The sequence below is a fragment of the Ricinus communis genome, chromosome 9 (genome assembly GCF_019578655.1).
Source record: "Ricinus communis isolate WT05 ecotype wild-type chromosome 9, ASM1957865v1, whole genome shotgun sequence".
Lineage (NCBI taxonomy): Eukaryota > Viridiplantae > Streptophyta > Magnoliopsida > Malpighiales > Euphorbiaceae > Ricinus > Ricinus communis.
In genome coordinates, this window is record NC_063264.1 from 18,449,418 (window position 1) to 18,521,506 (window position 72,089).

A 72,089-nucleotide genomic window follows, 5' to 3' on the forward strand; every position below is an offset into this window, starting at 1 on the left:
TATTTCTCTCCTTTTAGTTGTAGGTTGGATTATAAAAGTTAGATTTACTTTCTGCACTTTATTTTTGTTTAATTTTAGTTTAATGCATGTCAAAAATTTGTAACATGACTGCTTAATTAAAAAAATACAAACTTTAGGTTAAAATTAAACTTAACATGAAAATTATAGTCCATTAGGCTAATCAATGGTAATTGGGCTTAAATTCTAAAATCAATATAGACCTAATGGGTTTTACCATGTTTTAGTTAGGTCAGTTAGGCCGTATTAGATTTAGGTTTGCATAATTGGGCCTTATCATGATAAATAGTCCATCTAAGATTAATGATGTGCATAGTTGATGTGCATAGTTCTACACATATTTGCTTGCATATTATTATGTATTTTCTTAGCAACTATTGTGCTTTTATTCCAAGATCACTCGTGTTTTGTGCTCTTTTGCATTTTAGGAGAATTTATAGGTCCATGATTAGTGTTTGAGCAATTTTAGATCAATACATGCGAAACGGATGGGAATTCATCAAAATTGGACAAGGGCTCGCATTTCAAACATTGAGCACAGCCTAGGTCAAGGCCGTGCTGATCAGCACGGCTTAGACTTTTGCCGTGCTCAACCCATTAGCCTTTGATCCTCAAATGTGGTGTTTTTGGCATGGTTTTCGAGGCTATCACGGCCTCTAGCACCGCCCTTGGTGGCTCAACACCGACGAGGGTACAGCTAGGAAGAAGACCTATTTTGCAAGATCCGAAGGTTCAGCACGTCTTAGACTCCAGCCTTGCGGACCAGCACGACCTGACCATGGCCGTGCTGGGACAATTATATAAGGAAAACGATTTCTTAAGCTAGGGTGAGAAAGGAGTAGGGAGAGATTTGGCAGCTAGTTCGGTTTTTGTAGAGTACTGAGTTCGGAAGAGAGTTGCAAAGACGGGAATGGAGTAAATCGAGGGGCAATTGGGGAGACTAATTGTAGTGCTGATTCAGATTTGGAGCTGTTCATCCAATTCAAGAGAAAAGGGTGTATATTTTTCATTTTTGTTATTCTTTTATTATAATTGATTTCCTAGTTGTTTTAAACAAGAACATGAGTAGCTAAATCGATTAAATCCATTAGGATTTGTTTACTATGTTGGCTTAGTATTGAATTGTTGGATTGTTTGAGTTTAGTTTTGCATCCTTCTTGTTTTCAGTATTAATAAGATAATGCATTATTCATGAGACGTTATGAATTGTGGTGTTTAGATTGCTTTGTGTGATTGAGAAGTTCATTTGGCAGTTGGAAATTTGAATCGCAAGAACCGGTTAATAATCACTTAGAGATAAGGATAATTAACTAGCTGGATTAAGAATTAACAAAGCTTAATAGAGGCGGATTAAAGCTTAATTTTAATTTAAGGATCAATAGTTAGGAAGAGATTCCAACTTTAGGCTCTTTAGTTTAGGAATTCGATTATCTCAAGAGAGAGAAACGGAATTCAGTTAAGAATTCATCCACGGGTAGCATAATTGGACTTGTCAATTTGTTATCTTTTGTTTGATTGCCAACTAGTTTAGGTTCCCTTTAGGTTTTCTTTCTTGTCTTGGTTGTTTCATTTATCCATTCATTCCTGCATCTCACTTAGAACTCAGCTTGTAGTTATTATTAAATTTAGAAATTATTCATCATTCATTTTAGGCTAATATAATAGAGAACAAAGTAGTAACTCTGGGTTTTCACTTTCCCGAGAATATGACCTTGATACTCGCCATTAGTGCTAGACTGTATTGATAGGTTCACTGCCTTAGATTGTAGCTACATAAATAGCATATCAATAGTTTTACATATGTTTGCTTGCATATTATTGTGCATTTTCTTAGCATGTATTGTGTTTTTATTCGAAGATCACCCGTGTTTCGTGTCCTTTGTATTCCAAGAGATTATATAGGTCCATCATCAGTGTTGAGCAATTTTAGATCAATTCCGGTCGAAAACTGACGTAATCAGAGGCATTTGACCCTTGGGTTGACTTTTGGGAAGTTAATTCGGCCTGTGTTTGAGCCCATGCAGAAATTCCAAGCTGTCTAGCTTAAGCACTTTGAAGCAACACGGTTTCCGAGGGTAACACGCCTCAAAGCATGGCTCGTGTTGGCTAACACGGGCAAGGACACGCCCTTGCTACATTCGAGAACACAACCCGTGTGGGTAACACGGGTCAGAACACGCTCTTGATCGATTCAGTTCCTTATGTCATTTGGAGACCAACACAGCCTGAACATGGCCCATGTTTAGGAACACGGGCTTCAAACATGCCCGTATTTGCATATAGTATAAAATTGAACGAGCAAAAAAAGAGAGGATGGGCGATTTTGACTCTTTATGTTCCCCTATAATTTCTCAAGACACGTTTCGGACATCCTGAGGCGGCTTCCAAGAGACTGATTTCACCTTTTGACATTAGATTCGTGACTATTGAGATTCAATTGAAGATTGAATAGGAGTTTTGGAGCAATCAAGAGGCATTTTAGAGATCAATTGTAGTGTAGATCAAGGCTTTGAGTTGTTCATCCAATTCTAGGAAAAGGGTGTATATATTTCAATTTCTTTATTCTTTCATTATAATTGAATTCTTATTAATTTTAGACATGAACATGTGTAGCTAGATTAATTAAACCCATTGGGGTTCCTTGCTATATTGGCTTTGTACTGAATTGTTAAGATTGTTTAAAGTTTCTTTTCTTGTATTCTTTTTGCAATTAATAATAAAGAGCCAGTTTTCGTTACATTCAATGTATTGATTACTGTTCATAGAATTCTTTTAGCAATTGAGAACTTCTAATTGAGTTTGGAAATTTAAGTTCAAGAACAAGTTAATTTTCACTTAGAGATAAGGTTAATTAATTTGCCGAAATAAGAATTAACAAAGCTTAATAGAGGTGGATTAAAGCTTAAGGCTAACTTAATAATCAATTGTTATGAAGAGATTCCAACTTTAGATTCTTAGGTCTAGGAATTCGGTTGTCTCCAGAGGGAAACCGAATTCAGTTTAGAATCCATCCACGGGTAGCATAATCGGACTTAACAATCTATTATCCTTTGTTTGGTTGCCAACTAGTCTAGGTTGTCTTTGGGTTTGCTTTCCTGTCTTGATTATTCTCTTTGCTCATTCATTCTTGCAGTACATTCAGAATTAGCTTTTAGTCATTAGTAAATTTAGAAACCTCCATTATTAATTTTAGGATAGATAACAAGGAATGAAGTAGTAACTCTAGGATTTCACTTTCCTAAGAAATATAATATTTTTAATACTCGCCGTTGTGCTAGGCTACATCGAGAGGTTCATGCCTTAGTTGTAGTTGCATAAGCATCACATTAATTTTTTGGTGCTGTTGCCGAGGAATTTTGTTTGAAAACTAGAGTGAAATTTGCTATTTGTTAATTCAACCATTTCTCTTATCTACTTTTGTCATTACTTTCTTTTTGTTAATTTATTCATTCATTTATTTGTTTGGGTTGTTGCTACCTTATTCAATTTAGGTAGTTCTAATCCTCTACCAGTAGACCCTCTGCCCGAACCAGAGCGATGCCTCAGGTAGCTGAGGAAGCGATTAGACGTGGAGGAGGAGGAGCATATTGAAATTCCTGTACATATACCAATAGATATGGGAGACGACAACAACAACGTCGCTGAAGCAAACAAGACGATGTACGAGTTTGCTATACCTTCCTTAGAGGGGATGCATACTAGTATATTGGGGCCACCGGTTGCACTAAACAATTTCGAGATTAAGCCAACGTCATTTAGATGGTGCAGCAGAGTGTATAGTTTGGGGGCTTGCCCAGTGAAGATCGTAATGCCCACATCATGAATTTCTTGGAGATATATGATACCTTCAAGATTAATGGGACAACCGATGGTGCTATTCGGCTTAGGCTGTTTCCATTTTCCTTAAGGGATAGAGCAAATAGATGGCTACAGTCCCCACTAGCTAACACCATCACCAGGCACACAAGGTTGTATCTTCTCAACGATGCAAATCTTGCATGGACGTAAGGTTGGAGATGATCTCTGAGCTTGGGCATGTTATTAGGCGGATGTTCCACTGAGAGGGCATGTCATTCAATTGTATTGCCTAACCTCGTGTGGCGAAAGCTTATGCGCACTCCCTGTTGCGAGGACTTTGGATCCAGTCGATGATACATTTCATGCATGGGCCCCATACTATGGATGCTTAAAGTAAATTTTTAATGCAAAATGTAGCACGGGGGCCAAGTCTCCTTCCACATGACCCGGGAACAGGTCATATCATAGCCCAAAAAATCATTCGGACTAAGAATCATGTGCAATGGCATAAGCGTGTGCTCCCAGCCAAAAAGTGCATGATTTTGACTATATTCGACATAAAGGTCCTTAAGCAACTTCACTTCGAAGCATTCCTTTGATCATACTGTGTTGCCGAAAAATTATGACGGGCCCGTGCTGAGTTGCCAAAAAATCCTGACGGGACCGTAGGCGAGGAATCCTTTGCGGCCACCCACCATGGCGAGCCAACCCATATACATAGGCCCGTGGTCGAAAAATCCTCACGTGCTAGCCCCTCATTCCTAAGGTAGCGCGCCTATCGGGCTCGTTGGCAACAAATATCCCACGCTAGCCCGCATGCATGGGCTTGTTGGCAAGTAACATCGCGTGCCAGCCAGCCCGCCCATCGGGCCAGTTGGTGAGGAATCATTGAGTGCTAGCCCCCTATTACCGAGGCAGTGCGCCCATCGGGCCCGTTGGCAAGAATCCTCACACGCCAGCCAGCCACTTCTGGCGACCCAATGCACCTGTCGGACCCGTTGGCGAGAATCCTTGCACACCATCTAATGCACCCGTTAGGCCCTTTGGCGAGAATCCTCACATGCCAACATCCACTGCTGGCGAGCGACCCTGCCCGTCTGGCCCGTTGGCAAGAATACTCGCATGCTGTGAGCCACTCGGCAAGCACGGACCCGTTGGCCAGGAACCTTAGCCCCCTAGCGCACGTATTGGCCAGAGTCATCCTCAAGTAAACCTCCCTTAGGCGAGCATCCTCACAGACGTGGGCTCATTGGCCAGGAACTCTCGCAGCCTAGCGCGCGCATTGGCTAGAACTCTCGCAGGCGCAGGCCCATTAGCAGTGGATCCTCGCAGCTCCATCGTGCGTTGGGTGTGCCAGCCCGCGAGGGCAAGAATCCTCCGCTGTGAACCTCTTTTGGTGTGAAATCAGCTGCAGTGTACCTCTGTTGGCTAGTTTTCAAGCCTGTACTGCGGCACTTCGCCACCACCACATTTAATTCCTCGGGAAGAGTTATCTTTTCTATTTAACAGCCCGCCTACCTTGGAAACGACTCAGTCGGAGGTAGGGTCTAGCGGCTGGAAGAGCACCGCATGTCGTATGGTGTCTGGTGGGCCCCCAGCAGCCCATGAAAATCTAGAGGACCGAGTGCTATCCACACCCAGTCGTACTTATAACTATATCAGGTTTCTAGGGTTAACAGCCTCTAGTCGATAGAACAATGTAGGCAAGGGAAGTCGGCAAAATGGATCCATAACCTCGGGAAAAGGATTGGCTCTAAGGGCTGCGCCCGAGGGTCCCAATCATGAACCTGTCGCTTGTCGGCAGACTGCTCGAGCTGCTCTCAAGGCGAAAGCGGGTCGATACGTGTCGACCGGGGAACGGATTGGGAACAGCCTCTTCAGAGTCCTTCCCTAGGCGTTGAACAATCGACTCAGAACTAGTACGGACAAGGGGAATCTGACTGTTTAATTAAAACAAAGCATTGCGTGGATGCTCACGCAATGTGATTTCTGCCCAGTGCTCTGAATGTCAAAGTGAAGAAATTCAACCAAGCGCGGGTAAACAGCGGGAGTAACTATGACTCTCTTAAGGTAGCCAAATGCCTCGTCATCTAATTAGTGATGCGCATGAATGGATTAACGAGATTCCCACTGTCCCTGTTTACTATCCAGCGAAACCACAGACAAGGGAACGGGCTTGGGGGAATTAGTAAGGAAAGAAGACCTTGTTGAGCTTAACTCTAGTCCGACTTTGTGAAATTACTTAAGAGGTGTAGGATAAGTGGGAGCCTTAACCGGTGATAGTGAAATACCACTACTTTTAACATTATTTTACTTATTCCATGAATCAGAAGTGGGGCTACGACCCTCTTTTTGGACCCAAGTTTGGCTGGGGCGGCATATCTGTTAAAAGATAACGCAAGTGTCCTAAGATGAGCTCAACGAGAATAGAAATCTCGTGTGGAACAAAAGGGTAAAAGCTCGTTTAATTCTAGTTTCCAGTATGAATACAAACCGCAAAAGCATAGCTTATTGATCCTTTAGACCTTTAGAATTTGAAACTAGAGGTGTTAGAAAAGTTACCACAGGGATAACTGGCTTGTTCTAGCCAAGCGTTCATAGCAACGTTGCTTTTTGATCCTTCGATGTTGGCTCTTCCTATCATTGTGAAGCAGAATTCACCAAGTGTTGGATTGTTCACCCACCAATAGGGAATATGAGCTAGGTTTAGACAGTTATGAGACAGGTTAGTTTTACCCTACTGATGATTGTGTTGCAATGCTAATTCAACCTAGTACGAGAGGAACAGTTGATTCGCATAACTGGTCATTGCGTTTGGTTGAAAAGCCAGTGGTGCGAAGCTACTGTGCGTTGGATTATGACTGAACGGCTCTAAGTCAGAATCTGGGCCAGAATCGACGCATCATCCATCGCTCATTTGCCAACTAGTAGTAGGGGCCCTCCAGGTCCCAAAAGCATGTTTCATTGGCTAAGCCCTCACGGTGAACGAGCCGCGCAGGCCGCCTTGAATTACAATTTCCATCGGGCGGCGGACTAAATCCTTTGCAGAAGACTTAAATACGTGATAGGGTATTGTAAGTGGCAGAGTGGCCTTGCTATCACAATCCACTAAGATTTAGCCCTTCGTCGCTCTAATTCGTCCCTCCCCTGCTCCCACATGCAAAATCAAAATCAATTTATTCTTAAAATAATGGCCCTCGGGTTCCACGCTCCAAGGTCCATAAATTCTCTAAGTCCCAAGTCCTAAAATCCTAAGTAATTCCACAAACTCAGCATACTTGAGAACACATCTAAGTTCTAGCCAGTGCTGCATACAAGTCCCCCACACTATGCAGCACGGGGGCCAAGTCCCAAGTCCTAAAATCCTAAGTAATTCTACAAATTCAGTGGACTTGAGTACACATCTAAATTCTAGCCAATGCTGCATGCAAGTCCCCTACACTATGGATGCTTAAAGTAATTTCTTAACGCAATGCAGCACGGGGGGCAAGTCTCTGTAATACCCCGAATTTTTATATGTTTAATAATGAATTATTTTTCCATATCCAATTAGTTTGATTTTTAAGGAGTTATTTAAATAAATTATTTGAGGAATAAATTATATTTTTTTATTTAGTTATTCAAAATTTTCCCAAATGCATATTTATATAAGTAAAATTATATATTGAAAAATTATGGTAGAAATTGTAAGGGATATTTTTATAAAAGAATTTTGGAAAAATTTGTATTATAATTGATTAGTAGTATTAAATTTTAAGTTGGAAATTGATTATTTAATTTAATTTAATTGTGTGTAGGATTTAATTGGAAATTTATTTTGGAATAAGGATTGACAGTATAATGTTATTTTTATGAGGGTTTAATGGAAATTTGTGAGCTTGGTATTTTTGTAAATAAATATGTCGGTCAGGGGTATTTATGTAATTATGTATTTTCAATAATTTGGATTTGGCCCAAATTAAATAGTTAGGGGCTTATTGAAAGGCTAAAAAGAAGTTTGGGGATCAAATTGGAATTTTGATGGATGAAATTGTAAGTAATTAAGGAAGTTGAGGGACTAAATTGTAATAAGGAAAAGTTCGGGGGCCTAATGTCGGTATTGAAAGGAAAGAAAATTGGGGAGAGAGAAAAGAAAGAAGGAAGAGGAAGAAAGGGAGGAGAGAGAGGGGCGTCGGCCCATGGTGGATGGACGCCGGAGGCCGCCGAGGCGGCCTGACGTCAAGGAGCGCACGTCAAGCGGCTAGCACGATGGTGGCGGTGGAGAAGCGGAAGCGCGCAAAGAAGGCAATGGCTTCCGGCGCCATTTCGCCATTTCCGTGGCCTTCCGGTACCGATCTTGGTGGCGATCGGCCCTTGGAGAGCTTCCTTTCGCGTAGTGGCGTCTTGGTTTGGTGGCGGAGGAGAGAGTTCCCAAGTGGAGGCAGCCGATATTTTGGGCTTTTTGGCGAGCTTCAAGTGAGGATGGACGATCGGAGGGCATATCCCGACTCTCCTCTGCTCAAGCTTTGCGATGGCACCGGTTCCGTGGCGATCGGGCTTCGTTTGCAAATCGACGGTCGAGATCGTCCGCAAATCTCTTCGGATAATCGGGTGTCGGATCGAAAATCGGAAGGTGGATCGTCATCGCGGCCGTCGTTGTGAGTCCGATGGTGTGTTCGGATCGCCGACTCGGACCTCCGTGGTGGGTCGTAGTCGCCGAGCGATCGAGCTGCCCTCGGTAATTTTCTTTGGCCCGTTAATTTTAGAAATTCTTGGTTTAATTGTGTCTATTAGGTTATATTGAGTATTTGATGATATTTGTGAGTCATAAATAATTGTGTGTCAGTTTGCTTGCCTCAGATTTTGTCATGTGTGCATGAGTCGGAAATAGTGAAGTTTGGGGACCCGACTCCCGTTGTTTAAATTGTTGGATATTTGAAGTGTTCTTCTGGCAGGTCTTGGACCCGTTTTTACGGGGGGTAATGTTCGTGTTGTTGGGGAGGTTCTGCCGGATTTTCGGTAGAATTCTCCTGAGACGAGATTCTTAGACAGTCAGTCCTAGGAGTCTAGACCTAGGATTAATGATCGATTGTTTCAGCGTTTTGATAAATTGTTTTCCGTGATTAGATGATCTGTCTGTTCGGCTCGCTCCAACTGAGGCACCGGAGCAGAGCTAGGAGGTCGCCCAATTCTGTGAGTTAAAGTCATTTAATCATTGCTATTTTGGAAGTTTATGTTTAACATGGTTACTAATATCTCAACGTAATTAATTTTACTGGATTATTAATTATTGAAGATAATATGAGTATTATTATAGTAATGTTATAATAATTCCAAATATTATCAGTTTTTCACCTGAGCTGCCTGATGTTTTACTCTTAATTGTTAATCATTAATTTGATATGGTTGAATGACTTCATTATACAATGATATTTATTAAATGGATGATTGTGTCTTGGGAAACGTGGCTTGTAGAACATGCCGCCTGATAGGTTACATCGACGCGCACTTGGTAATGATCATGGACATGTAATAAGATTTTCATGGGTTTGCCCCGGTCGAGCATGGCTCTGGGCTGATTTGTGTAAATTCGTCGGAGGTAAGGTCCCTGGTCGAGCATTGCTCTGGAGGCCGGTTTATTTGGATACTTAAGTGACCAGACGGTGGAGGTAAGGTCCCCGGTCGAGCATTGCTCTCGGGCGCCCGATTTTATTGCATTATGAGAGCCGAATGGCTACTAGATTTTGGGGTTTAGGGTTCTACTGAGCCACTCGTCCCGTAAAAGTAAAAATATATTTTTATTTATTTATTTATTAATTTATTATGGTATGACTATAATATGGATTGTATTTACGTGCATGGTTGACATTTTGATTCGAATGATTAATATTTTATGTGAAGGAAATAGTATGGTTTGATATACTGATTTGAATAATCTATGTTTTTTTTTTAGAAGAAGCAATAGTCTCTAGATTATTTGATTTTAACTCACTCTAGACCCATACTCCATTTATTTTTTTCGGATTCATGATTGTTAGTTCTCCCGCCGACTCTTATTCAAAGAATCCGACTCCTTCATCATCGGGTGATGTATTTGATTTGGTATGTAAATTGGTAAATCTTAGATTCTCCGCAGTAGTAATAGTAAATGTATCAGTTGTAAATTTTTTCTGAGCTTCGGGTCTCGCCTAGTTTTTCTGGTAGACCGAAGTAATTTTGCAAAGTGTAACTATTAAGATAAATTGTGGCTTTAATAATATTAATTTGAGATGAGATTTGTTTAAATCAGTGAGTGTCAGGCTTACTATGGGTTTCGGTGGCCTTAAGCCTACCCATTCCCTAGTGCCGGTCACGGGCCCACGGGTGGGGTCGTGACAGTCTCCTTGCACAGGACCCGAGGAACAAGTCACATCACAGTCCAAAAATTCATTTGGACTAAGAATCATGTGCAATGGCATAGAGGTGTGCTCCTAGCCAAAAAGTGCATAATTTTTACTATATTTGGCATAAAGGTCCCTAAGCAAGCAACTTTGCTTCGAAACTTTCCTTCGTTTGTACTGTGTTGCCAAAAAATCCTAATGGGCCTGCTGGCAAGTAACATCGCATGCCCGCCAGCCACCATTAGCGAGTCAACCCGCATGCACGGGCCCGTTGGCAAAAAATCCTCGAGTGCTAGCATCGCGTGCTAGCCTCGCATCCACGGGCCCTTTGGCGAGTAACATAGCATGCCAGTCATCCCACCTATCGGGCCAGTTGGCGAGGAATCCTCGAGTGCCAGCCCCCTATTACTGAGGCAACGCGCCAATCGGTCCCTTTGGCGAGGAATCCTCGAGTGCCAGCCCCGCATTATTAAGGCAGCGCGCCCATCGATCCCATTAGTGAGAATCCTCGCATGCCAGCTAGTGCACCTGTCGGGCTCGTTGTTGAAAATCCTCGCACGCTAGTAAGCCACCACTGGCGAGCCAACGCGGGTCCATTAGCAAGAATCCTCACACGCAAGCCAGCCACTGTTGGCGAGCGACTCCGCATGCACGAGCCCGTTGGCCAGGAACCCTAGCATCCTATTGCACGCGTTGGCTAGAATCCTCCTAAGGTAAACCTCCCTTGGGCGAGCATCCTCATAGGCACAGCCCGTTGGCCAGGAACCCTCGCAGTCTAGCGCACATGTTGGCCAAAATCCTCCCAGGCACGGGCCTGTTGGCAGCACATCCTCGCAGCTCCATTATGCGCTGCACGTGCCATCCTTTGTGGGCAAGAATCCTTCGCTGTGAACCTCTATTGGTGAGAAATTAGCTGTAGTGAACCTCTGTTGGCCAGTTTTCGAGCCCGTGCTGCGGCACTCCGCCACCACCACATTTGATGCTCCCATAGCCTTTTCCTAACAATATATCAACCCCAATATATTCTAGGGAGCCTAAAAAAGTTGTAAAGTTCTTATGAAATCAAGAGGATCATTGAATACTAAGTTTGCTACTTGGTTGTCTATTATAGCCCGATCACAACATGCGAAGTTGCCATTTAAGCCAATATCTCACAAGTTGAGCATGCACTTTTAAAGAAAATGTACCAATGATAACTCCAATAATTTTTACATATTTTCTAAGGGTCCTCCACAAAAAATGGTGATTTTTTATGTAAATTCTATCTTTTATGAATTTCTCAATTTTTAATATTTAAAAAATAAAAAAATACTAAATGTGCTCAATTTTTTTTTAAAATTTTTCTGGTGGTATATTATACTATCCTTAACATATGTATAAAAAATCAAACTAAAATTCCTTGAAATGAATTTCTTAAAGGGAGGGTGTGATTGGTGGAACATAGTGATCTCTCCTCCTGATAGACTTCAACAGGCTTCTTAGCCTCTTTAGGCGGGTGCAATATGCCTCACCCCCTTGGAGGGCTGGGGAGGCTGGACATGGGGGCATGTCTGAGCTACAAGATAGGCATCTCTATCCATGAAATTGGCCCGCAAAAACCCTAGCCCCCTCCCGCCCCGTCCCGGGTGTCACGGGCTTGATCTTTCTACCAACGAACCGTGCGACACTAGCTACTTTCTTCTCACAGACAAGTAAGCTAGTCAGCCTTACTCTTCGAATGCTAGGCAAAATGCTATCTAGGATGGCAAGAAGAACAAAAGAGAGCTAAAGACAACTTGGAGAGCTTTTCTAAAGAGAGCTTTCTTACTCTTTTACTTGATTATGCTTGATTTGCTTGATGATTATAAATGAAATTTCTAAGCTATATGATGTGTGCTACTTGTTCGAGTATTAAGGTCTAATGGCGAGTATCAAGGTCGTATTCCTCGGGAAAGTGAAAGCCAAGAGTTACTCATTTGTTCTTTGTTATATTAACCTAAAATAAATGATGAATAATTTCTAAACTAACTAATAGCCACAAGCTAAGTTCTAAGGGAGATGCAGGAGTAATTGATAAAAAAAAATAACCAAGACAGGAAAGCAAACCTAAAGGGAACCTAAACTAGTTGGCAATCAAACAAAAGATAAAGGATTAATGAGTCTAATTATGCTAATAAAGAGATACTTAATCAATTCGGTTTCTCTCGAGATAACCGAATTCCTAAACCTAATAACCTAAAGTTGGAATCTCTTCCTAACGATTGATTCTTAAATTAGCATTAAGCTTTAATCCGCCTCTATTAAGCTTTGTTAATTCTTAATCCGGCTAGTTAATTATCCTTATCTCTAAGCGATTATTAACCAGTTCTTGCTATTCAAAATTCCAATTGCCAAATGGACTTCTCAATCACACAAAACTAACCCAAACAATCCAACAATATAATACTAAGCCAACATAGTAAAGAAATCCCAATGGATTTAATCAATCTAGCTAATCATGTTCATTATCAAAATCCACAAGAATTCAGTTACAACAATGATTAAAGGTAGAGAAACCCGATTACACCCTTGGATAAGAGTAAACAGCCCCAATTCCTCTTGCTCGAATTGAATCGATTCTTGTTCCTCTTACTCGATTTGGAAACCAATCAACGAACCTCGCCCAATCTTCAATCTCTGAAGGGAATCCAATTGAAACCTTGATCCAAGTGTCCTCTTTCCTTGGTTTCAGCTTAGAAAACCCCTAGAGAGAGAAAAATTAGGGTTTGGGACATTCTCCCCCGCTCCTTTTCCTTTCTTTCCTCTCTTCTTTCTTTTAATTAATTCCCCCTATCGCCGCCAACACGGCCGTGTTTATGCTCGTGTTCCGAACACGGGCTGGTGTTTATGCCTGTGTTACTCTCTGTGGCCGTGCTCCCTAAGAACTTCCTTTTCTTTGATGTTTGATGTACCCAACACGGCCGTGTTCAGCTTCCTCATGCGCATACTTAGCTTGTTTCGACAGCTTTGACGTCCAATTATGCTCCAATTCTTCCCTTTATCATTCTTTGACTTCTTTTGGAACTAATGCACATAAACAGACGCATAGGGTGAGTGTTGGGACCAATTCACATCCAAATGTCCATAAAATCATTCTTAAAAACCTCATTTAAATGTGTGTATTTTACGCACATCAAATAACCCCACACTTAGCTCATTGCTTGTCCTCAAGCAATCAAAAGTAAAATAAGGAAAATAAATCACTAAGGAACAACACTTAAACTGACGGGCAAACTAGAGAGCTCTTGCACATATCCTTAACAAGCGTAAGTCAAACAAAAAGAAATGAAGCAATCAATTCAAGTATCACAACCAAGATGCCAACAATTCGCAAAATACTATCTCAACAAAATTATTCAGAACCAACTCCTCACCATATTCACTCTAAATCACTCAAAGTGTTTAAAGGGTAGTGTTTAATCCCTCAATGCATCAACTACTGCCTTACTTACTGATGTGTGTAAAATACACACATCTAAATGGGGTTTTTAAGATCGATTTTATGGATATTTGGATGTGAATCGGTACCAACACTCACCTTATGCGTATGTTTGTGTGCATTAGGTCCAAAAGAAGTTAAAGAATGAAAAAGGAAAAAACTGGAGCATAATTGGACGTCAAAGCTGCCGAAACGAGCTAAGTACGAGCATGAGGAAGCTGAACATGGCCGTGTTGGTCTCAACACTGGCCGTGTTCTTAGCACGATCACAAACACAGGCCATGTTACCAACACGGCTGTGTTGGACATCAAAGAAGAAGTAGACCTTATGGAGCACGTCTAGAGAGAGTAACACGGCCAGGAACACCAGCCCGTGTCCTGAACACGGCCAAGGACACGGCCGTGTTTGAGGCGACAGGGGGTATTAATTAAAAGAACGAAGAGAGGATAAAAAGGAAGGCAGCTAGTGTTAGAACGTCCAAAACTCATCTTTTTTCCTGTCTAAGGGTTTTCTGAGTTGAAACTAAGAGAAAAGGAGACTTGGATCAAGGTTTCACTTGGATTCTCTTCGAAGATCAAAGATTGGCGAGGATTGTCGATTGGTTTCAATCCGAGTGAAAGGAACAAGAATCGATCCAAAATTGGGCACGAGGAATTGGAGCTGTTCACTCTCATCCAAGGGTGTATTCGGGTTCCTCTACCTTTACTCATTTTTTTTGTAATTGTATTCTTATTGGTTGTGATTATGAACATGATTAGCTACGCTTATTAACCCATTGGGGTTCTTTATCTAGGGATTTTTGTACTTCAATTTTGAATTGAATGTATCGATTGTCAATATTGGTTTGCAGTGGAAGTATTTATTGATTTCTTCTTCATATCTTGTTGAATGATTTTTGAAATTTGAATGATCTTGAGAAAGACGTTTAGGTTTGGATTGTCCTTTGCAACCTAGAATTGAATTCACCTAGAGATAGGGTTTTCATTCTACCGGATTGAGAATTAACAACTCTCAATAGTGTTAAATGGTACATAATGCTAATTTGGGTAATTAGAGTTAGGAAGAGATTTCAACCTAATTAATCTAAGTTAAGGTGTTAGTTTCCTTGAGAAAGACATTAATTGTGTAGAGACTTTCCCACGGAAATTTGATTCAATCAATCAATTCCACCCTTAGTTTCCATTCCTTAGAGACAAGAATTCCCAAAGGGTTATTCTTTTACTTGAATTAATCATTCCCTAGTATACGTAGTTCGACAACAATTAGAGTAGCTATTATTTAATTTAGAAAATTATTCATCAATACCATTTATGTTCTATTGAGTAGATTTAGGTTCATACATTCTTTGGGGAATACGACACTTGGTACTCGCCGTTAGTTGTACTCCATTGATAGTTACACTGCCTTAGGTCATAGTCTTGCTTGACTTAGCACACATCAAGTTTTTGGCGCTGTTGCCGGGGAACGGTTTCTGTGAACTAAATTGAAATTTTAATATTTGTTAGTCTACTCATTTCTCTTTTTGTTCATAATTTATTTTCTGTGTATAGTTTTGTTCTTATCCCGTTTGTTGGTGTTGTTGTTCTTTATTGTGCTCAGGTAGTTTATGATCAGGAGCTCTAATCCTAATCTTAAAGAGCCTTTATCTGAACCGGAGCGCTCTCTTAGATTGCTAAGGAGGCGTATGCAGGCAGTAGAGGAGGAGATTGAAGCAGAGATTCCTGTTCGTGAAACTAGTGAGATGGAGAACCACAATGCAAATGGAGGTAATGATGAAAGGACCATGTACGAGTTTGCTAGGCCTCTCTATGGACGCAAATCGATAGTGAGGCCTCCCGTGGCGGCCAATAATTTTGAAATAAAGCCGAATGTAATCCAGATGATCCAGAATACGGTGCAATTTGGAGGATTGGCGAGCGAAGATCCGAACGAGCATATCGCTAACTTTTTGGAAATATGTGATACCTTTAAGATTAATGGAACAACTGATGATGCCATACGGTTGAGGCTATTTCCTTTTTCCTTGAGGGATAGAGCGAAAAGATGGCTGCAGTCCTTGCCACCGAAAACGATCACTACCTGGACTTCTTTGGCTGAAAAGTTTTTGAATAAGTATTTTCCTCCTGCTAAGACTGCTCAAATGTGAAATAACATATCTTATTTTATGCAGGGTGAAGGAGAACCGATGTACGAAGCCTGGGAGCGCTTCAAGGACTTGTTAAGGTGTTGCCCACACCATGGTCTTCCTCTCTGGATGCAAGTGCAGACATTCTATAGTGGCATGAATACAGCCACTAGACAAATGGTAGATGCAGCTGCAGGGGGAGCTATTAATAGTAAAACAGCCGAGCAAGCCCAGGATTTGATAGAAGAGATGGCCACCAACACTTATCAGTGGCAAATTCCACGGGCTAGAGGTCCAAGGCCCGTTGTATATCGAGTGGCGGATCCTACAAAGCAACCTTGGCGCACAAGTAGAGCTACTTTCCAAAAGATAGAACAACTTCGGATCTGCGGTCCAAGCGATTCGGCCGGATGTGAATTCTGTGGTGGACCACATTACAATGCCAATTGTAATGCGGGAGGTATGTTTGCATCTTCTATGCCTACTAATGTTTCTAACGTTGAGCATGTTGATTATGTAGGTAGGCATCAGAATGATCCCTACAGCAATACATACAACCCAGGGTAGAGGAATCATCCTAATTTTGGATGGAGGAACTCTAATAACCAAGGTCCACCAGGATACTAGAGGTTGCATCAGCAGCAACCTATGCAATCTATTCCCCATCAACTAGGAGGTAGTTAAGAGAAGAAACCTAACTTGGAAGAGTTGATGATGAAGTTCATTGCAACTTTGAGAATGATTTCGACGAACAAACACCTTTGCGGGTTCGAATCAACAAGCTTCAATTCAGAACTTAGAAACTCAAATTGGGCAGTTCTCTAGGATGATGACTGAGAGGCAGCCAGGCACGCTTCCAAGTAACACAGAGTCTAATCCAAGGGAGCATGCCAAAGCAATTACTTTGAGATCAGGTAAGGAACTTACGAGCTCATTTAAGCCTTTCGCTAATAATGATTCTAATGTGCAGGTGGATGAGTCGGAAAGAAAGACAAGCCTCAAGAGAAAGAAAAGGGAGCAACAAGAGAAGGAGGATTCAAGAAGATTCCCTTGAGGCCATACCAACCTCCCATTCCATATCCTGCAAAACGCAAGCAGGATAAAGTTGATCAGCAATTTGGTAAATTTTTAGATCTTTTTAAACAATTGCGGATTAACTTGTCGTTTGTTGAAGCTATTTCGCAGATGCCAAAGTATGCAAAGTTTTTAAAAGAAATCCTAAGCAACAAGAGGAAGTTAGAGGATTTGGGATTGGTGACCTTGAATGCGAATGCTCGGCAGTTGTTTCGGAGCAAGATTCAAGTCAAATGATGCGACCCAGGGAGTTTTACTATACCTTATTTGATTGGAGATAAATTGAAATTGCTAGCATTAGCTGATTTGGGAGGTAGCATCAATTTGATGCCTAGTTCATTGTTTGAGGAGTTAGGACTAAGCACTTCTAAGCTAACTCCTACCAGGATGAGTATACAACTAGCGTATATAATCGCTAAGTACCCGAAAGGGATTATAGAAGATGTGCTAGTTAAAGTTAACAAATTTATATTTCCTGTGGATTTTGTTGTCATGGATATGAATGGTGAGAGTGATGTCCCATTGATCCTAGGTAGACCATTTTTAGCTACATCTAAAGCTTTGATAGATGTTAGTAGCGGAAAGCTGGAACTTAGGGTAGATGATGAGAGCATTACATTTGATTTGACTAAATCCTTGAGATACCCATATGAGCATGATGGTACTGTCTATTCGATTGATTTTATCAATGATATTGTGGAATCTCAATTCGCGGAAATAATGATTGATGATCCTTTGCAAGTGGCAATGCAAGAAAATGAGGACAATTTATCCAATGAACAAGTGTTGGAGTAGCTAGAGCACTTATTAGCTGCTGATGTTGATGATGAAAAGACTGATGGTTTTGTTGATCTTGACAAGTCAAGAGTAAAGAAGCTGAAGCCTTCTTTGGAGGAGCCGCCTGCTCTTGAATTGAAAGAGTTGCCGAGCGCACTTAATATATGCCTACCTAGATGAAGCAAAGCACTTACCGCTATTATTTCCGCTTATCTCACACCCGAGGAGAGGGAGATGGTGCTGTGCATTTTGAGAAGGTATGCAAAGGCATTTTATAAGACGGCCTGACATACCGTGAATAAACCCGAGTTACCTGCCTTTCATAAGATTTTGATGGAGGATGAGTTCAAACCGGTGGTGCAAACCTTAAAGGCGGTTGAACCCTCATATGAAAGAGGTGGTTAAAAAGAGGTAATTAAATTAAACTTCTTGCTCAAAGTGAGTCTGTGTGGTTCCTAAGAAAGGGGGCATGGCGATTATGGTGAAAATGAAAAGGAGGAGTCGATCCCACCCGAGCGGTAAGGCTTTCAGTTTGCATAGACTATCGACGCTTGAATGACGCAACCCGAAAAGACCACTTTCCCCTTCCTTTTATCGATCAAATGCTTGAGAGGCTTTCAGGCCATAAGTATTACTATTTCCTTGACGGTGTTTCTGGTTATTTTCAGATTCCCATAGCACCAGAAGACCAAGAGAAGACGACATTCACTTATCCTTATGGCACATTTGCCTATAGGAGGATGCTGTTTGGCTTATGTAATGCGCCTGCGACCTTTCAGCGGTGTATGATGGCCATTTTCCATGACATGATAGAGGAGTCGATGGAGGTCTTCATGGATGACTTCTCTGTATTCGGTAACTCTTTTTCCCATTGTTTGAAAATTTTGGAAAGGATGTTAGCTAGGTGTATTGAAGCTAACCTGGTGTTGAATTAGAAAAAATGTCATTTTATGGTCCAAGAGGGTATAGTCTTAGGACATAAAGTGTCACATGCAGGGTTGGAAGTAGATAGAGCTAAAGTGGAAGTTATAAGTAAACTACCCCCCCTACTTCGGTTAGGGTTATTAGAAGTTTCTTAGGGCATGCAGGGTTTTATAGAAGGTTTATTAAGGACTTTTCTAAGATCGCTAGGCCTTTAACTCAATTACTAGTAAAAGATATACCTTTTGAATTTGATGATGACTATTTAAGAGCTTTTGAGTTATTAAAGGAAAATTAACCACGGCTCCCATCATGGTTTCTCCCGATCGAGAGCCGCCTTCGAGATTATGTGCGATGCTAGTGATTTTGCAGCTTGGAGCCGTTTTTAGGCCAGCAAGGAGAAGAAATTCCAACCTATTCACTACACTAGCAAGACACTTATGGGTGCCCAAGAACACTATACAACCATGTAGAATGAGCTCCTAGTCGCCGTGTTCGCTTTGACAAATTCGCTCCTACCAGGCCACAAAGACAATTGTTTACACGGATCATTCGCTTTAAGGTATTTATTTTCAAAGCATGATTCTAAGCCAAGATTGATTCGTTGGGTTCTTCTATTACAGGAATTTGACTTGGAAATTAAGGATAAACAAGGAGTCGAAAATCTTGCAAGTATACCATCTTTCTCGATTGAGAACCCGTGACTTGGAGGAGCTTTAATGAGCAAGAGATCGATGACTTCTTTTCGGATGAGCACTTATGCTCAATGCAGGTGGCAAATGATATTCCTTGGTTTTCCGATTATGCAAATTATTTGGCTGCAAGGGTACTCCTGCGAGAGGATCGGCCAAAGAAAGAAAGAAATTTTCACGACTAAGTATTACATTTGGGACGACCCCTTCTTATTTAGAATTTGTTCATATCAAATTATCAGGAGGTGTGTAAATGGGGAGGAGATCATTCAAATTCTCAAGCATTGTCATGAGGGACCGGTTGGTGGACACCAAGCTGCAAATCATACGGCCAGAAAGGTTATGGATGCTGGTTTTTATTGGCCGACTATCTTCCAGGATGCACGAGCTTATGTCCAGGTTTGTGATGCATGCCAACGGTTAGGTAATATTTTTGCCCGAGATGAAATGCCCCAACATAGTATACAAGTGTTGGAAATTTTTGATGTTTGGGGCATTGATTTTATGGGTCCTTTTCCTTCTTCGTATGGATGTAAGTATATAATGCTGGCTATTGAATATTTTTCTAAATGGCCTGAGGCACAAGCCTTGCCTACTAATGATGCTAGGGTAGTTGTGAGGTTCCTTAAGAGATTATTCTTTAGGTTTGGAACACCTCGAGCATTAATTAGTAATAGGGGAACCCATTTCTGTAATTCTCAACTTGAGAAAGTGCTGAAAAGATATGGAGTATCTCAGCGATTCTCCATACCTTATCACCCACAAACGAGTGGGCAAGTAGAGGTTACTAATAGGGGACTCAAGCGTATTTTAGAGAAGACTGTAGGAGCCAGCAGGAAAGATTGGACTATAAAGCTAGATAATGCTTTATGGGCATTTAGAACTGCCTATAGGACTTCTACAGGGTTCACTCCCTTTAGGCTTGTGTATGGAAAAGGTTGTCATTTACCTGTGGAGCTAGAACATAAAGCATTATGGCCACTTAAATCATGTAACTTTGATTTGGATACCGCAGGTAGACAAAGGCAGTGGCAGATAAATGAGCTAGAGGAGTGGCGTCAACAAGCCTATGAAAATTCAACAATCTACAAGGCGAAGACCAAATAATGGCATGACAAGTGATTGAAAAATTGGAAGGAATTTAACGTAGGAGATAGTGTGTTATTATTTAACTCTCGTCTCCGTTTATTCCAGGAAAGCTGAAGAGTCGTTGGTCGGGGCCATTTACAGTGACACAAGGTTGAAGTGCATCATCCAGAAAAGGGAAATTTCAAGGTTAATGGGCAGAGGTTGAAGCATTACCTTGGAGGGTCACTGGATGTGGAGGAGCGGGTGAATTTGGTGCTCCATTTCTGATTCAAAGAAAAGAATAAAGTCCAATTTTATGACTTTAAAGAGCTTTGTTTCTTTTAATTTCGTTTTAATTCTTTAGTTTTCGTTGTGAACTTAGTTTGATTAGATTTTACAATTTTTTTTTGGTAAGTTTTATTTATGTTGAGTGTATGAGTTGAGGACTTATTGGTTATGCAGGTGAGAAAGAGTGAGAAAGTGCTGGGAATCGCAACTTTTGCATTTTCTGGAGTTCAACACGGGCGTGTTTGAGACCGTGTTCGTTAACACGGTCCGTGTTCTAATTGAAGAAAATCAAATTAAGATGAACACGTTTACAGTAGGAAACAGGGGCATTTATGCCCGACCGTGTCCAAAACGCGTGACTTGATTCTAAGAGGGAAAGGTGATGAAAAGAAAGAAAGTAAGTGAGCTAAACATTTTGACTTGATTCTTATTTCCCACCTTGGACTACTGTTCATTGTTTATCCCTTATAATTTTTGTGGCTTGTGTGCATGTCATGTATTACATTGCAGAACACCATAGGTTCAACTCTGACTAAATTTACCTACCCCTACCTAATCCCCATTACAACCCTTATAAAGACCTCTTGACATGGTTGTTGACTCTCCATAAGTGGTAGGAGTAGGATTTAAGAGTAAGCATATAGTAAGTAAGGCAGTAGTTGATGCATTGAGCGATTAAACACTACCCCTTTAAACACTGTGAGTGATTTAGAGTGAATCTGGTGAGGAGTTGGTTCTAAATAATTTTGTTGAGATAGTATTTTGTGAATCAATAGCATCTTGGTTGTGATACTTGAATTGATTGCTTCGTTTCTTTCTGTTTGACTTACACTTGTTAAGGATATGTGTAAGAGCTTTCTAGTTTGTCTGTCAGTTTAACTGTTGTCTCTTAGTGGTTTATTTTCCTTATTTTACTTTTGATTGCTTGAGGACAAGCAATGAGCTAAGTGTGGGGTTATTTGATGTGCGTAAAATACACACATCTAAATGGGGTTTTTAAGATCGATTTTATGGATATTTGGATGTGAATCGGTACCAACACTCACCCTATGCGTATGTTTGTGTGCATTAGGTCCAAAAGAAGTCAAAGAATGAAAAAGGAAAGAATTGGAGCATAATTGGACGTCAAAGCCGCCTAAACGAGCTAAGTACGAGCATGAGGAAGTCGAACATGGCCGTGTTGGTCTCAACACCGGCCGTGTTCAGCACAACACAACACAAAGCCGTGTTACCAACACGAGAACCAACACGTACTGTTGGACATCAAAGAAGAAGTAGACTCCATGAGCACGTCATCAGAGAGAGTAATACCACGAACACCACCCGTGTCCCGAACACGCTGTGGACACGATCGTGTTTGAGGCGACAGGGGGTATTAATTAAAAGAACGAAGAGAGGAAAAAAAGGAAGGCAGCTAGGGTTAGAACGTCCAAAACTCATCTTTTTCCCTGTCTAAGGGTTTTCTGAGTTGAAACTAAGAGAAAAGGAGACTTGGATCAAGGTTTCACTTGGATTCTTTTCGAAGATCAAAGATTGGCGAGGATTGTCGATTAGTTTCAATCCGAGTAAGAGGAACAAGAATCGATCCAAAATTGGGCACGAGGAATTGGAGCTGTTCACTCTCATCCAAGGGTGTATTCGGGTTCCTCTACCTTTACTCATTTTTTTTTGTAATTGAATTCTTATTGGTTGTGATTATGAACATGATTAGCTAAGCTTATTAACCCATTGAGGTTCTTTATCTAGGGATTTTTGTACTTCAATTTTGAATTGAATGTATCGATTGTCAATATTGGTTTGCAATGGAAGTATTTATTGATTTGTTCTTCATATCTTGTTAAATGATTTTTGAAATTTGAATGATCTTGAGAAAGACGTTTAGGTTTGGATTGTCCTTTGCAACCTAGAATTGAATTCACCTAGAGATAGGGTTTTCGTTCTACCGGATTGAGAATTAACAACTCTCAATAGTGTTAAATGGTACATAATGCTAATTTGGGTAATTAGAGTTAGGAAGAGATTTCAACCCAATTAATCTAAGTTAAGATGTTAGTGTCCTTTAGAAAGGCATTAATTGTGTAGAGGCCCCTCCGAAATTGGATTCAATCAATCAATTCCACCCTTAGTTTCCATTCCTTAGAGACAAGAATTCCCGAAAGGGTTATTCTTTTACTTGAATTAATCATTCCCTAGTATACGTAGTTCGACAACAATTAGAGTAGCTATTATTTAATTTAGAAATTATTCATCAACACCATTTATGTTCTGTGATTGAATGTGAGAAGATTGAGTAGATTTAGGTTCACACGTTCTTTGGGGAATACGACACTTGGTACTCGCCGTTAGCTGTACTCTACTGATAGGTACACTGCCTTAGGTCATAGTCTTGCTTGACATAGCACACATCACTTACTATATGCTTGCTCTTAAATCCTACTCCTACCACTTATGGAGAGTCAACAATCATGTCAAGAGGTGTTTATAAGGGTTGTAATGGGGATTAGGTAGGTAGGGGTAGGTAAATTTGGTAAGAGTTGAACCTATGGTGTTCTGCAATGAAATACATGACCTACACACAGGCCACAATGATCACAAGGGGTAAACAATGGACGGTAGTGCAAGGTGGAAAATACGAATCAAGTCAAAATGTTTAGCTCACTTACTTTCTTTCTTTTCATCACCTTTCCCTCTTATTCTTCTAGTTATATTTTTTTTTCTTTTTTCTTTCATAAGGGAAGAACATTCACATAATAGAGTGAATTTCTTTTGGATTGAAGAAAGCTGCTACAAGATTCCACACTATTCCCAAGCCAAAAATTCCTAATAAAAATAACTCATGTGCAGAATCATAACCCAAAGCAGAATAAAACTAAGTGGCAATGGAATATGATAAAAAAAATGGTGAAAGAAGGCGTTATCTATAGAATCAATAAACGAATGAAGGCTATTTGGCTAGAATGAAAAACCTAAGTGCCTCTATCATACCAAAGAATTAAACTCTCCTTGTGGCCCTCATAAGCATTACCGAGCAAGTTCTAAGAGTAAAGAGCGATGGAATTGGCACTCAACAAGAAATAAATACAAGCATATAAAGTGTATGCTTACAATTTAGGCTCAATTTCTCACAAGTGTACTTTTGAGTAGGTTCCAAACAAAAATCATCAAAACAAAATTAAATAAACCAAAGCAACTTAGTGCAAAACTCAAACTAATTATCTTACATTCTTTCGCAAAACTCAACACTATCGGTTTTACCTGATCACATGGACATAAACAGGATTTCAAAAGCAAGTCAACAGTAAGAGCATCGAAACAAAGTGAAAATTTTTCAAAATTTTACAAAAAATTGCATAAAAGATAAACAAATAACTAAGATGGGATAAATGAAATGCGATATATACACTAGAAAAGGATTTGAATTTCATATACAAAATAATAAAAACACGAAAACAAGTGTATATAAATATCAACCCCCACACTTGGAGGACACACTGTCCTCAGTGTACAAAATATAAGAAATGAAAAAGGAAAAAGAACTAATACTGCCCCGACTATAGCTCCGAAGTGAAAAGACGTGCATCAGTAGGTATATCAGGGTGCTGGCTGGTCTGTGGTGGAAGAGTGGCTGCTCTCTGAGGATCGGAAGTAATGTCACATGCAGGAGCTGGTGGATTAGTAGGAGCAGCGTCAATAGGAGGCTCATCAGGCTGCTGTGTTGAAGGGTGCTCAGTCAGAGAGGGAGGGCCAGCTGGATCATCCGTTAGAGGGATGTCAAAATGGCTCTGCTCTGAAACCCAGCTTTGTGGACAGGTAGGTGCAAAGTCTGTAGCAAAAATATCATCAAACATGTCATTGGCCATAGAGGCCTCTAACCTACCTCCCTGCTCAATCAGGGCCTGAAGCATAGCCCTCTGCCTCTCAAATTGAGCCATCATCTAGCTCTGAAACTCAGCTTGACGCTATAAAAGGTCCTGCTGAAAAGCCTCTTGTCGAATGAAATGCTGCTGCTGCTCCTCTACCAACCTCTGCACTGTAAGCTGCAGCTCTCTAAACTCAATTGGAGAGACTCCTAAAACAGCTAATGAAGAACTAGAAGGAGCTGAAGTAGATGGTCTGAAGGAAGACTCCGGAATATCAGAAGAAGGTGGGACATCCTATGTACCATGGGCTCATGGGGCAGGTCGCTCCTCTCTGAGTGCTACCAAGAGAGCATTCCTCAGTCTATACTCTGGTCCTAGCAGACCCCGCCTACGAGTCACCATCCCCATACTAATCAACTGGGGAAGTCCCAAAGTCTCCATCAACCCTAGCTCTGTCAAATGTGGTATAGCCTCCTCCAAAACTCCTAAGCTCCTAGTTAATCGAGTAATGTAAGTCCCAAAATAGAAAAATACCTTCTTTGCGTTATTATAGAAGGCACTGATCTGTCTGGCCAATAAATATCCCATGTCGACAGACTAGTGCTGATGCATGCTGTAAAGTATAAACAGGTCCGGTTCGGTAACTACACCACCACTATCTCCCCTGCCAGTGATGGTCCTAGCCAGCAATGCATGAAAGTACCGCAGTCCTTTAGGCAAGTTAGACGCCTTGGACTGGCTGGCACTGTACCCCTCAGTGTCATCAGAAATTTCGGCTCACATATTCACAAATATACCATTCTTATGGGGTTGTTTTCTCATAATCACAATATAGTCCCTTTTCGGGGTTGTTTTCTCATATTCACAAATATACCCCTCTTACGGGGTTATTTTCTCATACTAAAAAATATAACCCTTTTATGGTGTTGTTTTCTTAAACTCAAAAATATACCCCTCTTACGGGGTTGTTTTCTTATATTCACAAATATACCCTGTTACAGGGTTGTTTTCTCATATTAACAAATATACCCCTCTTACGAGGTTGTTTTCTTATATTGACAAATACACCCCTTTTACGGGGTTGTTTTCTTATATTAACAAATACACCCCTTTTACGGGGTTGTTCTATCATAATTATAATATATCCCTCTTACAGGGTTGTTTTCTAATTTTGACATATATACCCCTCTTACTAGGTTGTTTTATCATATTAAGAAGTATACCCATTTACGAGGTTGTGTTATCATATTCACAAATATAATCCTCTTACGTGATTGATTTCTCGTATTCATAAATATATCACTTTTTTATGGTGTTGTTTACTCATACTCATAAATATACCTGATTTACGGGGTTGTTTTCTTATATTGATAAATATACCCCTCTTACGGGCGTTATTTTCTCATGTTAAAAAAATATATCCGTTTTATGGCATGTTTACTCATATTGAGAAATATAGCCGACTTAGGGGGTTGTTTTCTTTTATTGACAAATATACCCCTCTTATAGGGTTGTTTTATCATATGAAGAAATATACCGCTTTTATCGGTTATTTTTTTTATACTCACAAATATACCATTATGAGGGGGTTGTTTTCTCATTTTCACAAATATATCCCTCTTACATGATTGTTTTCTAATATGTGACAAAATATATCCCCTTTAGGCAGCTGTTTTTTCATATTTATAAATATATCCCTTTTACGGTGTTGTTTCCTCATACTCACGATACAGAGTTATTTTCCTCTACTGACAAAAATACCCATCTTACGGAGTTGTTTTCTCATATTAAAAATATACCCCTTTGATAGGGTTGTTTCTCATACTTAGAAACATACCCCTCTTATGTGTTGTTTTCTCATACTCATAAACATATCAGTCTTACCAGGTTGTTTTCTCATATTCACAAATATACTCTTGTTACGGGGTTCTTTTCTTATTTTGATAAATACACCCCTTATAGGGGGTTATTGTATCATAGTTACAAATATACCTCTCAAACAGGGTTGATTTCTATTATTGACAAATATACCCTTTTTTGTGTTATATTCTCATATTAAAAAATATACCCCTGTTACGAGGTTGTTTTCTTATATTCACAAATATACCACAATTATAAGGTTGATTTCTCATATTCATAAATATATCATTTTTAGGGCGTTCCTTCATCATAGTCATAAATATACCCGACTTACGAGGTTGTTTTCTTATACTGACAAATATACCTCTCTTACAAGGTTGTTGTCTCATATAAAAAAATATTACCCCTTTTATAGGATTGTGTTCTGATACTCACAAATATAACACTATTACGAGGTTTTTTCTCATATTTACAAATATACCCTTCTTACGGGGTTGTTTTCTCATAATCACAATATACCCCTTTTCCGGGTTGTTTTCTCATATTCACAAATATACCCCTCTTATGGGGTTATTTTCTCATATTAAAAAAGATAACCCTCTTACGGGGTTGTTTGCTCATACTAGAAAATGTATCCCTATTACGGGGTTGTTTTCTCATACTAAAAAATATATCCCTCTTACGGGGTTATTTTCTCATATTCACAAATATACCCCTCTTACATGGTTGTTTTCTCATATTAACAAATATACCCCTCTTACGGGGTTTTTTCTTATATTGACAAATATATCCCTTTTACAGGGTTATTCTATCATAATCACAATATACCCCTCTTACGGGGTTATTTTTTAATTTTGACATATATACCCCTCTTACTAGGTTCTCTTATCATATTAAGAAGTATACCCCTTTTCAGGGTTGTTTTCTCATATTCACAAATATAATCCTCTTACAGGATTGATTTCTCGTATACATAAATATATCACTTTTTTACAGTGGTGTTTACTCATAGTCACAAATATACCTGATTTACGGGGTTGTTTTCTTATATTGACAAATATACCCCTCTTACGGGGTTGTTTTATGATATGAAGAAATATACCCTTTTTATGGGGTATTTTTCTGATACTCACAAATATACCATTCTAACGGGATTGTTTTCTCATTTTCATAAATATACCCCTCTTATGATATTGTTTTTTCATATTCACAAATATACTCCTCTTATAGAGTTGGTTTCTAACATGGGCAAAAATACCTCTCTTATGTTTTTTCTTTCCATTATTTTCTCATATTCATAAATATATCCTCTTTACGCGATTATTTTCTCATGTTCATAAATATATCCCTTTTTCGGTGTTGTTTTTTCATAATCACAAATATGTTCCACTTATGGGGTTTTTTTCTTATATTGACAAGTCTACCCCTCTTACTAGGTTATTTTCATTTATTAAAAAATATACCCCTATTATTGAGCTAATTTGTTATACTCATAAATATATCTCTCTTACAGGGTTGTTTTTTCATATTCACAAATATACCCCTCTTACGGGGTTGTTTTCTCATCATCACAAATATGCCCCTCTTACGGGGTTGATTTCTCATATTCATAAATATACCCCTTTTATGGCATTGTTTCCTCATTCTAACAATATACCTCGCTTACGGAGTTATTTTCTTCTATTGACAAAAATACCCCTCTTACGGAGTTGTTTTCTCATATTAAAAAATATACCCCTTTAATAGGGTTGTTTTCTCATACTCAGAAAATATACCCCTTTTATATGGTTATTTTCTCATACTCACAAATACATCACTCTTACGGGGTTATTTTCTCATATTCATCACGCTTCTTATTACACTATCATCTGCTAGTTTTTATCTTAAGTCCTAAACTGAGTTTCCCTCACACTTCTGAAGCACCCTCGTGCTTCTTGAAGCTTTAAAATTTTGACTACCAGGTGTCATGAGGCAATTGGCCTATTGTGAGGTGGAATTTTCAACATCTTGCAAACTTTTGGTCATGCAAAAAGCGCCCCCGCGCCTTGAAAGCGACCTCGTGCTTTTGGGATCTTTGTATAAGACTTGCATCAACTTTCAAGAATGTTTAGTCTAAGCTTGGTTCCTTTGGTGCCTGGTACCTTGAAAGCGACCTCGCGCTTTTCTTATATTAGTGATAATTAATTTGGTTGTTAGGATCAAAATAGAGATCAATTGCCCCTTAGGTCAACATGGTATTTGTGAATATGAGAAAAAAAAACTTCGTAAGAGGGGTATATTTGTGACTATGAGAAGACAACCCCGTAAGAGGGGTATATTTGTGAATATCAGAAAAGACCCCGTAAGAGTGGTATATTTGTGAGTATCAGAACACAATCCCATAAAAGGAGTATATTTGTTAATATGACAAGACAACCCCATAAGAGGGGTATATTTGTCAATATGTGAAGACAACCCCGTAAGTCGGGTATATTTGTGAGAATGATTAAACAACACCGTAAAATGGATATATTTATGAACATAAGAATCAACCCCATAAGAGGGGTGTATTTGTGAATATAAGAAATTAACCTTGTAATAGGGGTATATTTTTTAATATGAGAAAATAACACCAAAAAATGGGTATATTAATCATTATTAGAAATTAACCCGTTAGAAAGGTATATCTGTGACTATGATAGAACGACCCCCTAAACGGAGCGTATTTGTCAATTTAAGAAAACAATGTTTGTCAAAGCCACTCAACCATAAGCATTTGAAAGAAACTCATATCGAGTTTCAAAGAGCAAAACATACACTAAACCTCTCATTCAAAAGAAAAAAAAGGGCACACATGTCCCAAAATCTAAGCCAAGAGGAACAAAGCATGCATTCATGTATAAGAACACAAATGTTGATAAATCTTGTTCAGGCATGTGTGAAGGTAATTATATGATGTCCAAGCCTCAAGTAAAAGTGGCTAAGAAGACCAATCCAAATCCCATTAAGAATTCTAAGGTCACTTGCCACTATTGCATGAGAATTGGATACATCAATGTGAAATGAAAAATAAGGAAAATGAACCTTTTCATGAATGAATTTTCCAATGCTAACCCCAAAGGACCCAACCTTGTTTGGGTACATAAAATCAAGTGAATTGACTCCTTTTTGTAGGTGTGTCTTACATCCATAAGCATAAATCTTTGGCACGTTGATAGTGGATGTTCAAGGCACATGACAGATGACAAGGGGTATATTTTTTAATATTAGAAAATGATCCCGTAAGAGGGGCATATTTGTAAAAATTAGAGAATAACCCTATGAGAGGGGTATATTTATGAATATGAGAAAACAATCTTGTCAGAGCGGTATATTTATGAATATAAGGAAACAATATTGTAAATGGGATATATTTATGAATACAAGAAATCAACCCCGTAAGTGTGGTATATTTATGAATGTAAGAAAATAACCAAATAATAAGAGTATATTTTTTAATATGAGAAAACAACTCTATAAGAGAGGTATATTTTTTAATATGAGAAAACAACCCCATAAGAGGGGTATATTTGTGAATATAAGAAAACAACCTCATAAATTGGGTATATTTGTTAGTATGAGTAAACAACGCAGTAAAAGTGATATACTTATGAATATGAGAGGTATAGTTGTGAATATGAGAGAACAATCCCATAAAAGGGATAGATTTTTTAATATGAGAAGACAACCCCGTAAGAGTGGTATATTTGTCAATATAAGAAAACAACCACCTTAGTCGGGTAGATTTTTTAGTATGAGTAAACAACCCCGTAAAAGGGATATATTTATGAATATGAGATATGAACCCCGTATTAAGGGTATATTTCTAAATACGAGAAAACAACACCATAAAGTGGTATATTTCTTAATATGAGAAAAACACCCTGTAAGAGGGGTATATTTGTGAGTATGAGAAAACAACCCTGTTATAGGGGTATATTTGTGACTATAATAGAACAACCCCGTAAAAGAAGTGTATTTGTCAATATAAGGAAACAACCTTGTAAGAGAGGTATATTTATGAATATGAGAAAACAACCCCGTACGAAGGGAATATTTATGAATGTGAGAAAACAACCCCCTAAGAGGACTATAGTTCTCAGTTTGAGAAGACAACCACATTAAAGGGGTATATCTTTTAATATGAGAAAACAACCTAGTAAGAGGGATATATTTATCAATATAAGAAAACAATCCCGTAAGTGGGGTATATTTGTGAATATGAGGTAATAAAACCGGAAAGGGTTTTTTTATAAATATGAGAAATTAACTCCGTAAGAGGGGTATATTTGTGTGCATGAGAAAACAACAGTTGAATATGGTTATATTTCTTAATATGAGAAAACATCTTAGTAAGAGGGGTATATTTGTCAATATTAGAAATACACTCATAAGAGCAGTATATTTGTGAGTATGATAAAATAACTCCAAAAGAAGGGTATATTTGTCAATATTCAAAAATAACCCCGTAAAAAGAGTTTATTTATGAGTATTATCGAACAACCACATAAAAGGGGTGTATTTGTCAATATTAGAAAATAACCCCGTAATAGGGGTATATTTATCAATATGAGAAAATAACCCTGTAAGTGGTATATTTGTGAGTTTGAGAGAGCAAGGACATAAAAAGGGTAAATTGTTTAATAAGAGAAACAACCTCACAAGAGTGGTATATTTATCAATATAAGAAAACAACCCGTTTGTGGGGTATATTTGTGAGTTTGAGAAAGCAACGCCGTAAAAAGGGTATATTAATGTATATGAGAAATCAACCCCGTAAGAGAGGTATTTTTGCCAATAATAGAAAATAACCCCGTAAGAGGGGTATATTTATAAATATAAGAAAACAACCCCATAACATGGGAGGATTTGTGAATATAAGAAAAAACCACGTAACGTATATTTCAGAGTATGAGAAAACAACCACATAAAAGGGATATATTTTTTAATATGAGAAAACAACCTCGTAAGAGGGAATTTGTCAATATAAGAAAACAACCACGTATGTGAATGATATTTGTGAGTATAAAGAAATAACAACGTAAAAGGGACATATCTATGAATATGAAAAATCAACCCCGTATGAGGGATATATTTGTTAGTATGAGAAAACAACCCCGTAAAACAGGTATATTCTTTTATATGAGAAAATAACCCTAAAAGCGAGGTGTATTTGTAAATATTAGAAAACTACCATATAAGATGGTTATATTTGTGAGTATGATAGAACAATCCATAAAAGGGGTGTATGTGTCAATATAAGAAAACAGCCCCGTAAGAGGGTATATTTATGAATATGAGAAAAAAATCCCGTAAGAGCGGTATATTTCTGAATATGAGAAAACAATATATAGAAGTGGTGTATTTGTCAATATAAGGAAACAACCCATTAATACGGGTATATTTATGAATATAAGAAAATAACCCTGTACGAGGAGTATATTTGTGAATATGAGAAAAGAACCGCGCAAGAAGGGTATATTTCTAAATATGAGAAAACAACACCATAAAAGGGATATATTTTTTAATATGAGAAAACAACTCCGTAAGAGGGGTATATTTGTGAATATAAGAAAACAACCCCATTAGAGGAGTATATTCGTGAGTATTGGAAAATAACCCATAAGAGGAGTATATTTTTTAAAATGAGAAAACAATCCCGTAAGAGGGGTATATTTTTCAATAGAAAAAAATAACCCGTAAGTCCAGTATATTTACAAGTATGAGTGAACAACGTTATCAAAGGGATATATTTATGAATATGAGGCAACAAGCCCGTAAGAGGGGTATGTTTTTGAATATGAAAACAACACCATAAAAGAGATATATTTAAAATGAAAAAACAATTCTGTAAGAGGGGTATGTTTTTTAATAGAAGAAAATAACCCCGTAAGTCCAGTATATTTGCGAGTATGAGTGAACAACGTTATCAAAGGGATATATTTATGAATATGAGGCAACAAGCCCATAAGAGGGGTATGTTTTTGAATATGAAAGACCCCTGTAAAAGGGATATATTTATGAATATGAGATATCAACCCGTATGAGGGTATATTTCTGAATATGAGAAAACAATTTCTTTCTTTTAACTAATTCCCCCTGTAGCCGCCAACACGTGTTCCCAACACAGGCTAGTGTTGATGCCCGTGTCAATCTTTGTGGGTGTGCTCCCTAAAACTTCTGTTTCTTTGATGTTTGATGCACCAACACGGCCGTGTTGGTGCATGTGTTGGGAACACGGCCAGTGTTGAAACCAACACGGCCCTGTTCAAATTAAGGATGTGCAAACTCGACTTGTTTCGGCAAGTTTGACGTCTAATTCTTCCCTTTATTACTCTTTGACTTCTTTTGGACCTAAAGCACACAAACAAATGCATAGGGTGAGTGTTGGGACCAATTCACATCCAAATGTACATAAATTCTGCCTTAAAATCCCTATTTAGATATGTGTATTCTACGCACATCAAATAACCCCACACTTAGCTCATTGCTTGTCCCCAAGCAATCAAAAGTAAAATAAGGAAAATAAACCACTAAGGAACAACACTTAAACTCATAAACAAGCTAGAGAGCTCCTGCATATATCCTTAATAAGCGTAAGTCAAACAAAAAGAAACGAAGCAATCAATTTAAGTATCACAACCAAGATGCCAATAATTCGCACAATACTGTCTCAACAAAATTATTCAAAAGCAACTCCTTACCAGATTCACTCTAAATCATTCAAAGTGTTTAAAGGGTAGTGTTTAATCGCTCAATGCATCAACTACTTCCTTACTTACTATATGCTTGCTCTTAAATCCTACTCCTACCACTTATGGAGAGTCAACAACCATGTCAAAAGGTCTTTATAAGGGTTATAATGGGGATTAGGTAGGGGTAGGTAAACTTGGTAAGAGTTGAACCTATGGTGTTCTGCAATGAAATACATGACATGCACACAAATCACAATAATCACAAGGGGTAAACAATGGATAGTAGTCCAAGGAGGGAAATAGAAATCAAGTTAAAATATTTAGCTCACTTACTTTCTGTCTTTTCATCACCTTTCCCTCTTATTCTTCTTTTTATATATTTTTCTTCTTTCTTTTTTTTTCTTTTTCTTTTCATAAGGGAAGAACATTCACATAATAGAGTGAATTTCTTTTTGGATTGAAGTAAGCTGCTACAAGATTCCAAAGCTATTCCTAAGACAAAAATTCCCAATAAAAACAACTCATGTGCAAAATCATAACCCAAAGCAGAATAAAACTAAGTGGTAATGGAATATGATAAAAAAATAGTGAAAGAAGGGGTTATCGACAGAATTAATAAACGAATGAAGGCTATTTGGCTAGAATGAAAAACCTAAGTGCCTCTATCATACCAAAGTGTTAAACTCTCCTTGTGGCCCTCATAAGCATTACCGTGCAAGTTCTAAAAGTAAAGGCGATGGTGGCACTCTCAACAAGAAATAAATACAAGCATATAAAGTGTATGCTTACAATTTAGGCTCAATTTCTCACAAGTGTGCTTTTGAGTAGGTTCCAAACAAAAATCATCAAAACAGAATTAGATAAACCAAAGCACCTTAGTACAAAACTCAAACTAATTATCTTACATTCTTTCGCAAAACTCAACATTATCGGTTTTACCCGATCACATGGACATAAACAGGATTTCAAAAGCAAGCCAACAGTAAGAGCATAGAAACAAAGTGGAAAATTTTTAAAATTTTATAAAAATTGCACAAAGAATAAACAAATAACTGAGATGGGATAAATATCAGCCACCCCACACTTGAAGGACACACTGTCCCCAATGTACAAAATATAAGAAATCAAAAAGGAGAAAGAACTAATACTGCCATGACTATAGCTCCGGAGTGAAAAGAGGTGCATCAGCAGGTATATCAGGGCGTTGGCTGGTCTGTGGTGGAGGAGTGGCTGCTCTTTGAGGATCGGAAGTAGTGTCACATATAGGAGTTGGTGGATTAGCAGGAGCAGCGTCAATAGGAGGCTCGTCAGGCTGTTGTGTTGAAGGGTGCTCAGTCGGAGAGGGACGGCCAACTGGATCATCTGCTAGAGGTATGTCAAAATGGCTCTGCTCTGGAACTTGGCTCTGTGGACAAGCAGGTGCAAAGTCTGTAGCAAAAATATCATCAAACATGTCATTGGCCATAGAGGCCTTTAACCTACCTCCCTGCTCAATCAGGGCCCGAAGCATAGCCTTCTGCCTCTCAAACTGAGCCATCATCTAGCTTTGAAACTCAGCCTGACACTGTAAAAGGTCCTACTGAAAAGCCTCTTGTCGAATGAAATGCTGCTGCTGCTCCTATGCCAACCTTTGCACCATAAGTTGCAGCTCTCTAAACTCAATTGGAGAGACTCCTAAAACAGCTGATGAAGAGCCAGAAGGAGCTGAAGTAGATGGTCTGGAGGAAGACTCCGGAATATCAGAAGAAGGTGGGACATCCTGTGTACCATGGGCTCATGGGGCAGGTCGCTCCTCTCTGAGTGCTACCAAGAGAACATTCCTCAGTCTATACTCTGGTCCTAGCGGACCCTGCGTATGAGTCACCATCCCCATACTAACCAATTGGGGAAGTCCCAACATCTCCATCACCCCCAGCTATGTCAAATGTGGTATCGCCTCCTCTAAAACTCCTAAGCTCTTAGCTAGTTAAGTAATGTAAGTCCCAAAATAGAAAAATACCTTCTTTGAGTTGTTGCAGAAGGCACTAATCTGTCTGGCCAACAAATATTCCATGTCGACGGACTGGTGCTGATGCATGCTATAAAGTATAAACAAGTCCGATTGGGTAACTACACCACCGCTATCTCCCCTGCCAGTGATGGTCCTAGCCAGCAATGCATGCAAGTACTGTAGTCCCTCAGGCAAGTTAGACGCCTTAGACTGGCTGGCACTATATCCCTCAGTGTCATCAGAAATCTCGGCCCACATCTGCGGATATGACACACCAGGCGTATGTATATAGCGACTGTAAACCTCAACAGCTGCATCGTCATCAGTCCACAAACCCAAGTGTACCCCAAACTGCTGCACACTCATCGTGAAAGACTGCTCTGCTAGTCTGAAACTGATCACATCCGGTTGTTGGAAGTCCGTGGCGGCTATGCGGAAAGAAAGTGCTTTGGCAAACTCCACGGTCAACTCCCTATATGTTGGTTCAACTATCTCAAAGAATTCTTGAAATGGGGCGTCTCGATATATCGGTGATTTGCGGTACCGTCCGACGGTTTCAGTCTTGCTTGATCTATCCTACGCCCCTTTCCTTAATCTTTGTGCCTCATTGATTGATATCTCTGCTCAAAGGTGGGCGGCCCTCGGAAAAGTAGGAATCAATGGCGCTGTGGTGGTCTAATTTGGCCTGAATTAGTCAGTGCAGCGCCTGACGATCGAGAGGAAAAGGAACCATCGGTCCGCCTCCTCTTGTAAACTCCTGATCCTCATCTAGTGGACATGGTACCTGAAAAAGAAATTTTAAGTACTAAGGATCAACGAAATTCTGGCAGCATAACGGCATAAAATGGACAAACTGAACAATTTAACTTGATAAAATTAAACCGCTCAATGTCCTGCAAAGAAAATTCAATCCACAATACTACCAACCAATTCTAACTAATTAAATTTTTAATTTATCCACATGGAGTTTAACTTCGCCATAATCCATCAAAAGGCAAACCAACATGCTAATATAAAACAGATACAATAGAGTCGACTATATATGACAGAGCCTATTGTTTAGTGGCCAACAATAATAATAAAGAGAAAAATAAAGAATTAATCACAATCATGAATAATGGTAGAAAAGAAAAACGGAAAATATGAGCAAGTTAAGTATATAAACTAAATTAAAGAAAACAAAAGAAAATTAAGCACAAACATGAATGTAAATGCATGCACCAAATAATAAAATAAGGAAATAAACTGAAAAAAAATTGAAACACATATTCAAACACAAAGAAAAATAAATTTGAACTAGTATCAAAATAAAATAACGGAAAATGAAGTTGGAGGATACTTACTTGACAAACGCAATATCCAAAGCCTTCGAGATGAGAAATAAGAAGTGAGAGAGTAAGAGAGGAGAGAATTGCTAAAACTAAAAGGAGAGCAATATTTTTGGCTATTTCGAAATGAAGTGGTATATATAGGCAGTGTACAGAACACGCCCGTGTTGAACAATAGGGGCCGTGTTCATGAACACGGTCTGGATATCAGGCCGTGTAAAGCGAATTAAACGTGCTGACTTACCAACTTCTGAGAACACACCCGTGTTTATGGAACACGGGGACGTGTTGGGGACACGGTCGGGCATAAATGCCCGTGTGGCCTACTGTGAACGTATTCATCTTAATTTGATTTTCTTCAATTAGAACACGGGCTGTTAATGAACACGATCTTGAACATGCCCGTGTTGATCTCTAGAAAATGCAAAAGTTACGATTCTCAGCACTTTCTGTAGGCCTTGGCTTAGTTCACTTGCTAGAAGAAACTCGAGCTCCTCCAAGACTTCTTCATTGGATAACTCGTGCTCATCTTCCACGGTCGAAAGTGACTTGTGAAAAATCCACCAAAAATTCCTCTAATTGCAACTCAGCATCATCAACTGTACGTTCCTGTTGGTAGTCTTTCAGAGGGATCATGTTTGCCTCTTTCTTTTCTGGTTCCATCTCCATGTTCAAGAAATCGTCCTACATAGAAGCATCATCCTCAAACATAGTAGATAAACCAGAAAAATTCTCACCTGAACGCAAAGTGACGACGCTCAAATGTTCCTTGGATTCAGTAACGTTTGATGGAGTTCCCAATTGCTCTTCAACTAGTAACTTGAAGATTAAGCCTACTTTATGCTCTATGTTGTTAATCGAGGCTTGTTGATCTTCAAGTATCCTCTCTCTTTGTTGGAATCTATCCTCAAGACTTGTAATAAACCTCATCATCAGCTCCTCTAACACTAATTCTTCACCTTGTGTTGATGGTGCAAGATTAGGCTGCTAAAATTCTAGTGGTTCTTGGCCATCTAAGCTCCATCCAAAGGGTGAATGAATGCTCAACTCTTGATTGTAGGTGCTTCCATACGAGTCATTTGGCCAACTTCCCGTATAATTCACCTGTTCATAGTTAAAAGAATAATGAGCAACATCACTATATAATGAACAATCATTACTCAAACGTAAACCACAACAAAATTCACAAAAAACTTGAGATGAAAGGATAGGAGTGGAGAGTTGATCGGTAGCCCTGCAAAACGATTCCACTCGAGCTTCTAAAGATGCACGGGTTTCCCAATTTTTAGCACTCTCTTGGTTCCTGATCCCATTTTCCAACGTGTCACACAAAGAATTTGAGTTTAGCATTGAACCTCCTTATCATTCACTATCTAAATCATAAACTTAAACTAAATAAATATGTACAAATAAAATAAAATAAATTAACAAATAAAAATAAAAATCATAAAATAATAAGAAAAAAATTGGCTAAATTAACAAATAGCAAATTTCACTCTAGTTTTCAAACAATTCACCGGCAACGACGCCAATAACTTGATGTGTGCTACTTGTGTTAGCTACAATCTAAAGCAGTGTACCTATTGATGCAATCTAGCACTAATGGCGAGTATCAAGGTCGTATTCCTCGGGAAAGTGAAAGCCCAGAGTTACTCCTTTGTTCTTTGTTATATTAGCCTAAAATGAGTGATGAATACTTTCTAAACAAACTAATAGCTACAAGCTAAGTTCTAAGGGAGATGCAGGAGTAATTGATAAATAAAATAACTAAGATAAGAAAGCAAACCCTAAGGGAACCTAAAGTAGCTGGCAATCAAACAAATGATAAAGGATTGGTGAGTCTAATTATGCTACCTGTGGATGAATTCTTAACCGAATTCAATTTCTCTCTCGAGATAACCGAATTCCTAAATCTAATAACCTAAAGTTGGAATCTCTTCCTAACAATTGATTCTTAAATTAGCATTAAGCTTTAATCCGCCTCTATTAAGCTTTGTTAATTCTTAATCCGGCTAGTTAATTATCCTTAGCTCTAAGCGATTATTAACCATTTCTTGCTATTCAAAATTCCAATTGCCAAATGGACTTCTCAATCACACAAAGCAATCTAAACACACAATTCACAACGTCTCATGAATGATGCATTATCTTATTAATACTGAAAGCAAGAAGAATACAAAACTAACCCAAACAATCCAACAATATAATACTAAGCCAATATAGTAAAGAAATCCCAATGGATTTAATCAATCTAGCTAATCATGTTCATTATCAAAATACATAAGAATTCAATTACAACAATGAGTAAAGGTAGAGAAAACCCGTTTACACCCTTGGATGAGAGTAAACAGCCCCAACTCCTCTTACTCGAATTGAATCGATTCTTGTTCCTCTTGCTCGATTTGAAAACCAATCAACAAACCTCGCCCAATCTTCAATCTTTGAAGGGAATCCTCTTGAAACCTTGATCCAAGTCTCCTTTTCCCTTGGTTCCAGCTCAGAAAACCCTTTGGGAGAGAAATATTAGAGTTTGGGACATTCTCCCCCACTCTCCTTTCTTTCTTTCCTCTCTTCTTTCTTTTAACTAATTCCCCCTGTAGCCGCCAACATGGCCGTGTTGGTGGCCGTGTTCCCAACACAGGATGGTGTTGATGCCCGTGTCACTCTCTGTGGGCGTGCTCCCTAAAACTTATGTTTCTTTGATGTATGATGCACCAACACGGCCGTGTTGGTGCACGTGTTGGGAACACGGCCAGTGTTGAAACCAACACGGCCCTGTTCAGATTAAGGATGCGCAAACTCGACTTGTTTCGGCAACTTTCACGTCCAATTATTCCCTTTATCACTCTTTGACTTCTTTTAGACCTAAAGCACACAAACAAATGCATAGGGTGAGTGTTGGGACCAATTCACATCCAAATGTACATAAATTCTGCCTTAAAATCCCTATTTAGATGTGTGTATTCTACGCACATCAGGTATATATTTTCATATAAGAAAACATTCTATAAGAAGGATATATTTGTTAATATTAAAAAATAATACCGTAAGAGGGCTATAGTTTTGAATATGAGAAAAGAACCTCGTAATAGTGGTATATTTGTGAATATGAGAAAATAACCCCGTAATAGGGTTGTATTTTTTAATATAAGAAAATAACATAATAAGAGGGATATATTTGTCAATATTCGAATTCAACCCCGTAAGAAGGGTATATTTTGTGAGCAAGATAGAACAACCCCGAAAGAGAGGTATATTTGTGAATATGAGAAAAAAAATCCTTAATTGGGGCATATTTTTTAATATGATAAAACAACCTCATAAAAGTGGTATATTTGTGAATATAAGAAAACAACATCGTAAGAGGGGTATATTTGTGAGTATGAGAAAAAAAACCCCATAAGAGGGGTATATTTCAGAATATGAGAAAACAGCCTCGTAAAAGTATATTTGGGAGTATCATAAAACAACCCTATAAAAGGGGTATATTTATTAATATGAGAAGACAACACTGTAAGAAGGGTATATTTGTCAATATAAGAAAATAATGTTGTACGTCGGATATAATTGTGAGGTTGATTAAACAACGCCGTAAAAGGGATATATTTATGAATATGAGAAATCATCCCTGTATGAGGGGTATATTTGTGAATATGAGAAAACAACCAAATAAAATGAATGTATTTTTCATTTAAGAAAACAACCCCGTAAAATAATATTTTTCTCAATATTAGAAAACAACTCTGTAAGAGGTGTATATTTATGAATATGAAAGAACAAGCCCGTAAGAGGGGTATATTTATGATTATGAGAAAAGAATCCCATCGGAGTGGTATATTTGTGAATATGAGAAAACAACCCCGTAAGAGTGGTATATTTGTGAGTATCACAAAACAACCCCATAAAGGGGTATATTTCTTAACATAAAAAAAAATACCGTAAGAGGGGTATATTTGTCAATAGAAGAAAACAACCCCGTTAGTCTGGTATATTTTTGAATATGAGTAAACAATATCGTAAAAGGGATGTATTTATCAATTTGAGAAATCAACCCCGTAAGAGGGGTATATTTGTGAATATGAGAAAACAGTCCCGTAAGATGGGTACATTTGTGAGTATGAGAAAATGACTGTGTAGAAGGGGTATATTTGTGAGTATGATTGAACAACCCCGTAAAAGGGGTGTCTTTGTCAATATTACAAAAAACCCGTAATGGGAGTATAATTGTGAATATAAGAAAAGTACCCTATAAGAGGGGTATATTTGTGAATATGAGGAAACAACACCATAATAGGGGTATATTAATGAATATAAGAAATTAACCTCGTAAGAGGGGTATGTTTTTGGATATGAAAAACAACCGAGTAAAAGGGATATATTTTTTTAATATGAAAAACCAACCTCAAAAGTGGGGTATATTTGTTAGTATAAGAAAACAACCTCGCAAGTTGAGTATATTTGTGAGTATAACGAAACAATGTCGTAAAAGGTATATATCTATGAATATGAGAAATCAACCTAGTAAGAAGGGTATATTTTTGAATATGAGAAAACAACCTTATAATAGTGGCATATTATTTATTATGAGAAAATAACAGCATTAAAGAGGTATATTTGTCAATATTATAAATCAACCTCGTAAAAGGGCTATATTTGTAAGTATGATAGAACAACCCCATAAAAGGAGTGTATTTATCAATATAAGAAAACAACCACATAATAGGGGTATATTTTTGAATATGAGAAAACTACACTATAAGAGGGGTATATTTGTGAATATGAGAAAATAACACTGTAATATGGGTATATTTATGAATATGAGAAATCAACTCCGTAAGAGGGGTATATTTATGAATATGAGAAAACAACTACGTAAAATGGTATATTTTTTAATATGAGAAAACAACCTCGTAAGAGTGGTATATTTGTCAATAAAAGAAAACAGGTGCGTTAAAGGGGTATATTTATGAATAGAAGAAAACAACTGCGAAAAAGGGGTATAATTTTTCATATGAGAAAATAGTCCCGTATGAGGGGTATATTTGTGAATGCAAAAACAACCAAATAAAAGGGGGTGATTTTTCTGAGCAAACAACCCCATAAGAGGGGTATTTATATCAATATTAGAAAACAACCCTATAAGTGGCGTATATTTGTGAATATGAGAAAACAATCCCGTACGAGGGGTATATTTGTGAATATGAGAAAACAATCCCGTCGGAGTGGTATATTTGTAAATACGAGAAAATAATGCCATAAGATAGGTACATTTGTGAGTTTGGGAAAATAATCCTGTAAGAAGGGTATATTTGTGAATATGAGAAAAAAACCCTGTAAGAGGGGTTTATTTATCAATAGAAGAAAAAATCCCTATTAGTCGGTATAGTTTTGAGTATGAGTAAACAACATCATAAAAGGGATATATTTATGAATATGAAAAATCAACCCCGTAAGAGGGGTATATTTGTAAGTATGAGAAAACAACCGCTTAAAAGTGGCATAGTTTTTAATATGAGAAAACAACCACATAAGAGGAGTATAATCGTAAATATTAGAAAGTAACCCCGTAAGAGGGGTGTATTTGTGAGTACAATAGAACAACCCCGTAAAAAAGGAGTGTACATGTCAATATAAAAAATAACCGCATAAGAGGGATATATTTGTGAGTATGAGAAAATAATCCCATAAGACGGTATATTTCTTAATATAAGAAAACAACCAAGTAAGTCGGGGTTATTTACGAGGATGATTAAACAACACCGTAAAAGAAATATATTTGTGATTATGAGAAATCAACCCCGTAAGAGGAGTATATTTGTGAATATGGGAAAATAGCCCCATAATAGGAGCATATCTTTTAAGATATAAAAATAACACCATATAGAGGGGTATATTTTTCAATATTAGAAATCAACACCATAAGGGGTAGTATATGATAGAACAACCCTGTAAAAGGGGTTGATTTATCATTATAAGAAAACAACTCCGTAAGATAGATATATTTATAAATATGAGAAAACAACCCCGAAAGAGAGATATATTTGTGAATATGAGAAGACAACCCCGCAAGAGGGGTTGTAAATATAAGAAAATAACCCCGTAAGAGGGGTATAATTCTAAGTATGAGAAAACAACACTATAAAAGGGATATCTTTTTTGTTATAAGAAAACTAGCCTGCAAGAGGGGTATATTTATGAATATCAAAAAATAACCCTATTAGAGGAGTATATTTGTGAGTAAGATAGAAAAACCCCGTAAAAGGGGTTTATTTGTCAATATAAGAAAACAACCCCATAAAAGTGCTATTTTGGTGAATATGAGAAAATAACCCCGTAAGAGGGGTATATTTATGAACATGAGAAAAGAATCTCGTAAGAGTGGTATATTTATGAATATGAGAAAATAACCCCATAAGAAAGGTATATTTGTGAGTATTAGAAAACAACCCCGTAAAAGGGGTATATTTGTAATATAAAAAATAACACCGTAAGTTGGGTATATTTGCGAGAATGATTAAACAACGCCGTAAAAAGGGATATATTTATGAATATGAGAAATCAACCCCATAAGCGGGGTATCTTTATGAATATGAGAAAACAGCCCCGTAACAACGGTATATTTTTTAATATGAGAAAATAATACTATAAGGAGGGTATATTTATCAATATTAAAAATCAACCCCGTAAGAGGGGTATATTTGTGAGTATGATAGAACAACATCATAAAAGGGGTATATTTATCAATATAAGAAAACAACCCCATACGAGGGGTATATTTGTGAATATGAGAAAATAACACCGTAAGAAGAGTATATTTGTGAATATGAGAAAAAAATCCCGTATAAAGGGTATATATCTGAGTATGAGGAACCAACCAATAAAAGGAGGTATATTTTTTTAATATGAGAAAACAACCTGTCAGAAGAGTATTTTTGTTAATATAAGAAACTAACTCCGTAAGTGGCGTATATTTGTGAGTATAAGGAAACAACACCGTAAAAGGGGTATATTTTTTAATATGAGAAATCAATTCCGTAAGACGGGTATATTCATGAAAATGAGAAAATAACCCCGTAAGTTGGGGTATATTTGTGAGTATGAGGAAACAACACCGTAAAGGAGTCTATTTATGAATATGAGAAAACAACCGCAAAAAAGGGGTATATTCTTTCAGATGAGAAAACATCCCCGTAAGAGGGGTATTTTTGTCAATATTATAGGACGACCCCGTAAGAGGGTTATGTTTGTGAATATGAAAAAATAACTCTATTCGAGGGGTATATTGTGAATATGACAAAATAACCTCGTAAGAGTGGTATATTTTGAGTATTAGTAAACAATCCCATTATAGGGGTATTTCTTTTAATATAACAAAGTCACACCGTAAGAGAGGTATATTTGTCAATATAAGAAAATAACATTATAAGTCGGGTACATTTGTGAGTATGAGTAAACAACACCATAGAAGCGATAATTTGTGAATGTGAGAAATCAACCCCGCAAGAGGGGTATACTTGTGAATATGAGAAAACAACTTGTTAGAGGGGTATATTTATTAATATGAGGAAACAACATTGCAATAGGGGTATATTTATGAATATGAGAATTCAACCCTGTAAGAAGGGTATACTTGTGAGTATGAGAAATCAACTGCATAAAAAGGGTATATCTTTTAATATGAGACAACCCCATAAGAGAGGTATATTTGTCAATATAAGAAAACAACCCCGTAAGTCGGATATATTTGTGAGCATGAGTAATAACACCATAAAATTTATATATTTATGAATATGTGAAATCAACCCCGTAAGAGGGGTAGATTTGTGAATATGAGAAAACAACTCGGTAACAGTGGTATTTTTTTAATATGATAAAACAACCCCATATAAGAGGTATATTTATCATTATTAGAAAATAGCCCTGTAAAAGGGGTATATTTTGTGTGTGTGATAGAAAAACATCGTAAAAGGGGTGTATTTGTCAATATAAGAAAATAACCCTTTAATAGGGGTATATTTATGAATATGAGAAAAGAACCCTGTAAGAGGGGTATAATTGTGGAAATAGGAAACAACAACATAATAGGGGTAATATTTATGAATATAAGAAATCAAGCTTGTAAAAGGGGCATATTTGTAAGTATGAGAAAAACCACGTAAAAAGAGTATATTTAAATAACTGCAAAAAAAATGATATATTTTTTAATATGAAAAAATTATGTCGTAAGTTGGGTATATTTGTGACTATATGACGAAAGAAACCGTAAAAGGGGTAGATTTATGAATATAAGAAAAACAACTGTGTAAAAGGTGTATATTTGTCAATAGAAGAAACTCACCCCATAAGCGTATTATATCTGTGAATATTAGATAACAACCCTGTAAGAGAGATGTATTTGTGATTATGAGAAAAAGATACCATAAGAAGGATATATTTGTGAATATGGGAAAATAACCCCATAAGTGTGGTATATTTGTGACTATCAGAAAACAAACCCATAAAAGGGGTATATTTGTTAATATGAGAAAATAACCCCATAAGTGGAGTATATTTGTCAATGTTAGAAAACAACCTTGTAAGAGGGGTATATATTGAGTAAGATAGAACAACCCCGTAAATGAGGCGTATTTATTAATATGAGATATCAATCCCTCAAGAGGGGTATACTTGTGAATATGAGAAAACAACCCGTTAGACGGGTATATTTATTAATATGAGAAAATGACGCTGCAATAGGGTATATTTATGAATATAAGAATTCAACCCCGTAAGAGGGGTATACTTGTGAGTATGAGAAAATAATTACGTAAAAAGGGTATATTTTTTAATATGAGAAAACCCCATAAGAGCGGTATATTAGTCAATATAAGAAAACAAGCTTGTAAGTCGGATATATTTGTGAGCATGAGTAACAACGCCATAAAAATGATATATTTATAAATATGTGAAATCAACCCCGTAAGAGGGGTATATTTGTGAATATGAGAAAACAACCCCGTAACAGTGGTATGTTTTTTAATATGATAAAACAACCCCATATGAGAGGTATATTTGTCAATATTATAAAATAACCCTGTAAAAAGAGTGTATTTTATGTGTATGATAGAACAACATCGTAAAAGGGGTGTATTTGTCAATATAAAAAAAACAACCCCGTAATAGGGGTATATTTGTGAATATGAGAAAAGAACCCTGTTAGAGGGGTATATTTGTGAAAATAGGAAACAACACCGTAATAGGGGTAATATTTATGAATATAAGAAATCAAGCGTGTAAAAGGGGCATATTTGTGAGTATGAGAAAAACTACATAAAATTAGTATATTTAAATAACCGCAAAAAAATGATATATTTTTTAATATGAAAAAGTAACCTCGTAAGTTGGGTATATTTGTGAGTATATGATGAAACAACACCGTAGAAGGGGTAGATTTATGAATGTGAGAAAAACAACCGCGTAAAAGGGGTATATTTGTCAATAGAAGAAACCCACCCCATAAGCATGTTATATTTGTGAATATTAGATAACAACCCTATAAGAGAGATATATTTGTGAGTATGAGAAAAAAACACCATAAAAGGGATATATTTGAATATGAGAAAACAACCCCATAAGTGTGTTATATTTGTGAGTATAAAAAAACAACCCCATAAAAGGGGTATATTTTAAAATATGAGAAAACAACCCCATAAGTGGGGTATATTTGTTAATGTTAGAAAACAACCCTGTAAGAGGGGTATTTATTGTGTAAGATAGAACAACCCCGTAAAAGAGGTGTATTTATGAATATGAGAAATCAATCCCGTAAGAGGGGTATATTTATAAATATGAGAAAACAACCTCGTAACAGGAGTGTATTTTTTTAATACGATATAACAACCCCGTAAGAGGGGTATATTTGTGAAAATGAGAAAACACTACCATAAGAGTACTATATTTGTGAGTATGAGTAAACAACGTCGTAAAAGGGATATATTTATGAGATTGAGAAATCAACCCCGTAAAATGGATATATTTGTAAATATGAGTAAATAATCCCTTAAGCGGGGTATATTTGTGAATTTGGAAAAACAACCCCGTTAAAGGAGCACATTTCTTAATATGAGAAAACAACCCCATAAGAGGGGTATATTTGTCAATATTATAATACAATACCGTAAGAGGGGTATATTTGTGAATGTGAGAAAACAATCCCATAAGAGGGGTACATTTGTGAATATGAGAAAATAACAACATAAGAGGGGTATAATTGTGAGTTTCAGAAAATAACTTTATAAACGGGTATATTGTATTGTATGAGAAAACAACCTTGTAAGAGGAGTATTTTTGTCAATATAAAGAATAACTCCATAAGTGGGGTATATATGTGAATATGAGAAAACAACCTCGTAAGAGCAGTATATTTCTGAGTTTGATAAAATAATACCATAAAATGGGTATATTTTTTAATATGAGAAAACAACCCCGTAAGAGGGGTATATTTACGAATGTGAGAAAATAACCCCGTAATAAGGGTATATTTATTAGTATGAGAACCCGTAAGAGAGGTATTTTTCTTAGTATGACAAAACAACCTAATTAAAGGGGTGTCTTTTTTATTATGAGAAAACGACCCTGTAAGAGGGGTATATTTTTGAATATTAGAAAACAATCTCGTAAGAGTGGTATATTTGTGAATATGAGAAAACAATCCCGTAAGAGGGGTACATTTGTGAATATGGGGAAGCAATGTCGTAAAAGTGGTATATTTGTGAATATGAGAAAACAATCCCGTAAGAGGGGTACATTTGTGAATATGGGGAAGCAATGTCGTAAAAGGAGTATATTTATTAATATGAGTAAACAACAACGAAAAAGGGATATATTTTGTCATACGAGGAAGCATCCCCGTAAGAGTGGTATTTCTGTCAGTATTAGATAACAACCCAATAAGAGGGTATATTTGTCAATATAAGAAAACAACCCCGTAAGTCGAGTATATTTGTGAGGATGATTAAACAATGCCGTAAAAGGAATATATTTATGATTATGGGAAAATAGCCCCATAATAGGGGGTATATTTTTTAATATATGAAAATAACACCATAAAAGTGAATATTAGAAAATAACATCGTAAGAGAGGTATATTTGTGAATATGAGAAAACAACTCCGTAAGAGGGGTAAATTTATAAATATGAGCAAACAACCGCGTAAGAGGGGTCTATTTATGAGTTTGAGAAAATAACCCAATTAAAGTGGTGTCTTTTTTAATATGAGAAAACAACCCCGTAAGATGTGTATTTTTTTCAATAGAAGAAAATAACTCCTTAAGTGGGGTATATTTGTAAATATGAGAAAACAACCCCGCAAGAGGGGTGTATTTATCAATATAAGAAAACAACCCCGTAAGTCGGGTATAATTATGAGGCTGATTAAACAACACCGTAAAGGGATATATATATATATATATATATATATATGAATATGATAAATCAACCCCGTAAGAGGGGTATATTTGTGAATATGAGAAAATAGCCTTGTAATCGAGGTATATTTTATAATATGAGAAAATAACACTATAAGAGGGGTATATTTTTCAATATTAGAAACCAACCTCGTAAGAGGGGTATATTTGTGAGTATGATAGAACAATCCCATAAAAGGGATGTATTTGTCAATATAAGAAAATAACCCCGTAAGAGGGGTATATTCGTGAATATAAGAAAATAACCCCATAAGAGGATTATATTTGTGCATATGAGAAAATAATCCCGTGTGAATGGTATATTTTGAGTATGAGAAAGAAGCCCAATAAAAGGGGTATATTTGTGAAAATGAGAAATTAATCCCGTAAGAGGGGTACATTTGTTAATAATAGAAAACAATCCTATGAGAGGTGTATGTTTATGAGTAAGATAGAATAACCCTGTAATAGGGGTTTATTTGTCAATATAAGAAGACATCCTCGTAAGAGGGGTAAATTTATGAAAATAAGATAACAACCCCGTCATACGTGTATATTTGGGAAAATCAGAAGACAACCCCGTAAGAGGGGTATATTTATGAATATGAAAAATTAGCCCCATATTAGGGGTATTTTTAATATAGAAAAACAACCTTGTAAGAGGGGTATATTTGTCAATATAAGAAAACAAACACGTAAGTGGGGTACATGTGTAAGTATGAGGAAACAATGTCGTAAAATGGGTATATTTATGAATATGAGAAAACAACCGCGAAAAGGTGGTATATTATTTCATATGATAAAACAACCCCATAGAGGGGTATTTATAACAATATTGAAAAAAAACCCCATAATAGAGTTCTCTTTGTGAATATAAAAAAATAAGCTCGTAAGAGGGATATATTTGTGAATATGACAAAAAAATCCTGTGAGAGTGCTATATTTGTGAGTATCATAAAACAACCCCTTAAGAGGAGTATATTTATCAATATAAGAAAACAACATTGTAAGTCTGGTATATTTGTGAGTATGAGTAAATAACGCCATACAAGAAATTATGAATCTAAGAAATCAACCCAATAAGAGGGGTATACTTGTGACTATGAGAAAACAATCCATAATAGTGGTATATTTTTTAATATGATAAAACAACCGCGTAAGAGGGGTATATTTATCAATATTACAAAACAACCTTGTAAGAGGGTATATTATGAGTATGATAGAACAACCCCGTAAAAGGGGTGTATTTGTCAATATAAGGAAACAACAATGTAATAGAGGTATATTTGTGAATATGAAAAAACTACCCTATAAGAGGGTATATTTGTAAATATGAGAAAACAACACCGTAATAGGGGTATATTTATGAATATGAGAAACCAACCCCACAAGAGGGGTATATTTATGAATATGAGAAAACAAACCACGTAGAAAGGATATATTTTTAATATGAGAAAACAACCTCCTAAGAGGGGTATATTTATCAATATAAGAAAATAACTCGTAAGTCGGGTATATTTATGAGTATGACGAAACAACGCCGTAAAAAGGGTATATTTATGAACATGAGAAAACAACCGCATAAAAGGGGTATATTTTATCATATGAGAAAGCAACCCCATAGGAGGAGTATATTTGTCAATATTAGAAGACAACACAGTACGAGGAGTATATTTGTGAATATGAGAAAAAACTCCATAACAGTGGTATATTTTGTGAATATGAGATAATAACCTTGTAAGAAGGTTATATTTTTTGGTATGAGAAAACAAGCCCATAAAAGGGGTATATTTGTGAATATGAGAAAACAATCTCGTAAGTCGGGTATATTTATGAGTATGACGAAACAACGCCGTAAAAGGGGTATATTTATGAATATGAGAAAACAACCTGCGTAAAGGGGGTATACTTTTTCATATGAGAAAACAACTGCAACAAATGTATATTTTATAATATTAGAAAACAACACCATAACAGGTGTATATTTGTCAATATTATAAATCAACCCCGACATAGGGGTATATTTGTGAGTATGATAGAACAATCCTGTAAAGTGGTGTATTTGTCAATATAAAAAAAATCCATCATAGGGGAATATTTATGAATATGATAGAACTACCCTATAAGAGGGGCATATTTATGAATAAGAAGAAACAACACCATAATAGGGTTATATTTATGAATATGAGAAATCAATCCCGTACGAAGGGTATATTTATCAATATGAGATAATAACAGCGTAAAAGGGGTATAATTATTAATACGAGAAAACAACCTCGTAAGAGAGGTATATTTGTCAGTATAAGAAAACAACGTCGTAAGTCGGGTATATTTGTGAGTCTGACAAAACAACTCCATAGAAGGGATATTTATGAATATGAGAAATCAACCTAGTACGAGGGGTATGTTTTTGAATATGAGAAAATAACCATATAAAAGAGGTATATTTTTCATATGAGAAAACAAACCCGTAAGAGAGGTATTTTTGTCAATATTAGAAAACAACTCCGTATGAGGCGTATATTTGTGAATATAAGAAAACAACACCACAAAGGGGTATATTTGTAAATATGAGGAAACAACCAAGTAAGAGGGGTATATTCGTGAGTTTGAGAAAACAACCTTGTAATTGGGGTGTATTTATAAATATGAGAAAACAACCTTGTAAGAGTGGTATATTTTTTAGTATTAGAGAACAACCCTATAAAAGAGGTATATTTCTTAATATGAGAAGACAACCCCGTAAGAGGGGTATATTTGTTAATAAAAGAAAATAAATCCGTTAGTCTGGTATATTTGTGAGTATAAGTAAATAACGTCGTAAAATGGATATATTTATGAATATAAAAGTTCAACCCCGTAAGAGGGGTATATTTATAAGTATGATAGAACAACCCCATAAAAGGGGTGTATTTGTGAATATATAAAAAACCCGTAGTAGGAGTGTATTTGTGAATATGTTAAAACTATCCTATAAGAGGTTTGTGAATATGAGGAAACAACAATGTAATAGGAGTATATTTATGAATATGAGAAATCAACCCCGTAAGAAGGGAATATTTATGAGTATGAGAACACAACCACATAAAAGGAGTATAATTATTAATATGAGAAACAACCTCGTAAGAAGTGTATATTTGTTAGTATAAGAAAATAACCTAGTAAGTCCGATATATCTGTGAGTTTGACGAAACAACACTGTAAAAGGATATATTTATGAATATGAGAAATCAACCAAGTAAGAGGGGTATATTTTTTAATATGTGAAAAAAAATCCCGCAACAAGGGTATATTTTTAAATATGAGAAAATAATACCATAAGAGGGATATATTTGTCAATATTATAAATCAACCCTGTAAGAAGGGTATATTTGTGAGTATTAATAGAACAACCCGTAAAGGGGTGTATTTGTCAATATAAGAAAATATCTACGTAATAGGGGTATATTTGTAAATATGAGAAAACCACTCTATAAGACGGGTATATTTGTGAATATGAGAAAACAATACCTTAATTGTGGTATATTTATGAATATGCGCAATCAACCCTGTAAGAGGTTTCATTTATCTATATGCGAAAACAGCTGCATAAAAACAACATATTTTTTTATATGAGAAAACAACCTCGTAAGGGAGGTATATTTGTCAGTATAAGAAAACAACCTCGTAAAAGGGGTATACTTATGAATATGAGAAAACAACCGCGTAAAAAGGGTATATTTACTAATGTGAGAAATCAACTTTGTAAGAGGGGTATATTTGTTAGTATAAAAAAACAACCTCGTAGGTCATGTATATTTGTAAGTATAATGAAACAACTCCTTAAGAGGGATATATTTATGAATATGAGAAATCAACCTAGTAAAGGGGTATATTTTTTAATATAAGAAAACAAACACATAAAAGGAGTATATTTTCATATGAGAAAACAACCCTGTAAGAGGGGTATTTTTGTCAATATTAGAAAACAACTACGTATGAGGTGTATATTTGTGAATATGAGAAAATACCGCCCTAAGAGGTGTATATTTGTGAATATGAGAAAAGACTCTCGTAGGAGTGGTATGTTTGTGAATATGAGGAAACAACCCCGTCGAGGAGTATATTTGTGAATATGAGAAAACAACCCCATAAGTGTGGTATATCTGCGAGTATCGAACACAACCCCATAAAAGGGGTATATTTTTAATATGAGAAAACAACCCCATAAGAGGGGTATATTTGTCAATAGAAAAAACAACCCTGTAAATCTGGTATATTGATGAGTATGAGTAAACAACGTCGTAAAAGGGATATATTTGAAAAATCAATCCCGTAAGATGAGTATATTTTTTCAATATAAAATAACCTGTAATATGGGTATATTTGTGAATATGAGAAAACTATCCTATAAGAGGTTTTTGAATATAAGGAAATAATACTGTAAGAGGGGCATATCTATGAATATGAGAAATCAACCCCGCAAGAACAATATATTTATAAATATGAGAAAACAACCGCATAAAAAGGGTATATCTTTTAATATGAGAAAACAACCTCGTAAGTCGGGTATATCTTTGAGTATGACAAAACAACGACATAAAAGAGATAAATTTATGAATATAAGAAATGAACCAAGTTAGAGGGGATATTTTTTGAATATGAGAAAATAACCCCATAACAAGGGTATTTAATATGAGAAAATAACACCATAAGAGGGATATATTTTTCGATATTATAAATCAACCTGATGTTTGCTACTTGTGTTAGCTACAACCTAAGGTAGTGTACCTATCGATGCAGTCTAGCATTAACGTCGAGTATCAAGGTCGTATTCCTCGAGAAAGTGAAAGCCCAGACTTACTCCTTTGTTCTTTGTTATATTAACCTAAAATGAGTGATGAATAATTTCTAAACTAACTAATAGCTACAAGCTAAGTTCTAAGGGAGATGCAGGAGTAATTGATAACTAAAATAACCAAGACAAGAAAGCAAACCCAAAGGGAACCTAAACTAGTTCGCAATCAAACAAAAGATAAAGGATTGGTGAGTCTAATTAAGCTTTGTTAATTCTTAACCCGGCTAGCTAAGTATCCTTATCTCTAGCGATTATTAACCAGTTCTTGCTATTCAAAATTCCAATTGCCAAATGGACTTCTCAATCATACAAAGCAATCTAAACACACAATTCACAACGTCTCATGAATAATGCATTATCTTATTAATATTGAAAGTAAGAAGAATACAAAACTAACCCAAACAATCTAACAAAATAATACTAAGCCAACATAGTAAAGAAATCCCAATGGATTTAATCAATCTAGCTAATCATGCTTATTATTAAAATACACAAGAATTCAATTACAACAATGAGTAAAGGTAGAGAAAACCCGATTACACCCTTGGATGAGAGTAAATAGCCCCAATTTCGCTTGCTCGAATTGAATCGATTCTTGTTCCTCTTGCTCGATTTGAAAACCAATCAACGAACCTCGCCTAATCTTAAATCTTTGAAGGGAATCCGATTGAAACCTTGATCCAAGTCTCCTTTTCCCTTGGTTTCAGCTCAGAAAACCCTTAGGAGATAAAAGTTAGGGTTTGGGACGTTCTCCCCCGCTCTCCTTTCTTTCTTTCCTCTCTTCTTTCTTTTAACTAATTTTCCTGTCGCCGCCAACACGATCGTGTTCCTGGCCGTGTTGGGAACACGGTTTGGTATTCCAAACTGTGTTATTCTCTCCGTGGTCGTGCTTCATAAGAACTTATTTTTCTTTTATGTTTGATGCACCCAACACGGCCGTGTTGGGAACACGATTAGTGTTGAAACCAACACGGCCCTGTTCCACTTCCTCATGCTCGTACTTAGCTTGTTTCGACAGCTTTGGCATCAAATTATGCTCCAATTCTTCCCTTTATCATCTTTTGACTTCTTTTGGACTAATGCACATAAACAGACACATAGGGTGAGTGTTGGGACCAATTCACATCCAAATCTCCATATAATCAATCTTAGAAACCCCATTTAGATGTGTGTAAAAAATACACACATCAAATAACCCCACACTTAGCTCATTGCTTGTCCTCAAGCATTCAAAAGCAAAATAAGGAAAATAAACCACTAAGGAATAATATTAAACTGAAAGACAAGCTAGAGAGCTCCTACACATATCCTTAACAAGCATAAGTCAAACAAAAAGAAACAAAGCAATCAATTCAAGTATCACAACCAAGATGCCAATAATTCGCAAAATACTGTCTCAACAAAATTATTCAGAACCAACTCCTCACCAGATTCACTCTAAGCCACTCAAAGTGTTTAAAGGGTTATGTTTAATCGCTCAATGCATCAACTACTGCCTTACTTACTATATGCTTGCTCTTAAATCCTACTCCTACCACTTATGGAGAGTCAACAACCATGTCAAGAGGTCTTTATAAGGGTTGTAATGGGGATTAGGTAAGGGTAGGTAAATTTGGTAAGATTTGAACCTATGGTGTTCTGCAATGAAATACATGACCTGCACACAAGTCACAATGATCACAAGGGGTAAACAGTGGACAATAGTCTAAGGTGGGAAATAGGAATCAAGTCAAAATGTTTAGCTCACTTACTTTCTTTGTTTTCATCATCTTTCCCTCTTATTCTTCTATTTCTTTTCTTTTTTGTTTTCTTTTTTTTTCATAAGGGAAGAACATTCACATAATAGAGTGAATTTCTTTTGGATTGAAGAAAGCTGCTACAAGATTCCATACTATTCCCAAGATAAAAATACCCAATAAAAACAACTCATATGCAAAATCATAACCCAAAACAGAATAAAACTAAATGGTAATGGAATATGATAAAAAATGGTGAAAGAGGGGGTTATCTACAGAATCAATAAACGAATGAAGGCTATTTGGCTAGAATGAAAAACCTAAGTGCCTCTATCATACCAAAGTGTTAAACTCTCCTTGTGGCCCTCATAAGCATTACCGAGCAAATTCTAAAAGTAAAGACAGTAATTGGTACTCTCAATATGAAATAAATACAAGCATATACAGTGTATGCTTACAATTTAGGCTCAATTTCTCACAAGTGTGCTTTTGAGTAGGTTCCAAACAAAAATCATCAAAACATAATTAAATAAACCAAAGCAACTTAGTGCAAAACTCAAACTAATTATCTTATATTCTTCCGCAAAACTCAACACTATCGGTTTTACCCGATCACATGGATATAAACAGGATTTCAAAAGCAAGTCAACAGTAAGAGCATCAAAACAAAGTGAAAATTTTTTAAAATTTTACAAAGAATTGCATAAAGAATAAACAAATAACTGAGATGGGATAAATATCACCCACCCCACACTTGAAGGACACACTGTCCCCAGTGTACAAAATATATAAGAAATGAAAAAAGGAAAAAGAACTAATACTGCCCTGACTATGGCTCCGGAGTGAAAAGAGGTGCATCAACAGGTATATCAGGGGGTTGGCTAGTCTGTGGTAGAGGAGTGGCTGCAAATAATAAAATAAAGAATTAAAATCAAAACTAAAACAAAAATTAAATAAAATATGAAAACTAAAACTAATAAAATGTTTCAAAACAAAAGGTTAAAATATTAGAGATTAAAGATAAAGTTTGGGTTGCCTCCCAAAAGCGCTTCTTTTTTATGTGATGAGTCATCTTAGCTGGACTCATGGTGAAAAGCAAATGGTGGGGATTGACGACCATCCATCCTTCTTCCAAGCAAATGACTTCAAGTATCCGCTTAAAGGGATAATCGTCAATTTCCTCTTCCCGACTATCAAGCAAGCTGCCAGTATGATGGGCAAGACTTGCTCCTCGTATAATTGCACGTAGTCATGATACTCTAGGGGCTCTTCCAATTTGAAAGCTGAAGTTTCACCAATTGGAAGGATCGATGGTTGGGCAATTTCTTCAGGAACGTTGATGGTTTTCTCCAGTCCTTGGCTTGGTTAGCTTGCTAGAAGAAACTCGAGCTCCTCCAAGACTTCTTCATTGGATAACTCATGCTTATCTTCCATCATCCAAGGGACTTGTGGAAAATCCACCAAAAATTCTTTTAACTGCAACTTGGCATCATCAACTATACATTCGTGTTGATAGTCTTTCATAGGAATCATGTTCGCCTCTTCCTTTTCTAGTTCTATCTCCATGTTCAAGAAATCGTCCTGCACAGAAGCATCATCGTCAAACATAGTAGATAAACCAGAAAAATTCTCACCTGAACGCAAAGTGACGGCACTCAAGTGTTCCTCGGATTCAGTAGCGTTTGATGGAGTTCCCAATTGCTCTTCAGCTATTAACTTGAAGATTAAGCCTACTTGATGCTCTATGTTGTTAATCGAGGCTTGTTGATCTTCAAGTATCCTCTCTGTTTATTGGAGTCTATCCTCAAGACTTATAATGAACCTCATCATCAGCTCCTCCGACACTAACTCTTCATCTTGAGTTGAAGGTGCAAGATTAAATTTGTTGATGTGGTTCTTTGAGATTCGTGGTTCGGACCATCTAAGCTCCATCCAAAGGGTGAATGAGTGCTCCACTCTTGATTGTAGGTGCTTCCATACGAGTCATTTGGCCAATTTCCCGTATAATTCACCTGTTCATAGTTATAAGAACAATGAGCAACATCACTATACAATGGACAATGATTACTCAAATGTAAACTACAACAAAATTCACAAAAAACTTGAGATGAAGGATAGGAGTGAAGAGTTGATTGGTAGCCCTGCAAAACGATTCCACTCGAGCTTCTAAAGATGCATGGGTATCCCAATTTTTAGCACTCTCTTGGTTCCTAATCCCATTTTCCAACGCATCATACAAAGAGTTTGAATTTAACATTGAACCTCCTTATCATTCACTACCTGAATCATAAACTTAACTAAATAAATATATACAAACAAAAGATAAATAAATAAATAAAAATGGCTAAATTAACAAATAGCAAATTTCACTCTAGTTTTCAAACAGTCCCTGGCAACGGCACCAAAAACTTGATGTTTGCTACTTGTGTTAGCTACAATCTAAGGCAGTGTACCTATCGATGCAGTCTAGCACTAACGGCGAGTATCAAGGTCGTATTCCTCGGGAAAGTGAAAGCCCAGAGTTACTCCTTTGTTCTTTGTTATATTAACCTAAAATGAGTGATGAATAATTTCTAAACTAACTAATAGCTACAAGCTAAGTTCTAAGGGAGATGTAGGAGTAATTGATAACTAAAATAACCAAGACAAGAAAGCAAACCCAAAGGGCACCCAAACTAGTTGGTAATCAAACAAAAGATAAAGGATTGGTGAGTCTAATTATGCTACCCGTGGATGAATTCTTAACCGAATTAGGTTTCTCTCTCGAGATAACTGAATTCCTAAACCTAATAACCCAAAGTTGGAATCTCTTCCTAACGATTGATTCTTAAATTAGCATTAAGCTTTAATCCACCTCTATTAAGCTTTATTAATTCTTAATCCGGCAAGTTAAGTATCCTTATCTCTAACCGATTATTAACTAGTTCTTGCTATTCAAAATTCTATTTGCCAAATGGACTTCTCAATCACACAAAGCAATCTAAACACATAATTCACAACGTCTCATGAATAATGCATTATCTTATTAATACTGAAAGTAAGAAGAATATAAAACTAACCCAAACAATCCAATAAAATAGTACTAAGCCAACATAGTAAAGAAATCCCAATGGATTTAATCAATCTAGCTAATCATGTTCATTATCAAAATACACAAGAATTCAATTACAACAATGAGTAAAGGTAGAGAAAACCCGATTACACCCTTGGATGAGAGTAAACAGCCCCAATTCCTCTTGCTCGAATTGAATCGACTCTTGTTCCTCTTGCTCGATTTGAAAACCAATCAACGAACCTCGCCCAATCTTAAATCTTTAAAGGGAATCCGATTGAAACCTTGATCCAAGTCTCCTTTTCCCTTGGTTTCAGCTCAGAAAACCCTTAGGGAGATAAAAGTTAGGGTTTGGGACGTTCTCCCCTGCTCTCCTTTCTTTCTTTCCTCTCTTCTTTCTTTTAACTAATTCCCCCTATCGCCTGCCAACACGGCCGTGTTCTTGGCCATGTTGGGAACACAGTTTGGTGTTCCTAGCCGTGTTACTCTCTGTGGCCGTGCTCCCTAAGAACTTATTTTTCTTTTATGTTTGATGCACCCAACACGGCCGTGTTGGTTCCCATGTTGGGAACACGGCCAGTGTTGAAACCAACATGGCCATGTTCAGCTTCCTCATGCTCGTACTTAGCTTGTTTCGGCAACTTTGGCGTCTAATTATGCTCCAATTCTTCCCGTTATCATCTTTTGACTTCTTTTGGACCTAATGCACACAAACAGACGTATAGGGTGAGTGTTGGGACCAATTCACATCCAAATGTCCATAAAATCAATCTTAAAAACCCCATTTAGATGTTTGTATTTTACGCACATCAAAACCCCAGTAAGAGGGGTATATTTGTGAGTATTGATAGAACAACCCCATAAAATGAGTATATTTGTCAATATAAGAAAACAACCCCATAATAGGGGTATATTTGTGAATATAAGAAAATAACACCATAATGGGGGTAATATTTATGAATATGAGAAATGAACCCTGTAAGAAGGGAATATCTATGAATATGAGAAAACAACCGCGTAAAAGGGGTATATTTATTAATATGAGAAAACAACTGCGTAAGAGGGGTACATTTGTCAGTATAGGAAAACAACCTCAAAAGTCGGATATATTTATAAGTATTGACGAAAAACTCTATAAAAGGGATATATTTATGAATATGAGAAATCAACCTAGTAAGAGGGTATATTTTTGAATATTAGAAAATAACCACATAAAAGGGGTATTTTTCATATGAGAAAACAACCCCGTAAGTGGGGTATTTTTATTAGTATTAGAAAACAACCCTGTGTGAGACGTATATTTGTGAATGAGAGAAAACAACCCTGTAAGAGGGGTATATTTATGAATATGAGAAAAGAATCTCGTAGGAGTGGTGTATTTGTTGACTATGAGAAACAACCCCGTAAGAGGGGTATATTTGTGAGTTTGAGAAAACAACCCCATAAGAGGGGCATATTTGTGAATATGAGAAAACAACCTCGTAAAAGTAGTATGTTTTTTCTTATGAGAAAACAACCCCACAATAGAGGTATATCTTTTAATATTAGAAAACAACACCATAAGAGGTGTATGTTTGTCAATATTATAAATCAACCCCGTCAGAGGGGTATATTTGTGAGTATGATAGAACAATCCCGTAAAAGTAGTGTATTTGTTAATATAAAAAATAATCCATCATAGGGGTAATATTTGCGAATATCAGAGAACTACCCTATAAGTGGGGTATATTTATGAATATGTAGAAACAACACCGTTAGAGTGGAATATTTATGAATATGAGAAATCAACCGCGTCCGAGTTGTATATTTATGAATATGAGAAATCAACCGCGTATGAGTTGTATATTTATGAATATGAGAAAACAATAACGTAAAATGGGCATATTTATCAATATGAGAAAACAACGTCGTAAAAGAGGTATGTTTGTCAGTATAAGAAAAGAACCTCGTAAGTTAGGTATATTTGTGAGTATGACGAAAGAACTCCGTAGAAGGGATATATTTATAAATATGAGAAATCAACTTAGTAAGAGGGGTATATTTTTTAATATGAGAGAACAACCCCATAAATGGGCAATATTTTCCATATGAGAAACAACCCCCGTAAGAGAGATATTTTTGTCAATATTAAAAAACAACCCTTACGAGGCGTATATTTGTGAATATGAGAAAACAACAACATAAGAGGGTATATTTATGAATATGAGAAAAGAATCCCGTAGGAGTGGTATATTTGTGAATATGAGGAAACAACCTCTTAAGAAGGGTATATTTATAAGTTTGAGAAAACAACCCGTAAGAGGAGTATATTTATGAATATGATAAAACAACCCCGTAAGAGTGCTACATTTGTGAATATCAGAAACAACCCCATAAAAGGAGTATATTTTTAATAAGATAAAACAACCCCATAAGAGGGGTATATTTGTCAATAGAAGATAACTACCCCGTTAGTCTGATATATTTGTGAGTATGAGTAAAGAACGTCGTAAAAGGAATGTATTTATGAATATGAAAAATTAACCCCGTAAGAGGGTTATATTTGTGAGTATGATAGAACAACCCCGTAAACAGCGTATATTTATTAATATAAAAAAACTGTAATAGCGGTATATTTATGAATATGAGAAAACTACCATATAAGACATTTCTGAATATGAGGAAACAACACCGTAACAGGGATATATTTATGAATATGAGAAATCAACCCCGTAAGAAGAGTATATTTATGAATATGAGAAAATAACCGCGTAAAAGGGATATATTTTTTTAATATGAGAAAACAACCTCGTGAGAGGGGTATATTTGTTAGTATAAGAAAACAACCTTGAAAGTCAGGTATATCTTTGAGTATGACGAAACAACTCCGTATGAGAAATCAACCTAGTAAGATGGCTATACTTTTTAATATGAGAAAACAACCATATAAAATGAGGATATTTTTCATAGAGAAAACTTATAATTATTTATTTGTTATCCCTATCGGTCAAAGAAAATAAAAGGATGACGCGCGGTAGTGTTCGTGGGGGTGCTTCAGGATTCCAATGTACTGCGTCCAAGATTAGAACGAACACCATAAAGGGGCATATTTGTCAATATTAATAAAATAGCTCCGTAGGAGAGGGCATTCCACACACATTCTCCATGTGCCATCCTTCTTTGGAACCAAAATCACTGGAACCGTACAAGGACTTAAGCTCTCACTCACATACCCCTTTGACATCAGTTCTTCCACTTGCCTTTGAAGCTCCTTTGTCTCCTCTGGATTACTTCTATAGGCTGGTCTATTTGGTATGGAAGCCCCGAGTATGAAGTCTATTTGATGTTCTATCCCTCTTTGAGGAGGTAATCCACTTGGCATTTCCTCGGGAAAGACATCAGCAAATTCCTGCAAAAGATTAGCAAACATACTCGGCAAGGAAAGATCAAGTTCAGTAGTGTTCAAATATACATCTTTATAAGTAACAACAAATAACATCTGACTTGAATGAAATGCATGCCTAACTTCACTTTCCTAGCCAAAAAACTACCCTTTGCCTTTGTTTTCTCTTTAGGCTGAATCTCACCCTTTGGGTTTTCATGCTCCTTTTTGTTATTTTCAGCCTCACGCCTCTCTCTTTCCAACTTACATTGGTCATCATACACTTCCTTAGGAGAAAGAGGTGTCAAAGTAACTTTTCTCCCATCCTTCACAAATGAATACCTATTTAGAAAACAATCATGGAAAGCCCTTGTATCAAATTCCCATGGCCTACCTAACAAGATATGGCCAGCATGCATTGGCACTACATCACATAGCGCCTTATCTGAATATCTACCAATTGTGAAAGGTACAACAACTTGCTTATTCACTTTGATCTCACCACAATTATTTAACCATAACAATTTATAAGGTCTAGGATGTGGAATTAGATTTAAACCCAATTTTTCAACCATTAAAGTGCTAGCAACATTTATACAACTACCACCATCAATAATAACAAGACAAGTTTTACCTTGTACATGGCATCTTGTGTGGAAAATGTTGTCTCTTTGCTGCTCCAAGGTATCATCTTCCTTCATTTGAACACTTAGTGTGCGCCTAGCCACCAAGAGCTCACCTCCCATAGGACCCTCAATGCAATCATCGCTGCCGTCTTCCAATTGTGGTATCTCATCATCATTATCACTCTCTTCACTTGCTATTTCAATCTCCCCATGGTCTTTAGCCACCATTGCCACTTATTTGGACATTGTGAAGCAATATGGTCATGCCCCAAGCATTTGAAACACTTGATGTTTCTATTCTTTTCTTTGTTAATTTCGGGTTTAGATGTGTCTTTGTTGCCTGAAATGCTTTTCCCTTTATTGTCATTTGGAATAACCTTATCATCACCTTTCTTACCTTCTTTCCAAGAATTCGACCAATGTGGCCTCCCACTCGAAGTGCCCTTATATTCAAACCTTGCTGTCCCTCTAGGTTTTAGTTGCTTTTCCACCTTAATTGTAAGGTGAACTAACTCCTCAAGCTCCACATGATGTTACAACTCTACCCTATCAGCAATCTCCTTATTAAGCCCACCAATGAATCATGCCATGGTAGCTTCTCTATCCTCATCCAAATCAGCCCTAGTCATGAGCATTTCCATCTCCTTATAATAATCCTCAATACTCTTTGTACCTTGTCTCAAAGATTGGAGTCTTTGATGTAACTCCCTATGGTAATGTCTAGGTACAAAACGCCTTCTCATGATAGTTTTGAGTACAATCCAACTACCAATAGGCTCTTCCATGTTCCTCCTCCTACTAACCACCAACTGATCCCACTAAACTATAGCATAGTCACTAAATTGGGAAACCACCAATTTTACCTTTTTCTCCTCTGAAAAGTTATGGCAATCAAAGATAAGGTCAACTCGCTTTTCCCACTCCAAATATGCCTCCGGATCAGTTTTCCCCAAGAAGGTAGGAATCCTAAGTTTGATACTACCCAAGTTCCTATCAACATCATCATAGTTCCCATAATCAACAAACTTACCACCAAAGTGTCATCTACCTCTACTAAGATTTTGGTATCTCTTAGCTCCTCTACCCATGCCTCTACCAACCCCACCATAGGCTGCATTATCATACTCCTCAAAACTCTCATCAAAGTCATCCTCATTCACCCCAATTGGCTGCCCATGATTACCTTGCACATTTCCCCCCTTCATTAAGCCTATTTCCCAGACCTCGGGCAAGTGCATTAATTTGGTCCATAATGGCTTGTTGATTGGTTGCCATTTCCCTTTGTTGGGCTGCCATGTCAAGTTGCAACCTCTCCATTTGCTCTTTCATATTTCTTATGCTTCGTTGCACCCTCTCATTTTCATGCATTTGTGCCGCGGGTATGCCGGTAGTTGGCATATTATTACCTCCACTAGAACCACTTGACATGCTGCAATAAGAGTTAGTATGCAATAAATAAAATAAAATAAATCGAAGGAAATTAAGGACCTCACCAACACTCCATCACATGTTTACTCTCAATTAATGGGGATGGCCACTCGTGTTTCGCACAATCAAGAATGATCACATAAGGCTGAAAACTCAAACCACTCAGCTTGTTTTCAAGGATTTTTATATGAATCAATAACCACACATCAAGTTATTTCACTATGCTTGCAATGCACCAAGAATTATGATCTAAAAGCTTAGTTGAGGCAAAATGCAAAAGTCAAGAAAATTAAACAAATAGTTAAGCTTTCAATAAAATTAGGACTACAAACAAGCGAAAACTTCAAACGGATGCAAATGACATAAAAGAAACAATCTAGATGTAAGAAACAAGAAAGATGCAGTTATAAATATTCCTTTTCCGGGATTGTTCTCTAATATTTATAAATATTCCCTCTCTTACGAGATTGTTTTCCCATATTAAAAAATATACCCCATTTTTGGGGTTGTTTTCTCATTTTGAAAGATATACCCCTCTTACGAGGTTGTTTTCTCTATTCACAAATGTACCCTTCTTTCGGAGTTGTTTTCTCATATTAAAAAATACACCCCTATTATGCGGTTATTTTCTCATTGTGAAAGATATACCCCTCTTACGGGGTTGTTTTCTCTATTCATAAATGTACCCCCCTTACGTTGGTAGTTTTCTCATATGAAAAAATATACCACTTTTTTGGGGTTGTTGTCTCATTTTGAAAGATAAAACCCTATTATGGGCATGTTGTCTAATAATGACAAATATACCCCTCTTACGGAATATTTTCTCATATTAAAAAAATACCACTTTTTGGGGTTGTTTTCTCATTGTGAAAGATATACCCATCTTATGGGGTTGTTTTCTCCATTCACAAATGTACCCCACTTAAAGGGCTTATTTTTATAATGGACAAATATATCCCTCTTCTTGGGTTGTTTTCCAATATTTATAAATATTCCTCTCTTATATTAAAAAATATACCTATATTTTGGGGTTGTTTTCTCAGTTTGAAAGATATACCCCTCTTACAGGGTTATTTTCTCTATTCACAAATGTACCCTTTTACGGGGTTGTTTTCTCATATCAAAAAACATTTCGCTGTTTGGGGTTGTGTCCACATTTTGAAAGATATACCCCTCTTACGGGGTTGTTTTCTCTATTCACAAATGTACCTCTCTTACAGGGTTATTTTTTAATATTGACAAATATAACCCTCTTCCGGGGTTGTTTTCTAATATTTATAAATATTCCTCTCTTACAGAGTTGTTTTCTCATTTTGAAAGATATACCCCTCTTACGAGGTTGTTTTCTCTATTCACAATGTACCCCTCTTTCGGGGTTGTTTTCTCATATTAAAAAATATACCCCTATTATGCGATTATTTTCTCATTTGTGAAAGATATATCCCTCTTACGGGGTTGTTTTCTCTATTCATAAATATACCCCTCTTACGGGGTTGTTTTCGCATACAAAAACAACACTTTTTTTGGGGTTGTTTTCTCATTTTGAAAGATAAACCCCTATTACGGGGTTGTTTTCTCTATTCACAAATATACCTCATACGGGGTTGTTTTCTCATTTTAAAAAATATACCACCTTTTTGGGGTTACTTTCTAATTTGGAAAGATATACCCCTGTTACGGGGTTGTCTTTAAATATTGAGAAATATACCCCACTTACGGGTTGTTTTCTCATATTAAAAAATATACCACTTTTTTGGGGTTGTTTTCTCATTTTGAAAGATGAATCCCTATTACGGGGTTATTTTCTCATATTAAAAAAAATAACCACTTTTTTGCGGTTGTTTTTTCATTTTGAAATATATACCCATCTTACGGGGTTATTTTCTCTATTCATAAATGTACCCCTCTTACGGGCTTATTTTCTGATTTTGAAAAATATGTCCCTCTTCTAGGGTTGTTTTCTCATATTTATAAATATTCCTCTCTTACGGGGTTGTTTTCTCATATTAAAAAATATACCTCTATTTTGGGGTTGTTTTCTCATTTTGAAAGATATACTCCTCATACGGGGTTGCTTTCTCTATCCACAAATGTACCCCTCTTTCTAGGTTGTTTTCTCATGTTAAAAAATATATCCCTGTTTTGGGGTTGTTTTGTCATTTTGAAATATATATCCCTCTTACGTGGTTATTTTCTCTATTCACAAATGTACCACTTTTATGTGGTTGTTTTCTCGTATTAAAAAATATACCCTTTTTTGGGGTTGTTTTCTCATTTTGAAAGATATACCCCTCTTACAGGGTTGTTTTCTCTATTCATAAATATACCCTTCCTATGGGCTTATTTTTTAATATTAACAAATATATCCCTCTTCTGGGGTCATTTTCTAATATTTATAAATATTCCTCTCTTACGGGATTGCTTTCTAATATTGACAAATATACCCCTTTACGGAGTTATTTTCTCATATTAAAAAATATACCACTTTTTAGGGTTGTTTTCTTATTTTAAAAGATATACCCCTATTACGGGGTTGTTTTCTAATATTGACAAATATACCACTCTTACAGGGATGTTTTCTCATATTGACAAATATACCTCTGTTATGGGGTTGTTTTCTAATATTGACAAATATGCCCCTCTTATGGGGTTGTTTTCTCTATTCACAAATGTACCCCTCTTACGGGGTTGTTTTCTCATATTAAAAATTATACCACTTTTTTGTGTTGTTTTCTCATTTTGAAAGGTAAACCCCTATTACGGGGTTGTTTTCTAAAATTGACAAATATACCCCATCTTACGGGGTTATTTTCTCTATTCACAAATGTACCCCTATTACTTGCTTATTTTCTATAATTGACAAATGTATTCCTCTTCCGGAGTTGTTTTCTAATAATTATAAATATTCCTCTCTTACGGGTTTGTTTTCACATATTAAAAAACATACCCCTTTTTTGGGGTTGTTTTCTCATTTTGAAAGATATACCCCTCTTACGGGGTTGTTTTCTCTTTTCACAAATGTACCCCTCTTACAGGGTTGTTTTCTCATATTAAAAAATATACCACTTTTTTGGGGTTGTTTTCTCATTTTGAAAGATAAACCCCTATTTCGGGGTTATTTTCTAATATTGACAAATATACCTCTCTTACGGGGTTATTTTCTCATATTAAGAAAAATACCACTTTTTTGAGGTTGTCTTCTCATTTTGAAAGATATACCCATCGTACGGGGTTGTTCTCTCTATTCACAAATATACCCCTCTTACGTGCTTATTTTTAAATATTGACAAATATATCCTTCTTCCGCGGTTGTTTTCTAATATTTATAAATATTCCTCTCTTACGGGGTTATTTTCTAATATTGACAAATATACCCTCTTACGGAGTAGTTTTCTCATATTAAAAAATATACCACTTTTTTGGGGTTATTTTCTCATTTTAAAAGATATACCCCTATTGCAAGGTTGTTTTCAAATATTGTCAAATATACCCTTCTTACAGGGTTGTTTTCTTATATTGACAAATATACCCTTCTTACAGGGTTGTTTTCTCATATTGACAAATATACATCTATTATGGGGTTTTTTCTAATATTGACAAATGTACCCCTCTTACAGAGTTGTTTTCTCATATTAAAATATATACATCTGTTTAAGGGTTTTTCTAATATTGACAAATATACCCCTGTTTTGGGGTTGTTTTCTAATTTTGAAAGATATACCCATCTTATGGGGTTATTTTCTCTATTTACAAATGTACCCCTCTTACGGGCTTATTTTCTATAATTAACAAATATATTCCTCTTCCGGGATTGTTTTCTAATATTTATAAATATTCCTCTCTTACGGGGTTGTTTTCTCATTTTAAAAAATATACCTTTTTTTTGGGTTGTTTTCTCATCTTAAAAGATATACCCTCTTACGGGGTTGTTTTCCCAATTCACAAATATACCCCTTTTACGGGGTTGTTTCTCATATTAGAAATTATACCACTTTTTTGGGGTTGTTTTCTCATTTTGAAAGATAAACTCATATTACGGGGTTGTTTTCTAATATTGATAAATATACCCCTCTTACGGGATTGTTTTCTCATTTTGAAAGATATACCCTTCTTATGGGGTTGTTTTCTCTATTCATAAATGTACCCCTCTTACGGTGTTGCTCTCTCATATTAAAAAATATACCACTTTTTTGGGGTTGTTTTCTCATATTGAAAGATAAACCCTATAACGGGGTTATTTTCTAATATTGACAAATATACCCCTCTTATGGGGTTGTTTTACCATATTAAAAAAAATACCACTTTTTCGGAGTTGTATTCTCTATTCACAAATGTACCCCTCTTACGTGCTTAATTTCTAATATTGACAAATATATCCCTCTTCCGAGGTTGTTTTCTAATATTTATAAGTATTCCACTCTTACGTGGTTGTTTTATCATATTAAAAAATATGTCTATTTTGGGGTTGTTTTCTCATTTTGAAAGATAAACCCCTATTACAGGGTTGTTTTCTAGTATTGCCTTACGGGGTTCTTTCTAAAATTAAAAAAAATACCACTTTTCTAGGGTTGTTTTCTCATTTTGAAAGATATACCCATCTTACGGGGTTGTTTTCTCTATTCACAAATGTACCCCTCTTACGGGCTTATTTTCTAATATGGACAAAAATATCCCTCTTCCGTGGTTGTTTTCTAATATTTATAAATATTCCTATCTTACGGGGTTGTTTTCTTATATTAAAAAATATACTTCTATTTTGGGGTTATTTTCTCATTTTGAAAGATATACCCCTCTTACGGGGTTCTTTTCTCTATTCCCAAATGTACCCCACTTACGGCGTTGTTTTCTCATATTAAAAAAAAATACCACTTTTTAGGGTTGTTTTGTCATTTTGAAAGGTATATCCATCTTACGGGGTAGTTTTCTCTATTCACAAATGTACCCCTCTTACGTGCTTATTCTCTAATATTGACAAATATATCCATCTTCGGGGTTGTTTTCTAATATTTATAAATATTCCTCTCTTATGGGGTTATTTTCTAATATTAAAAAATATACCACTTTTTGGGGTTATTTTTCATTTTTAAAGATAAATCCCTCTTACAGAGTTGTTTTCTCTAATCATAAATATACACCTCTTACGGGCATATTTTCTAATATTTACTAATATATCCCTCTTACGGGGTTGTTTTCTTATATTGAAAAATATATCACTTTTTCTTGGGTTATTTTCTCATATTGAAGGATATACCCTTCTTACGGGGTTATTTTCTCTATTCACAAATGTACCCCTCTTATAGGATTATTTTCTAATATTGATAAATACATTCCCCTTACGGGGATGTTTTCTAATATTGATAAATATATCCCTCTTACTGGATTGTTTTCTAATATTGACTAATATACCCCTCTTACAGGGTTGTTTTCTCTATTGATAAATGTACCCCTCTTATGTGGTTGTTTTCTTATATTAATAAAATTTAACAATTTTTTAGGGTTGTTTTCTCATTTTTAAAGATATACCCCTCTTACAGGGTTATTTTCTGTATTTACAAATGTACCCCTCTTATGAGGTTGTTTTCTCATATTACAAAATATACCACTTTTTTGGGGTTGTTTTCTCATTTTGAAAGATAAACCCCTATTACGGGCTTATTTTCTAATATTGACAAATATATCCTTCTTTCGGGGTTGTTTTCTAATATTTATAAATATTCATCACTTACGGGGTTGTTTTCTCATATTAAAAAATATACCTCTATTTTGGGGTTGTTTTCTCATTTTGACAGATATACCCCTCTTACGGGGTTGTTTTCTCTATTCACAAATGTACCCCTCCCTATGGGGTTGTTTTCTCATATTAAAAATTATACCACTTTTTTGGGGTTGTTTTCTCATATTGAAAGATAAACCCCTGTTACGGGGTTGTTTTCTCTGTTCTCAAATGTACCCCTCTTACGGGGTTATTTTCTAATATTGACAAATATATCCCTCTTACTGGGTTATTTTCTAAAATTGATAAATATACCGCTCTTACGGGGTTGTTCTCTAATATTAACAATATCCCTCTCTTACGGAGTTGTTTTCTCATTGTAAAAAATATACCACTTTTTTAGGGTTGTTTTATCATTTTAAAAGATATACTCCTATTATGGGATTGTTTTCCAATATTGATAACTATACCCCTCTGACGAGATTGTTTAGTAATATTGACAAATATACCCCTCTTACGGGGTCGTTTTTCAATATTGATAGATATACCCTCTTACGGGGTTGTTTTCTCAAATTAAAAAATATACCACTTTTTTGGGGTCGTTTTCTCATTTTGAAAGATAAACCCCCTGTTACGGGGTTGTTTCTCTGTTCTCAAATGTACCCCTCTTAGGGGGTTATTTTCTAATATTGACAAATATATCCCTCTTACTGGGTTGTTTTCTAAAATTGACAAATATACCGCTCTTACGGGGTTGTTCTCTAATATTAACAAATATCCCTCTCTTACGGGGTTGTTCTCTAATATTGATAACTATACCCTTGACGAGATTGTTTGGTAATATTGACAAATATACCCCTCTTACGGAGTTGTTTTCCAATATTGATAAATATACCCCTCTTACGGGGTTGTTTTCTCAGATTTAAAAATACACCACTTTTTTGGTGTCATTTTCTCATTTTGAAAGATAAACCCCCTGTTACGGGGTTGTTTCTCTGTTCTCAAATGTACCCCTCTTACGGGGTTATTTTCTAATATTGACAAATATATCCCTCGTACGGGGTTGTTTTCTCTGTTCTCAAATGTACCTCTCCCTACGGGGCTGTTTTCTCATATTAAAAATTATACCACTTTTTTGGGGTTGTTTTCTCATATTGAAAATAAACCCCTATTACGGGGTTGTTTCTCTCTTCACAAATGTACCCCTCTTACGGGGTTATTTTCTAATTTTATAAATATATCCCTCGTACGGGGTTGTTTTCTCTATTCACAAATGTACCCCTCCCTACGGGGTTGTTTTCTCATATTAAAAATTATACCACTTTTTTGGGGTTGTTTTCTCATATTGAAAGATAAACCCCTGTTACGGGGTTGTTTTCTCTGTTCTCAAATGTACCCCTGTTACGGGGATATTTTCTAATATTGATAAATATATCCCTCTTACTGCATTGTTTTTTAAAATTGATAAATATACCGCTCTTACGGGGTTGTTCTCTTATATTAACAAATATCCCTCTCCTACGGGGTTATTTTCTCATTGTAAAAAATATACCACTTTTTTATGGTTGTTTTATCATTTTAAAAGATATACTCCTATTACGGGGTTGTTTTCTAATATTGATAACTATACCCCTCTGACGAGATTGTTTGGTAATATTGACAAATATACCCCTCTTACGGGGTTGTTTTCCAATATTGATAGATATACCCCTCTTACGGGGTTGTTTTCTCAGATTAAAAAATATACCACTTTTTTGGGGTCGTTTTCTCATGTTGAAAGATAAACCCCTCTTACGGGTTGTTACTCGTTCAAATGTACCTCTACGGGGTTATTTTCTAATATTGACAAATATATCCCTCGTACGGGGTTGTTTTCTCTGTTCTCAAATGTACCCCTCTTATGGGGTTATTTTCTAATATTGATAAATATATCCCTCTTACAGGGTTGGTTTCTCTATTCACAAATATACACCTGTTACGGGGTTGTTTTCTCATATTAAAAAATATACCTCTGTTTTTGGGGTTGTTTTCTCATTTTGAAAGATATACCCCTCTTACGGCGTTGTTTTCTCATTTTGAAAAATATATCCTTCTTACGGGCTTATTTTTTAATATTAACAAATATATCCCTCTTATGGATTTATTTTCTCATATTAAAAAATATACCACTTTTTTGTGTTATTTTCTCATTTTGAAAGGTAAAGCCCTATTACGGGGTTGTTTTATAATATTGACAAATATACCCCTATTACGGGGTTGTTTTCTCAAATTAAAAATATACTTTTTTGGAGTTGTTTTCTCATTTTTAAAGATATCTCATCTTACGGGGTTATTTTCTCTATTCACAAATGTACCCCTATTACTAGCTTATTTTCTATAATTGACAAATGTATTCCTCTTCCGGAGTTGTTTTCTAATAATTATAAATATTCCTCTCTTACGGGTTTGTTTTCACATATTAAAAAACATACTCCTTTTTTGGGGTTGTTTTCTCATTTTGAAAGATATACCCCTCTTACGGGGTTGTTTTCTCTTTTCACAAATGTACCCCTCTTACAGGGTCGTTTTCTCATATTAAAAAATATACCACTTTTTTGGGGTTGTTTTCTCATTTTGAAAGATAAACCCCCTATTTCGGGGTTATTTTCTAATATTGACAAATATACCTCTCTTACGGGGTTGTTTTCTCATATTAAGAAAAATACCACTTTTTTGAGGTTGTCTTCTCATTTTGAAAGATATACCCATCGTATTCTTCCGCAGCTGTTCTCTAATATTTATAAATATTCCTCTCTTACGGGGTTATTTTCTAAATTGACAAATGTACCCTCTTACAGAGTAATTTTCTCATATTAAAAAATATACCACTTTTTTGGGGTTATTTTCTCATTTTAAAAGATATACCCCTATTACATGGTTGTTTTCAAATATTGACAAATATACCCCTCTTACCAGATTGTTTTCTCATATTAAAAAAAATACCACTTTTTTGGCGTTATCTTCTCATTTTGAAAGATATACCCATCTTGCGTCGTTGTTTTCTCAATTCACAACTGTAACCCTCTTAAGGGCTTATTTTCTATAATGGACAAATATATCCCTCTTCCGGGGTTATTTTCTAATATTTATAAATATTCCTTTCTTATGGGGTTGTTATCTCATATTAAAAAATATACCTCTATTTTGGGGTTGTTTTCTCATTTTGAAAGATATACCCCTCTTACAGGGTTGTTTTCTCTATTCACAAATGTACTCCTCTTACAGGGTTATTTTCTCTATTCATAAATGTACCCCCTTATGGCGTCGTTTTCTCATATGAAAAAATATACCACTTTTTTGGGGTTGTTGTCTCATTTTGAAAGATAAACCCCTATTACGTGCTTGTTTTCTAATACTGACAAATATACCCTCTTACGGGTTTGTTTTCTCATATTAAAAAATACCACTTTTTTGGGGTTGTTTTCTCATTTTGAAAGATATACCCATCTTATGGGGTTGTTTTCTCCATTCACAAACGTACCCCTCTTAAGGGCTTATTTTCTATAATGGACAAATATATCCCT

General features: G+C 36.4%; 1 protein-coding gene and 1 non-coding gene across 2 annotated transcripts; one reads left to right on the top strand and one right to left on the bottom strand.

The window, feature by feature from the left end:
* Positions 1-15,771: 15,771 nt before the first annotated feature.
* Positions 15,772-15,877, bottom strand: LOC125371260. The gene has a single exon (XR_007217560.1). It is a non-coding gene; the product is annotated as a small nucleolar RNA R71 (small nucleolar RNA).
* A 1,908-nt stretch (positions 15,878-17,785) lies between these two features.
* On the top strand, positions 17,786-20,329 carry LOC125371202. Its single transcript, XM_048379739.1, has 4 exons — positions 17,786-17,866; positions 18,278-18,354; positions 19,465-19,621; positions 19,760-20,329. The coding sequence occupies exons 1-4, from the start codon at positions 17,786-17,788 to the stop codon at positions 20,327-20,329; spliced, it is 885 nt and encodes a 294-aa protein (XP_048235696.1).
* The last annotated feature ends 51,760 nt before the right edge of the window (positions 20,330-72,089 follow it).

Excerpts from the sequence above, each read along its gene's own strand:
- LOC125371202 (XM_048379739.1), top strand. The coding sequence starts at position 17,786 with ATGAAGCAAAGCACTTACCGCTATTATTTCCGCTTATCTCACACCCGA. Across the intron at positions 18,355-19,464 it reads TTTGCCTATAGGAGGATGCT|GAGGTGTGTAAATGGGGAGG; the intron begins GTTTGGCTTATG and ends TCAAATTATCAG. Across the intron at positions 19,622-19,759 it reads ATGCACGAGCTTATGTCCAG|TATATAATGCTGGCTATTGA; the intron begins GTTTGTGATGCA and ends TATGGATGTAAG.